This window comes from Monodelphis domestica, chromosome 6, assembly GCF_027887165.1.
Source record: "Monodelphis domestica isolate mMonDom1 chromosome 6, mMonDom1.pri, whole genome shotgun sequence".
Taxonomy (NCBI): Eukaryota; Metazoa; Chordata; class Mammalia; order Didelphimorphia; family Didelphidae; genus Monodelphis; species Monodelphis domestica.
The window spans coordinates 20,188,266-20,258,023 of NC_077232.1; the positions used below are offsets into that span (position 1 = coordinate 20,188,266).

Below are 69,758 nucleotides of genomic sequence, written 5' to 3' on the forward strand. Positions count from 1 at the left end.
GGCAAGTCACTTAACCCTGTTTGCCTCAGTTTCTTCATATGTAAAATGATCTGGAGAAGGAAATGACAAACCACTCCAGTATCTTTGCCAAAAAACAAACAAACCCAAAATGGGGTCACAAAGAGAAATGACTCTACAAAAATGGTAGATGACATTTTTAGAACTGGCATGTGAAAGGGATAACTTCCATATTGGATGACAGAGTCTAGTTCTAAAAGAGATGTTAACACTCTATTGGTCAGCATCTAATAAAATGAAGTTGAATTAGAATATTTTGAATTAGAATTGAATTAGAATAATAAACGTAAAGTTCTACATTTGGATTGAAAACCAATTTTGTATGTACAATGAAAGATGGGGAAAGACATCTTAAAAACATCTAGGGGGAATGATTGCAAACTGGGTGTGAGCCAATGATATGCTATAGCAGCCAAAGCAGCTAATGCAATCCCAGACTGCATTCTGAGTTCCAGAATAACAGAGTTAAGAGCCCTGCCTCGGTCCACTCCACCCAGATCAAACTACATCTTGGGTACCACAATTTAGAAAAAGTATTGATGAGCTGGAGAATATCCTGAGGAGGGTTGCTAGGATGTTGAGAGGGTTGGAGACCCACTGAATGAGGGAATTTAGAATGGTTAGCTTGGAGAGGAGAAGACTGAAGGAAGAGTCATAAAAACTTTCTTTGAGTGTCTGAAGAGATATCAGGTAGAAGAAGAATGAGACATGTATAGCTAGTTTCAAAGAACCAATGGGTGTAGTTTGCAGGAAGGCAGATTTAGGCTAGTCAAGGAAAAACTTCCCAATAATTTTGCTGTTGTTTACTTGTTTCATGTGTATCCAACTCTTCATGATTCCATTTGACAAAGATACTGGGGTGTTTGCCATTTCCTTCTCCAACTCATTTTCCAGATGAGAAAACCGAGGCAAACCCGGTAAAGTAACTTGCCCAGGGTCACAAAGCTAGTAAGTGGCTGAGGCCAGATTTGAACTCAAGGAAGATGAGTCTTCTTGACTTTATTGTCTGGCACTCCATCCACTGAGCAACCTAGCTGCCCTCCTACCCTTTAGGGAAATTTTAGAAAGGGAATAAAGTAGCTTGAGGACAAAGGGATGCCTACCTATCTATTATACTCATGGAAAGTTCCTCAATGAACTAGATATATAACCACTTGTTAGATAGGAGAATTGGAGCACAGATCTGGAGCTAGAGGGCATCTGAGAGGTTACCTCAACAATTCCCCTTATTTTATAAATGAGGTAACCAAAGCCCCAGAGAGATGAAAGGATTTGCGCAGTATCACACAGGTAAATGGCAGGGGTGGGATTTGAACTCAGGTCCTGTGACCCCTAGTTCATTACCCTTTCCTCCACATCAGGCTACTTGTTGTGGAGCCAAGGGGATACCTGTTCAGGTAGGAGTAGGATTAGATGGCCTTTAAAGTTTCTTCCAACTCTCAGGTTCTGTAGTTCTGTGGAAATTTGGCTCTTGCCCCAGTTCTATCCATTGAGTATCGGAGTGACTTTGGATAGGTCCCTTAACCTCAACCTCAGGTTCTCCATCTTTAAAATCATTGAACCAAATGACTTCTAAAATTTATTGTAGCTTTAAGTCCAATGAGCCTATGATTATTCCTTTCCTGAGTTAAGCAGATTGTGATATATTCATGTAACACAATACTATGATCCAATTACCACAGATATGTGTGAGGAATATAGAAAAATTATTATAAAATAACACAGTGAAAACAGATCAAAGGGAATAATGGCTGCACAAACTATAATGATATGAAGGAAAGGATGTGAGACTCAATGGGTAAATCATCAAAGAGACTTAGGAGGGAGGAACTGAAATATTATGATAATGCACTGAAATGAGTTCTTTAAATGTAAATAAGTAGGCAAGTTTAGATTTATGCATTGATAGTTAATGTTGTTTCTAATAAGACAGTTAATAGTTTTTTAAAAATATATTGTCCTGGGGGCAGCTGGGTAGCTCAGTGGATTGAGAGCCAAGCCTAGAGACAGGAGGTTCTAGGTTCAAATCTGGCCTCAGACACTTCCCAGCTGTGTGACCCTGGGCAAGTCACTTGACCCCCATTGCCTAGCCCTTACCTTCTGCCTTGGAGCCAATACACAGTATTGACTTCAAGACGGAAGATAAGGGTTTAAAAAATATATATTGTCCTTTCAAAAAATAAAAATAAAATAAAATAACATATATATTGCCTTTTTAACCAACATTTCAGCCTTCCAGAGCAGAGTGAATCCTTTTTTTCCACAAAGCAAAACAATTAAACAACAACAACAACAAAATCTGATCCGGTGACTTCATTTTATCCTTCTCTTTTCTGCCAGGAGTAGAGGCAGAAAACATTTAATTTAATTTTTTAAAAGAAAGACAGGCAGCTGATGCAGAAAAGAAAAGGATTACTTTTTTTTTTTTTTGGGGGGGGGGGACTAGTGGCGACTCTGGTAGTTAATTTGCTAATCCTAATTATTAGTTTGCTATTCATGGTACCCTGGAAAGCTGGTTGGATTTGAAGTCTGGAGGCCATGAATAGAATCCCAGGTCAGACACTTAGCTTGATGACCACTGCAAGTCAATAAAACAAATGAAGAAAAAAGCAACTATATATATATATATATATATATATATATATATATATATATATATATAATATAAATTCACAGAAGAAAAAAGTGCTAAAGAAGAACCTAACAAATAGAATCATTTTATTATTAGCCTGTTTATTTAGAAGTAAAATCAGTAATAGCTAGAATTTACCTTGCACTTAAGGCTTTACAAGTATTTCTTTTGAGCTTCACAGTGACCCTGAAGGGAGGTGATATTATTCTCATTTTTACAAATGAAGAAATTGAGGCAGATATTGGTGAAGTGACTTGCCCAGGGTCACACAACATAGCAAGTGTCTGAGGCTAGTTTGACTTTATGACTCCATTTGGATTTTTTTTTTTTTTGCAAAGGTGGAAGTGGTTTGCTATTTCTTTCTCCAGCTCATTTTATAGATGAGGAAACTAAGGCAAATGAGGTTAAGTGACTTGCCCAGGGCCATACAGCTAATAGGTGTCTGAGGCTGGATTTGAATTCTGGTCTTTCTGATTCTACTGCATCACCTATCTGTTATGAAATTCAATAGCTCACATAAAACATATAAAAATAAATATTATTTGTATGCTTAAATATATAAATACAAATATAAATAATAATAGCGACAGATAATGATATATACATATATATAACATACTATAAAAACATTTTTTAAAGAAAGAAGGTATAGAAGTTAAATAGCTTTGGGGGCAGCTAAGTAGCTCAGTAGATAGAGCCAGGCTTAGAGACACAGGAGGTCCTGGGTTCAAATCTAGCCTCAGACCTTTCCAAGCTGTGTGATCCTGGGCAAGTCATTTAACCTTGAGTGCTTCAGATTTCTTTATCTGTCCAGTGAGCTGGAGAAGGAAAGAACAAACCCTATCCAGTAGCTTTGCCAAGAGAATCTCCAGTGGAGGCACAAAGAGTCAGACACGACTTTTCTTGACTGAACGATAACAGCTTATAGAAGTTTTTAGAAACCTCAAAGCACCACACACCAGCCATTTGTGCCTGTTTATTATAGTAACTATGGCGCTGCTCCTCTAGCCCCTGCCTCCTTCAGTATAGTGGGAAGCACTTAGCTCTGGACCCTCTGACCATTTCCTAGGACCCCTCCCTGTCTCTCCCGGGGAATGAGTGGGTAGGGACTGTACCCAGGGATTGCTGTTGGCTTCTGCCATCCCAGAGAGCTGCCAAATCAGTTCCGGCTCCACTGAGAACCTGACACCGGAGACTGAAACTGACACTTAAATCGGCTTGCTGGTCTCTCTGGGAGGAGTGCAGGGATTTGACTATGGATGGAGGCTCCGAGGATAGACAGCGAGTCTGCGCTCGGAAAAGCTACAGCTCCACGGTGTGGGGGAGTGGAGACTGCGGCTGAACTCACTGGATGGCTAGAAGAACCCCTTGGCCACTCATCTGTCAAATGGGGGAAGAGAGGAGGCTGAACTAGGGAGCCCTGAAGCTTGTATCCCACCACCGCAGCACGATGGAGTCCAGAGGCTAACTTTCTTGGCTCTTTCGCCTTGTCACAGCTGAATCACAGAACTTTGAGGCAGGTAGGGCTGCGGGGGGCCATCTAGAGCAAACCATCAGGACAGGGGAAACTAACAGGGGGCCACACAGTCTTTTCTTGAGCTTCTAGTGATTGCGACATTCTGTGGGGGCCGGAGAGGGCTTCCTCACTACCAAATTGTCACTATCTAAGCCATAAGATTAGGAACTGGAAGGATCATTTAATATAGGACCTCCTCAGTTTACTCAAGAGGAAACTGAGGCAAGGAGTGGTAACAGGTCTTGTTCAAAGTCCACGAGTCCAAAGGCGGGTACATCTAACCTCAGTTCTTCCAGGTTGGGGTTCCTCCTACTACAACTCCGCAGCCCCCTCCCCAAGAACCCCAAGGCACAGAGATGTGCGTGCACACAGCGCCCAAGGGTGGCCCGTAGCACGTGCATGAGACTAGTACAAGGCTCACACCTGCCCCCGAGAGTGCACACTCGCACACATGTACACAAGCATAGGCACTCGCAGCACTCCAGACCTGCTGGGGCTCCATCAAGCGCCCCCAAGTCCAAGGCCGTGGTCTGGTTCCTGGAGCCTCCAGCCCCGCTACCGTCCCTCCCTCGGCCCCTCCCCCTCACAGTCCTCCCGCCTCTCTATGGTATTGTGGCGGGCCAGCCGGGCCGCACCAGGGTGCTTTCTAGCCTGCTCGTCCTGTCTATGGCAGCGTCGCTTCCGGTGGCGGGAGCCGGGGCTGCGCACGCGGGAAAAGATCCTGATCCCGGAGCCCCCTCCCCCGCCCCCTGTGCCCGCCCGAGTCCACCAGTGTCCGTGTCCATGCCCCCTGGAGGAACCCGGAGTTGAGGAGGTAAGAGTATAGGAATCCGGGAGGGCGACAGCCATCCTGCGGAGTGGGGGAGGGGGCTTCCAGAGGGAGGGGGGTGGTAGAGGGGAGGGAAAAGAAAATAAGGGGGGGGAAGAGAGCGGCGGGAGTGGAGGAGACGAGAAAGGGGAACAGGGAGGATGGGAGACGGGCGGGGGGAGGGGCTACAGAGGCTGGGGGACTGGGAGGAGTGAAGAGGGGATCCCTAAGGGGAGGAGGTGTGCCAGGGAGAAGAGATGGGGCCATGGAGGAAGCTGGGAATCTTGGAGGTGGATGGGGGCACCAGGGGAATGGGCCGGAAGGGGACCCCGGCTCCCCGATGGCCTTGTAATTATTTCGACTGGGGGGTGATGAGCCGGTGAGGCTGGCTGCTGGGTGCCTAGTACTGTGAGGATTGATTTTCTCCTTTGGTGGTCTGTTTGGTTTCTGCCAGGCTGCTCCCCTTTCCTTGTGGAATTCTGTCCCGAGGCCCCAAAGACTAGGAGATATCTATCCATCCATTCATTTATCTGTGTCTTCTGTCTATGTGTTTATGTATGTATCTGTGTATGTATATGTGTATATATATATATATGTATATATTATATATCCAAGGGGAACAACCAGATGATGTGTATACAGTCATTTGCCTACCCTGTGGGTGAGGTGGTATCAGGCAGGGAGACAAGCAATACAATTATGAAAAGTATTTCTCGTTCTCAAGCAGTTTATATTCTCCTGGGGGAGGAGGAGGAGGGGCTAAAAGAACCAAGAAAGACTTCCTGTAGGAAGTGGCACTTCAAGGGAGCTTGATAGGAAGTAAAGAATTCTCACTCTTCGGCTCTGCAGGACCCCTGGGCAGTGTGTGTGTATGGGGGGTGGGGGGGGCGAGGTTGGGGAGGTGGGTAAGAAAAAGGGTTAGATCCTCCTTGGAACCTCAAGAAATCCAGGGCTTTGCCCCATCTCATGTGAGCCCCTCATTTGTTTCATGAGCTAAAGAGCATCAACTGACAGGTTCAGTTTTCTGATTCCCTTACCCCCTCAAAACCCTTGTTTTCCACCTTGTTCCTAGGATTTCAGTGAAATCTGCCTTCCTGGCACTGAGACCTCAGGGGTTCTAATCTCTTGTTTCCCTAAGCATAGGCACTCGAAGTACTCCAGACCTGCTAAGAGAATGGAGGCACCCTGGGCGGTATTCACCAAATATTTATTAAGTAACTACTGTGCATGTAACACCAATTTTCACTTGCCTTATCCCTCTAGCTCTTTCTTTGTCTTCAGATCCCACTAGACTTCTGTTGCCTCACTCGCCTTTTTGGGACCAGCGTCTCCCTTGAACTTCCTACTTAGTTTTCCACTGTCTGGTGCTTGGGCCAGCAGGGGCCAGGTCAGCATGGCAGAGACTTTGGAATTCAATGATATCTACCAGGAGGTGAAAGGTTCTATGGTAAGAAAGAATTGGCTTTTTAGTCAAAGTAGAGGGAGGATTGAAATGGCATGATACCCTCAGCAAGGAGGAGGGAGGAATAATCTCTTTCTTCAGGGTGGCTGGCACTCTTGATAGTTTTGTCTCGTGTATTTGTGGGTATTTTTTACTTTTCGTTTGATTTTAAACTAGCACTGTGCTGGTATGCTTGTGGGGAAGACATAGTGCTCTTAGAGCTTTTCTAGTTTAACCCCCTCTGTTTGCTGATGAAAAAAACTGAATGCCAGAAAGTGGAAATGCTTGTTCTAGTTCATCGTGGCAAAGCCAGAGCTAAAGCTGACTCTTACTCTGGGCCAATTTCTTACTGCCTCGTATTGCCTCAAATGTATCTACTATATGCCTTTGTTTTCTGGGCAGTTTGCCATCACCCATCATGGGTCTCAGGGTGACAGAAAGCCAGAACATGATTTATATTACTAGTCTTTGAATCCTTTGGTCCTTCTCTTCTGCAGAATGATGGTCGTCTTCGGTTGAGCCGCCAAGGAATAATCTTCAAGAATAGTAAGACAGGCAAAGTGGACAACATTCAGGCTGGGGAACTGACTGAAGGCATCTGGCGACGAGTAGCTCTGGGCCATGGCCTCAAGCTTCTTACGAAGAATGGCCACTTCTATAAGTATGATGGCTTCCGAGAATCGGTGAGATTTACTCTTCCTTCTACCACCTCCTCCTGTACCACAGCTGAGCTCATTCTTACTTAGTTAGCATGCCTCTTGTCTTGTGTTTTCTTGAATTCCTTACAGAGATACCAGTCTCTTTTCCTCCTTGTCATCCTGTAATTGTATAATTCCAGGGGCTATAGGGTAGTACTCTATGACCTCTTAGTGATACTTGGCCATCACTTTCCCTGTCTTTGATTTTAAGTGCATGTGAGTTTGTTAGATTGGTGTCTCCCCCCCCCCCCCATTTTGTCCTTGGTAGGTAAATCAGTCCCTTTTTTAAAAAATTAGTTTTTTCCCCCTCCCACATTCAATTTTCTCTCTCTACCCCTGGAGGAGGAGAAAAGAAAACCTTTATTTTCATTTTTAAACCCTTACCTTCTGTCTTAGAATCGATACTAAGTATTGGTTTCAAGGCAGAAAAGCAGTAAGAGCTAAACACTTGGGGTCAAGTAACTTGCCCAGGGTTGTACAGCTAAGAATTGTCACAACTAAACTCATGTCCTCCTGACTTTAGGCCTGGTGCCCTATCCACTGAGACTCCTGGCTTCCTGGCTGCCGTTCCCCCCCCCCCCCCCCCCATCTTTATACCAAATATGCATGGTCAAATAAAACAAATCCACATATTGACTGTGTCCAAAATAGGTATCTCATCTGTACTTTAAAATGATCAGCTCTCTGAAGCATGCTTTATCATTAACGTGGAATTGCATGGATCTGAGTTCTTAAAGCTTTCAAATAATTGTTGTTATTATGTAAAATGTTCTCATGGTTCTGCTTACTATGTATCATAAATCTTTCCAGGTTCCTTTAAAACTGTCTCCATCCTTTCTTCTAACATATTAATTCCGTTATATTCATGTACTGTAATTTGTTTAACCCTTCTTTAATTTCTTTATTATTTCTCCCTTCCACCCCCCCCACCCCACCCCCCACCCCCCCAAATAGCTGTTTTAGATAGATCTGTCTTTTTTTTCTTTCTTAGATCTCTCTGGAGTATAGCCCTAGCAGTACTGGGGCAAAGGGTTTAGTTGCTTTGGGGGTTTGGTTTCTCAGTGCTTTCCAGATTAGCTAGGCCAAGCATATATCCCATCTGCTGTACATTAATATGCCTGTTTTCTCACAGTCTCTCCAACATTAGTCATTTTCTTTTTTGGTCTACTTTCTCAATTTGATAGGTCTAAAGTGGAGCCTTAGGAGTTCCTTTAATTTGAATTTTTCAGGAGGCAGCTAAATGGCTTAGTGGATTGAGAACCAGATCTAGAGACAGGAGGTCGTCTAGGTACAAATCTGGCCTCAGATACTTCCTAGCTGTGTGATCCTGGGCAAGTCACTTAACCCCCATTGCCTAGCCCTTACCACTCTTCTGCTTTGGAACCAATACATAGAATTGATTCTAAGGTAGAAGGGTTTAAAAAAATAATTTGCACTTCTGTAATAATTACAATACAATACAATTACAAATAATAATAATTACAAATTTGTAACAATTTTTGACTCCAGCATAGCTGTTAATAACTTGAATTTCTTTCCTTGAAAATTGCCTACTTATGTCCTTTGACCATTTATTGTTTGGGGAATGGTACTTTGATAACCTAGCACCCTTACCTGTTTAGTATTTTTACACCTTAATCCCTGATAAGTGCTTTTTAATCCTCTGTCACTGGCTTCCCTGCTGGTTGAGGAAATGGATACCATCTCTTGACTCTGGGCATTTTCTTTCACTGTCCCCCATGCCTGGGATGCTCTGCCTCCTCATCTCCCTCCATATCCTGGCTTTCCTGGCTTACTTTACATTCCAACCAAAGTCCCATTTTTTTATGGGAGTCTTTCAAAATGTCTCTTAATTTTAGCGCCTTCCCTCTATTAGTTAGTTCCTCTTTGTCCTGTATATAGCTTTTATTTTTCCCTTTCATAAACACTAATTTTATCATTTTTTATCACAAATAGCACCAATGGGTTTTTCTCTTATCTATAATCGAAAAGATGAGAGCATAGAGGCTTATTTATCCTGTAACTGTGCTATCAATATAAGGCACTACATGGCATACAAAAGCAAAAGCAAAATAAGGTCATGCCAAATAAATGACACCTATATTTATTAGGGGCCTTAATCACTAAACAGTATGGTTAGAAAAACTACTAATTTTGTATAAATAACTAATTCAAAAGTACATTCAGTTTTCCATAATTTTATGATTCTTTAATTTTCTTTTATACCAAAATACAGAACTAGTGAAAATACCAATGTCACATATTATCTATTAAATAAAAAAGCTCTAACTGGATTTTCCCAACCTTATATGAAAAAGATAGTCTAGAAAAATTCAAGTATAAGAAGGTGAAAAATTATGTGATAAATTTGCAATAGTCTATTCCTGCAGATATATTGTATTTATTGGGTTTCCTGGATATTAGATTTGTTTGTTGTCTCCTTTGGAAGCATTCAAACTTCTTGAGGGCAGGGATTCTTTCCCCTCTTTATAATTCTGGTGCTTAGCACTGTGCCTAGAATATAGGAGACCCTTAAGATTTTTCTTTTTGAGTGGTTGATTATGAATTTGAATCCTTTCTTTATGTGTCTGGAATTGAGAAAAACTTTTAGCAGTAAAACTTGTTACAAAGAATTTATTTTTAGCCATCTATTTCCCTTTAAGTATAGTTGTATTGGTTTTATTTTATGACACAGCTAGTAAATAAGGCCAGATTTGAACTCAGGCTTGAACTCACTCCAGGTCCACTGCTCTATTCAGTGTACTCCCTGGATGCCTCTTTTATTCCTTGTTTGTTCGTGACCTCTTTCCCTACTCTTAGAGCTGAACTCTTCCCTAATCATTATTAGATATAAAAGGTAATCTATTCCTTCTCTAATTTATTTGTCTTAACGTCTTAAGTTATATATCCCTTTATGTATATCAGTATGTGGTGTGAGTTTTTGCTATACCAGTTTTCAGTTTTCCCAGCATTTTTTGTCACATTGTGAGTTCTTACTCCAATGGCTTAAGTCTTTGGTTTTTTAAGGCCTAGGCTGCTAGAGTGTTTGCTTTTTGTATGCTGCATACCCAATTTGTTCCACTAATTTTCCTCTCTATTTCTTTACCAGTACCAAATTTGTTTTGATTATTGCTTTGAGATGTTGCTTTAGATTTGGTACTAATGGCCCCTCTTCCACTTTTCCCCATTGTTTTCCTTGTAGTTCTTCACCTTTTATTCTTTTTTTTTAACTCTTACTTTCCATCTTAGAATCATTATTGTGTATTGGATCCAAGGCAAAGGAGTGGTAAAGGCTAGGCAATGGAGGTTAAAGGACTTGCTCAAGATCACACATCTAGGAAGTGTCTGAGGCCAGATTTGAACCTAGGACCTCCTATCTCTATGCCTGGCTCTCAATCCATTGAGCCACTCAGCTGCTCCTTCACCTTTTATTCTTATAGATTAATTTCATTGGATTTTTTTTTCTAGCTCTATAAAGTAATCCTTTGGTAGTTTGGTATGGCACGGAACAAATTGGGTTAGGTAGCATTGTCACCAGAATCACTTTGTACAGTTCTCCAGGGGCAAGGTCTTATTTATTTTATGACTGGAATACCTTTTTCCCATTATAGGTTGCTTTGGAGGTATGAGGATAAACGAGCTTTCTGGGCAGAGCATGTCAGGGAGGGACTAAGCTGGGCTCATTAGGTTCTTTCTCTTCCCTGCAGGAGTTTGAAAAACTGTCAGATTTCTTCAAATCACACTATCGGTTGGAGTTGGTAGAGAAGGACCTGTGTGTGAAGGGCTGGAATTGGGGAACAGTAAAGTTTGGTGGTGAGTCAAGGAAGAATTTTGAAATGGTGGGGGAATGTTTAGAAATTCCTATAGTTATATGATCTGCTTCAAATAGGTTTCAGAGCTTCTCTCTGTGACTGACTTTAACTCCTGACGCTCTTCCGCTTTCAGTCAGTTGGCCAGCAAGTATTGGCCTTGAGGGATCTGGGCACTTGGGTGATAAGAAAACTCAGAGATCTTTGCAGAGCTTACAGGGTTGCTTTTTTGTCCACAGGCCAGCTCCTGTCTTTCGATATTGGCGAACAACCAGTCTTTGAGATCCCTCTCAGTAATGTTTCCCAGTGCACCACAGGCAAGAATGAGGTGACACTAGAGTTTCACCAGAATGATGATGCTGAGGTCTCCCTCATGGAGGTGCGCTTCTATGTGCCACCCACTCAAGAGGATGGTGTTGACCCCGTTGAGGTGAGAGTTGGGGCTAGTGGTTCTTGGGCAGCTGGAGGACCATCTCATGGTAGCAGTCCAAGTAAGTAGGGAAGGTAAAATGGACTGGCAGCTGATTGTCAGTTTGCCCTTTCCCAGGCGTTTGCCCAGAATGTGCTTTCTAAGGCAGATGTGATCCAGGCTACTGGAGATGCCATCTGCATCTTCCGCGAGTTGCAGTGCTTGACACCCCGAGGCCGTTATGACATCCGTATCTACCCCACTTTCCTGCATCTTCATGGCAAGACCTTCGATTACAAAATCCCATATACTACCGTGTTGCGACTTTTCCTGCTACCTCATAAGGACCAGCGCCAAATGTTCTTTGTGGTGAGCTCTGGGACTGGGAGGAGAGGATTTTTCTCCATCTGAGGCTGGAGTTGGAGTTGGGTGGTCTGTGCTTTCTTTCTATCTGTCCCAGCTTGATGGAACCAGTCACCTTTAATTTGGCTTTCTCTCTGTCTCCTTTATCCCCACCAGATCAGTTTAGACCCTCCCATCAAGCAGGGCCAGACTCGCTATCACTTCCTGATCCTTCTTTTCTCCAAGGATGAGGATATCTCCCTGACCCTCAACATGAATGAGTAAGCCTGGGAGCCATGTGAGGGTTGCTCAAAGAGGGAAGGGAAGGGAGCTGTCTGATTGCTTGTGTTCTGTGGTCCTAGGGATGAGGTGGAGAAGCGTTTTGAGGGTCGTCTTACCAAGAACATGTCTGGGTCCCTCTATGAGATGGTCAGCCGTGTCATGAAAGCCTTAGTGAACCGCAAGATCACAGTGCCTGGCAACTTCCAAGGGTGAGATGCAATGATGGAGGGAAGGAGGGAGGGAGGGAAGCAGGACTTGTCTGCCTCCCAGCACTGGGTAGTCAGGAGGCCAAGGCTTGGGATGTGGCATTGATACTCTGTGACCTTGGGCAGGTCACTGCCTTGCTGAGCATCAGTTTATTTTTCTGTAATATACGAATAATGATACTGTGGCCACCTCATCAGATGGTTGTAACAGAAGAATGCTGTAAACTATCAAGTGCTATAGAATGGGAATGCTTATTGGTCTTGGCTGTAATGTCGTTGACTCCTATTGTCACCTGATACTGTGTCTCCCTTTTTCTCTGTTCCTATGAATAGTTCCATTGAATTAGTTGTCACCACGTTGACTCCCAAACAGTTGGTCATCATGGTATGTGCCAAATATTTTGCTCAGCCTGAGGGATGTAAAGGAAGACAAGAATGATCAACATCCTTGTCTACAAGGAGTTTACATTTTAATGGAGGATTGCAATAAGAATAATTGGGAGAGTAGTTAAATTAACCACAGGTTCCGAATAGTGTCATCTTTCCTTGTGAGCACGAGTCCTTTTTAAGTCTTGCCCTTTCTTGAATCTGTGTGATATCTGTCATTGACTTGAACCTTTCTCCTCTGTGCCAGGCACTCAGGGGCCCAGTGCATCACGTGTTCCTACAAAGCCAGCTCAGGATTGCTGTACCCACTGGAGCGAGGCTTCATCTATGTTCATAAGCCACCTGTGCACATCCGATTTGATGAGATCTCCTTTGTCAATTTTGCCCGTGGCACTACTACTACTCGCTCCTTTGACTTTGAAATTGAGACAAAGCAGGGTACACAGTATACTTTCAGCAGTATTGAAAGGTGAACACCCCCTTCCTTTATACTCGGATCGATATCCTTACCTTGACCCTAGCCCTTGTCCTGGTGTTGCTTCCAAATGTTCATGAGTCTAATCTCATTTATATGGGTGTCTCCTTCCTGGTACAAATGCATCCCATCCACATCTTTTCACAGTTCTTGTCCACTTTTCTTCCATAGACAGCCTGATAGAGATCTTATGAATACTTATGATGCAACAATCAGACTTTCCATCCCTTCTTGTTCTTCATATGTGATTTGGGCCACCTCATTTGTACATTTTCTTAGTGGTATCACTTAATCTGATTTCCTACATACCTGGTGTTACTGTGGCATGCTGCAGCCTACTTAGACCCCTCATTTGTCTCCTCTGCCCTTTGGATAATCCATAGTTTTCATTCTTTTGAGATCTTACTGTTACCTGACTAGAGCCTAGAGAAGAAGATGGACTTCTGTGGAAGGGAGCAGCTTGGGCTGTGGACTGTACATGTCCATTATGCATTGAAATATATGTACCTTTACAAGGTCTGGCCTAGCCAGACTCTGGAAGGGAAATTTTGAGTTACATGTGATAGTGAGTCCCAAGTGCCATAGAATGTGCCATTACCCCCTACTACTACTAGCCTTAGAAGGGGGAAAATGGTTCAGTAAAGACAGTAATATATAGAAAGGGTACTGAGGGGAAAAAGGGAAGAAAGGGCACTGGACTTAGAGTCAGTAGGCTTGAGTTCTAATTCTGGCTCTATAACCTATGTCACCTCTGGGACCGTGGGCTGGCAATTTCCTCCTCTCAGAAAGGAGGGGGGTCGCATTGATGATTTCTTAAAATCTTTCTGAACTCATAATTTTTATGATTCTCTGGCCTTCTTCCCTTGGTTTTCTAGCCAACCGTAATATCATTGTAACTTCTCTCCTTGTAGAGAGGAATATGGGAAGCTGTTTGACTTTGTGAATGCCAAGAAACTCAACATCAAAAACCGAGGATTGAAAGAGGTATTTGGATGGTTGGGCAGGCTGGGGTCATCTGCTGTCTTGATGTCTTTCGTGCTGGGGTAGGGGTGATGGTCAGTCTGGCAACTTTTTCATTCTTTCTTTTCTCCTTACCGTTTTATAGAAAAAAGAGGTGCGTGTGATCCCTCTCCCCTTTCTTCCTGGTGCAGGTTTCCTCAGCATGGCTATGGTTTAGCCCATTTAACCAAGCATGAACCCTCCATAGGACTGGAAGAGTCTTAGTCTTTTCTAACTCAGAGGACAGGAAGTGCTTGGGCCCTAGGCCCTGCATGTTCATTATGTGTGGAAATTTTAATGCTAGGTTCTCCTGAGAGCTGTTCACTTGGTCTTACTCACAAGCATGCTGGGAAATCTCTTGAGTGTGCTAGTGAGTGTAGGGGTTTTGGGGAGGTGAGGAACTGGCCCTTATTCTTCCCTCTTTTTCCAGGGCATTAATCCGAGCTACGATGAATATGCTGATTCAGATGAAGATCAGCATGATGCCTACCTGGAGAGGATGAAGGAAGAGGGCAAGATCCGTGAGGAGAATGCCAATGACAGCAGTGATGACTCAGGAGATGAAACCGGTGAGCCCCTTGGCTTGAGCAAGGGGAGTGAGCAACTGCTCTGCTGCACTTTGCAGGGGAAGGCCTGGGTCTGAGAATGAGGCCTGGTTGACCAGCATGCACTGATATACCCTGTTCAATTTTGCAGATGAATCTTTCAACCCTGGGGATGAGGAGGATGATGTCGCAGAGGAGTGAGTTTGGGCACTGCCAGCTGTAATTGAGACTGTGACTGTTGCTGTGGTCTCTGGGTTCCATAGATGTCTTGGGTTCTTTATCCTAATCTATAGCAAGTCACCAGTAGCACAGAGGGGCCTCATGTAGTTGGAGTTTTGGGTGGTAAGAAGGGACCAGTTATGTGGTTTTATTTGGGGAATTGGTTTCTGTGATTTCTATACATTTAGCAAATTTTGGCCTCTCTGTGGGCCTTAGCTTCTTATTCTTGAAAATGGAGCTGAAATAGTAAGTGGTCAATCTGTGAGGTCTCTTCTTCACTAAAGCCTATGGCTTGATGAAACCATGTCTACTATTGGGCTGAGTGTTAAGATTAGAGGTTGGGTTAGGTTTTCCTCTCCTATATCAGTTAATCTGGAAGAAAATGGATAGATTTTAAAGCTAGAAGAAACTTCATCTAGTCCAGCTTTCTCATTTTATCATTCGCTAACTGAGGCCTAAGGAGCCAGCTAGGTGAGGTTTCCCAAGGTCACATGGAGAGTAGGAGCCCAAGAATTGAAGGCTGTCAGTCCTACTGGCTGCTCAGATGTCCTGGTAGAGTCAGAGGTGGGGAGGGGAGATACCTTTTGGCTTCTCTCCCTCCCCCCTTTCCTTTCTAATCTCTCTCTTCCCATCAGGTTTGACAGCAATGCCTCTGCCAGCTCCTCCAGCAATGAGGGCGACAGTGACAGGGATGAAAAGAAGAAGAAACTGGCTAAGAAAGCTAAGATTGTCAAGGAACGAAAATCCCGGAAGAAGCCTGTGGAGGTGAGGACTCTCCTTCCAAATCTGACTGGTTCCAGCTGGGGAAGGAACATGAGAGGATCACTCCAGGCTCACCCTAGAACAGTGGTTCTCAACCTTTCTAATGCCATGACCCCACAATACAGTTCCTCATGTTGCGGTGACCCCAAACCAAAAAATTATTTTGGTAGCTACTTCCAAACTGTAATTTTGCTACAGTTATGATTCGGAATGTAAATACCTGATATGCATTATGTGTTCTCATTGCTACAAATTGAGAGCTTGAGAACTGCTGCCCTAGAAGCTGCTATCTATAGTTAAGAATGGAGGCAGATGGAAACTTGTCTTCTTGCAACCTCACATCCTTATAGTCGGGATTTGCTCGTGGGAAAAGACGTTTGTGTCAAACTCTTTATGTCCCAAAGGGAACTGACCTATCAGAAGGAAAGGGACTTGTTCTCCACAGTCTTCTCTTTTAGGGGTGTCTCTGTGGGACACCTGAGGGAGATGGTAACACTTGGGGCTTCAGGGTTAATGAATACACTTGTGCTTTCCCCTACTCATCTAGGGTAAGAAGGGCAAAGATCCAAATGCCCCCAAGAGGCCCATGTCTGCCTATATGTTGTGGCTTAATGCCAGTCGGGAAAAGATCAAGTCTGACCACCCGGGCATCAGCATCACTGATCTCTCTAAGAAAGCAGGAGAGATCTGGAAGGGGATGAGCAAAGAGAAGAAAGAGGTGAGAAGGGTGGCAGTTGTTTCCTGGGATGAGTGAGCTCTCTAGGAGGTCTGTGATGAGGGTGTTGGGAAGCTATTGGGTGGTTGAGGAGAGGAAGGAGATTTCATCCTGTGGATAGGGACTGGTTGCCTGTTGCTTATGTGTGTTTTTTGGTGGGATGGTAGGAATGGGACCGAAAGGCTGAGGAGGCCAAGAGAGAATATGAGAAGGCCATGAAAGAGTACAGTGAAGGAGGCCGAGCTGAGTCTTCTTACAGGAAGTAAGTATTGACTCTGGGCACTGGAAATCGGGTCTCCTGCTGTGGACAAACACTATGGTGAGGTCACTATGGCCTGCCAGGAAAGGGGGGAGGGGAACAGGTAGCAATCACTTGATTCAAGTAATGTGAAAGAGAGCAAATTAGGTTTGGCCCGAGAGCAGCACTGGGAGCAATGAGTGGAGGTTTCAGAGGTTGTTTGCCTCCATGAAAGTGACAAAAAACAATTAGATCTGTTGAGTGGGATGACTTTCCTCCTCATTGAAAGGTTTCAAAGGTTGGATGATGTTCCTAACACAGCCTTGATGCAGAGGGGATTGCTGTTTCACATTTCAACAAAATCAAATGCAGCACATATGCCTTCAGTCCCTTTTATATGTAGCACCTCTTATGTTGCTTTAATTTAAATTTAAAAAGTGATACTGGCCTTACTATCCTCAAGAGGTTTATATTCTACAAGGGGAGGCAGAATGTGGGCACATGGAATTATATGAGATTATGGAATATTTGGACAGACGATGGATCCAGAGTCTGTGCTCAAGGAAAATTGTGGGGCTGGGTGTGGCCCCTTCTGTCATCCCATCCAGGGTTGGGAGCTGGGATGGGTTGGGGGGATTTGAAGGAGAGTCTGGCAGGCTACATTGCCATTTGCTTGAGAGAACCTATTGTGTGAAATACTTAGGTGTTAGCAACCGGGAGACAGGGATAGTCTTGTCTGCCATCCTTGAAAGGGGTGATGGTATGAATGCCTAGCCCTTGGCTCCAAGGGTGACGAGTGGTAGGAGCTTCAAGTCTTAAGCCGTGTGCCCACAGGGATAAGTCCAAGAAGAAGAAGAAAGGAAAGGTGAAGATGGAGAAAAAGTCTACCCCTTCTAAAGGCTCATCTAAGTCTTCATCTAAACAACTGAGTGAGAGCTTCAAGAGCAGAGAATTTGTGTCCAGTGACGAGAGTTCTTCAGGCGAGAACAAGAGCAAAAAGAAGAGGAGGAGGAGTGAGGTTGGCACACTCGGGGCTTTTGTGCTGTCTGGGTGGTTGGTGGAGATTTAATGTGGGGACCTCTGGGAAAGACCTGGGCTGGAGCTTTCCCCACTGATGAAACTTCTTCAGAAGTAAGCCTTGAATCTCTGTACCAGGCCTTGTGCTTGGGATACAAAGAGACACAAAACTGCCCTTATCCTGAAAGCTGACACAGGAGAGAAAGCAGAGAAATAAGTATCTGGGCATATATAAGGGATCTGGTGATCTGAGGAGGGAAGGCCAGAGCAGTGGCAGGAGGGGAGAGGTCCCCTGCACAGGGTGGGATTTGAGCTGAAGAAAGTAAGGGAAATGAAGTGGTACAGGGGACAGTTATTCCAGGCCTACTGCCAGTCTGGGCCCAGAAGCAGCAAGGATATTGTCCTGTTGGTGGGGCTGTAGGGAGTTCAGCTGTGCTGGAACACAGTGGATGCAGAGAGAGAAAAGTCAGAGAAGATTGGAAATGGGGGAAGGGGCTAGGCTATGAAGGGCTTTAAATGTCAGAACAGCAGAGTTGGAATCTGATCTTGGAGCTCATTGAGTTGGGAACACATGGTCACCTTGGCAGCTGTATGGAGGATGGACTGATGATGAGAATGGTGGGAAATTCAGATACTTTGAGGAGCCTTGTGGGGGAGGGAGGGAAGGGAAGATGAAGAGTTCTTTTTTATATTGTTGAGTTTGAGCTGCTTGCATCCTGTTGGAGATGTCCAGAAGGCACCTGGTGATGAGATTAGCCCAGGAAAGAGATTAGGGCTCATATATAGAGGGCAATTAGGAGGTACAGTAGATAGAGTGCTAGATTAGTAGTCAGCCAGACTCCTGAGTTCAAATGTGACTGCAAACATTTACTTGATATGTGACCCCAGGCAAGCCATTTAACCCTGTCTGCCTCAATTTCCTCATCTGTCTAATGAGCTGGAGAAGGAAAAGGAAAAAAGGTAAACCCTTCCAGTGTCTGTGCCAAGAAAACCCAAAAGGAAGGGCCATGAAAAGTTGGATGTGACAGAAGAATGACTAAACAACAAAATAGAGATTTGGAAAATTTTTCCTTAGAGCAGTGATGGCGAACCTATGATATGGATAACAAAGATGGCACATAGCCCTCTGTGAGCACATGGTCACCCCGCTCCCCCCCCAGTTTCTTACTACAATGGCAGAGGGACTCAGGTGGAGCTGCTCCCCTCCCCACCTCCATTGTCTGATGACTTTTTTTTCACATCACCTGCCCCTCTGGCATGGCACTCAGTCTGGGTGGTGGAGTGGGGTGGGGTGGGCTAGAGGTGGGGCCTAAAAGGTTCACCATCACTGCCCTAGAGGAACAATCAGTCATTTAAAATTTATTATACGCCTACCATGTGCCAGGCACTGTGCTTAAGAACTGGGGATACAAATATGGGGAAAAGACATTTCCCTGCCTTCAATACATATACAATATATAGAAGGCTGAAGTGGAAGGGTGAGAAGGTGGAGGGAAAGGGAATGATGGGAAAGTCAGAGAAGTCCCAGAGTTGTGCAGCCAAGTAGAGAAAATGCCATGTTCTGACCTGAACTCCCTCCTTACATGGAAGTTTCTGAGTTCCTGGCCCCACCCTCTAGTAGGATGAGGAAGTGAACAAGGAAGGGCAACATGTCGGGATTTAAGGATTTGACTTTCATGTGTAGTTAAGGTGGAGTAGAGGATGTCACGGGAATTCAGTGACTTGAGAACTTCAACAAGATATTTGCTCTAGTCTCCTATTGTGTGGTGAGAGTCTGTGTCCAGAGGTTAGGACTGGAAGTGGTAAGGGTTCTCCATTGGGAAGGCTGAATTGGGCTGTGGCATTTGGAAGAAGTAATGATTTGGGCAACTGGGTTTGTAAACCTTGTTCCCCCAGGATTCTGAAGAGGAGGAGGAACTGGCCAGCACCCCACCCAGCTCAGAAGAATCAGGATCCGGGTCAGATGAGGAGTAGAGAAGCAGCATCTTCTCTGCTGTCCCTTGTCACCTTTCCACCTCCCCATTTCCAGTTTCCATCCATCTCCTTTTACCAGCAGCCCCTGAATTGGGGAATCATCCCTGGACTTAGCTCGCAGTGCAGCCCTCCTTGGTTTATGGACTTCAGTGACTGGGCAGGGAGGGTTTTTTCTGCTTCACAGGGATGACTCAGTTGAGTTTGGGAAGAAGGTACAAGTTGGAGTGCAGGTTACGTGGGACCTAAAATCTTCACCCATGTTTTCTTCTCCACAGTACTGCCAGCTGATCCCTTCTCTGTCCCTTGGCAACTCATGGGAAGCTGCAGCAGGGGCCACACACAGGGTCAGCCTTGTAGCCCCTTGCTGGGGCCTATTTCTATTTTGTATTTCTGGTCAGTGGAAGTCACAAAAAAAGATTTAATAAAAGCAGAGTGACTTTAGACTCCATGTTCAAATGGACCTCTTCGACCCCACTTGTCCTCTCACTCAGGATATTGCTACACCAGCTGAAGTGACAGGCTCCTCCATCCCTATTGGGTGGGTACTTCATGGCTGGGAATCTTGTCTTCAGGTATATTCCTTTCATTTCCTTGCCAGTGATTATTTTCACTTTCTGCTCTCGGATGAGCCACCTGAGAATTGGGAAGTGGGCATTGATTTGATTAGGAAGGATTGTCCTACCATCCTGCTCCATTATCTAGGCTGTATTTGAGCCTCTTGACTCCATATGCAATCACCTGTGAGCCACACTAGTCTCCAGGCATGGGATGATTAAATCAGGATTGAGTGGCCTCCTGTAACCTGGGCTGAAGAAACCTAAGCCTGAAGAGGTGTACCCAAAGGTACAATCATTGTTAGAGGAGGAAGAGGATGCAAAATACTGTTTTTGGGAAAGCTGATGGGGGGTGTATTATGTCATCAGATATTGAATCCGAGAGGCAACATAGAATGGTGGATAAGAGAGCTGCGCCTGCTGCCAGCAAGATCTGGGTTCTATTTCTACCTCTAGCATTGATGGCAAACCTATAGGACACATGCCAAAGATGGCACACACAAGCCTCTGTGGTCACCCAAGCCCAGCCCTACCCCCAAATGCAAGGGGTAAAGCACTGGTTGTCTGAGCCACATCCCCTCCTAGGCTCCTCCCATTTTCCCCTACTAGCTTGGGCAGCTGCCCCCTTATTCTGCCTGCCCCCCAGTGCAAGAGGGTGGGGTATGGGGTCCCCAAAAGGTTTGCTATCATTGCTCTAGCACATATTAGTTGTGTGACCCTGGGTAAGTCATTGAGCTCCAGTGCTCAAGGCAGTTCTTTGAGACCAAGGTATTAACCTCAATCAGTAGGGAAAGTTTTCTCATTGGAAGGCCTGTTAACAAAATCTGCATCAATCTCTTATGTTGAACTTGATAAGGGACTTTATCACCTTTTTTTGTTTCATGGACCCTGTTGGCAGTCTTGAAAACTGGATGAACCTCTTGGAATGCTTTTAATGCCTAAAATCCTTAGAATTGGAAAGGAAGCAAATCCCTTTTTTAAAAAAAAAGTTTATATATAGCCATAGTCTCTATATTCACATATAGTGCATCTACACACAAATTCCTAGAAGTCAGGCTCATCTGGTCCAACTCAAATTTGCTGGAAGGGGAAATGAAAGTGCAGAGGGAAGCCCTGTGTCAGAGAACCCAGTTTCTTTACCATTCCCATTGCTCTGGTGCTCTGGGGTATATTTCTTGGTCTGTGGAATGACTACACATTCTAGAGGCCTCTGGGATCTCTGAAAGGCCTAGTGCGGCCAGGGTTTTCTGACTCCAAACTGCCCAATATATTTGTTAATAACACCTTTTTTTTTAAAAAAAAAAACCCTTAACATCCTCCTTAGAATCAATACTGTATATTGGTTCCTATTTAGAAAAGTGGTAAGGGGTTAATGACTTGCCCAGGGTCTCACAGCTAGGAAGAGTGTGAGGTCACATTTGAACCTAGGGCCTCCCATCTTTAGACCTGGCTCGAAATCCATTGAGATACCTAGCACTCCTCAACAGCTACTATTTTAAGGCTTTAAAGGTTGCCAAATGGCAGGACATCCTTGGGGCCAAGAGGCTGGTCTCCTTGTTTCAGACAGGGATTTGCCCAGAATCACCAGCTCCTGAGGAGCTTGGGTCTGTACTGAATGTTTGGGCCTACTGCTTAGCAGAGCCGAGGAAAATCTTAAGTAGGCTTTGGCCTGGCACGGGGTAAAGTGGTTGGTTTGGGGTCTTGCTTCTCTCCAGTTGGGCCCTCTCTGCGCCTCCCTGAGCCCCAAGGGCCTTGTTTCCTCATCTGTAAAATGGGAGTCCTGGTGCTCAACACCTCCAAATCACAAGGTTGCTTCTGGCTTTGTCCTCAGGCCTCGCAGTATAGGGTGGGCCTGGGAGCTGGCAGCCTGTCCGAGGTCCCCTGGGGGCGCTCTGCCCGGTGCAGACTTCTCTGAGTCCCTCCAGTGGTCTCGTCCCAGGAAGCCGCTCTGGCTGGGCCAAGTGCTCCTCTCTATGGTGCCGCGCGTAGTCGGACCTCTCGGCTTGGGCGGGGTGGAGACGCTCTAGCCCGTACCCTCGGTAGTCCCCGCCCCATCTTAAGCCTTTCCTATGGCCTAGGCCCCAGACGCGCCCCTCGTTTGCATATTCATATAGAATGGCAGCGGGGGCGGAGCCCGCGCGCTCTCCCGGCAAAGTTGCGCTGCCGCGTTCCGCCTGGGGGCGTTTCGGGGAGGGGGGGGGTTGTCCGTCTCATGAATATGCATGATGACGGTCTGGGGGAGGGGCCGGTGGGGGCGGGGCCTCTCCCGGACTCTGTGGGTCTGTCCCGCGGTGACGGCAGCGGCGGCGGCGGCGGCTGAGGCTGGGGCCGGGCCGGGGCCAAGAGCAGGGACGCGGGCAGCGCAGTTGAGGCGAGCCGGAGCCCCAAGGAGCGTGGGGGTGAGCTCGAGCGGGGGCGGCCCGGCGGAGGAGGGGGCGGGGCCCGCGCGTGGGGGAGGGAGGGGCGTGGGGGGTGCATGGGGCCGGGGGGTGGGGTGGGGTGGCACTGGTGCAAAGTTTCCCATGGGGTGGAGGGGTCTCGTGGTCGGGGCAGCCTCGAGGGCAGCGGGAGCTCGGGTGTGTGTGAAGGCACTCGGGTCTCCCTAAAGCAGGAGGGCGCGCGCTCACTGTGCCGCCGAGGCCGAGGCGCCTCTGATCCAGAGAAACCCGGGAAGAAAGAGTGGGAGGGCTGAGGAAAGGGGCTCGGGGGCGGGGCGGAGGCAGGGGAGGGGGCTGGGGGCGGTGGCAGCCGCGGATGGAGACGCCGGGGCGGGCGGGGGACCGCGGAATGGACGTTGCCTGCGCGCCCTAGCCCATCCCCCGGGCTCCCCTCCCCCCAATGCTGTCCCCCACCCCCCAGGAAGCAGTCCCGCACCCTATCCTGTTAGTCCTCAGGCTCCCGCCGTGCCCCTTGGCTCGCTCGCTCCGAGCATCCCTGCAGACTCCAGAGCGGCTGCATCTTCTCGGCCAACCCGTCTACTCTCCTCCTCCTAGCAGCCCCGCTCCCCGCCCGGGCCGCTCCGCGGCGCTCCCCTAGCCGGAGCTCTTAGGCCTTTTTGTCTATCTGTCCCTCCTGGACCCTTTGCGCCCCCGGGGAGGATCAGCTCCCTCACCCCACCCCGGACCGGTCCGGACCTCTCCCGGCTTCTGCCCAACTCAGTTGCGTTTATTGGTCCTGACTGAGGTGTGAGGTGCCTTGGGTGATGGGCACCCGGGATACAAAGACCGAGGCGACCCCATCCTCTCTTCCCTCCTCCTCCTCCCCACCTCCCGGAAAAGACCCACAGGAAGGAAGTCCTTGTCCCCCTGGGGCAGTGGCCTTGTTCTGGCTCTGAAGGCTAGAGCCGGCCCCCCTTAGTCTCCCAGGCCAGCCGTGGCCTAGCCCGTCCAGGTGGGTCCCCCTTTTTCTGGCCGCCTTTGGGCTTCTGGACCCTCGGACTCCTAGATGGGCCTTATCCTTAACCCCGGGATGGCCCCTTCTCCCAGTAGCACTCCTTTCCTTCCCACCTTGTTCCCCAGGATCCTTGAGCCTTCTGCTTCCTCCGTAGTTAGTGACCATCCTTTTAGGGGAAGCAGACCCCTAGAGGCCCCTCATCCTGGTAACTGGCCCCCTTTGGGGTTAAGGTGCTCCAAGACAGTGCCATACCTCCCCCCTCTACCCTCAGCAGCCTTGGGCTTTCCCCCTAGTTTAGCTGCCTGACTTCATTGAGTTCCTTCCCTTCCTGCTTCTTGCAGGAAAAAGAGGGGGAGGTGGCAGCTTTGCAGAAACTGGGCCCTCAGCATTCAGTGTGATATTTTTTCTTTTTCTTTTTCTTTTTTTTGGCCAGAGCCTGCTTGGAGGTGGGGGTGCCATGGAGGGTGGTTAGATCTCTGCCACCCAGACTGAATGAGAGGGTGGGAAGGAGACACTGACCTGAGAGGAAGAGGGGCTCTAGCTGGGGAGGAAGGTTAGAGGGTGGGAAATAGGAGACCAGCATGGGAGAGGCTGAGCCCGTCTTAGAAGGTGAAGTGTGGGAGGTAATAGAGAGGGCCAGGAATGCTGGCACCTGAGGCTGAGGGCAGGTCGGTCTGGGGCCTGTCTGAGTTAAGTAAGAGCTGTCCTCAGCAGGAGCTGAATGCCCAGAACAGTTATCCCTGGGGTGGGGAGGGAAGGTTGTCCAGTGCTGCTGGTGAGAGCTCTTGAGGCCTTGGCTTCTTTCAGTGGTGGAGCAGCTTGGCCATGTGGACTTTCCTCTTCCCCCATCCTTCCCTAACCACCTGGAGGCCTGGCCCTGTCTTTGTGATGGGGCAGCATCTGGGCACTGGGGATCTTGGGAAAACCCAGCTTCTCAAGCCCTTACCCTGTTCTCTATGGGCGCAGGGACTTCTTCTTGGCGAAGAGCTGGAAATCCAGTGGGAGGCCATTGCTATAGCAACAGGCACAGGCCCTGGCTTTACCTCATCAAATTCCAGCCCGACGCCAAAGCGATTGAGAAATTTAAAAAAAAAGAAAAGAAAAAATGTATTCCAGATGTTTACTTTTTATTCCCTGTTTTTCCGTGTTTGGATGGAGGCAGCTCTGACAGAGGCTCTAGAGGGAGGGCTGGGGAGGCAAAAGAGGAGGGAGCCAGGGGATGGGAACCACTCCCAGCCGAAGGAGGGAGACTAGGAAGGAGCTGGGGCACCCGGGGCGGAGCAACTGCAGGTTGGCGTGGAGCGGGTTTTTCCCGTCCCCCATGAGGTGAAGTGATTCACGGGAGCGCTTAACCTCTGAGGCCTAAGTGTCCTGCCCAGCCTGGTGCCCTCCGTTGGGAAGTGGGCACCCCCATTGTGGGGTGGGGGAGGGATAGCCGGACCGTGGGAAAGGTAAGTGGGGTCCTGGTTCAGGAGACTGGGCTGTTCCCTAGATTCTTGGGTGACAAGAGGACTGGGGAGTTGTTCCCGGGGCTGGGCTGGCTGCTGGGTGCCCCTCTCTTTTTCCTTCAACTTTTCCCCCCTTTTACTAGAGTTCCCCTTGCTTAGCTCTCCACCCTCTTCCCTTCTCCCTCCCACTTTTCTAGTATGTACTTCCCTTGGCCAGGCTCAGCCTCTCCTGGCCCCTAATCCTGGCTGTCTGCTCTCTCTCCCTTTCTCCTAGACTCTTTCCTTCTTCTGTAGGGTCTGCTGCATGTGATGAATTTATCCACTCTCAGGGAAAGCGCACCCATGGCTTCCCAGCCCCCCCAAGAGATGGAGGAGGAGCTGCTGCCTGCTGGCCTGGAGCCAGGTACAGATGGGAGCAGGGTGGAGCTGGGTGCCTGGGGAGGGAGACACTGTTCTCCCAGGAATGAGCCTGGGAGCCCATGATGGGAAAACTGGGGGGAAGAGGGAAGCGGGAAGCGGGGAGGGGAACGCCACAGGAAATGTGGTAGAACTTTAGGCCTGGGAGGAATCTGAGAGTGCATCTAGTCACTATTCCTCAGTAAGAAGCTCCTGGAGTGCCGGATTTGCTATCAGAGAGGGCACCACCTTAGGAATGTACAGGTGACTCAGGGTGAATCATGCCATTGGGAAGCAGGAGTGGAGAAAAACCCTGGGAAGGATTTGGGGTGGCCTTACCTGCTTGGCTTAGGCCCCTGGTCTTAGGAGGTCCCTCAGGTCACTGGATGGCCAGGGATGGGGAGCCAGTCTAGAATGAACCTTGAGGGGATAACTGAAGGCAGAGCATCACCTTTTCTCAGGGAGAGCACCTTGGAAGAGGATTTGGGGCTACTAGATTGGGATTGGATAAAGAGGCTATGTTAGAATAGAAAGAATCCTGGCCTGGAAGTTCAGAAGACCTCCATTTGCTGGAACTTAATAGCTGTGTGGCCATGGACAATTTATTTAGGCAGCCTCTTTGAGCCCCAGTTTCCTCATCTGTAAAAATAGAATAACAGGTAACATTTATTTAGTACCTACAATGTGCTACTTTGCTAAGTGCTGTAGAGTAATTATCTCATTTGGTCTTCATAACAACACTGCAAGGTAGTGGCTATTATGATCCCCATTTTATAGAAGACGAGACAGCAGTTAAGTGCCTTACCTAGGAAGTAACTGAGGCCAGATTTGTATTCAGATCGTTGCAACTCTAGGCCCAGCACTTTCTCTTTTGCTCCACTTAGCTCCAGTATATATTTGACAGAATATCTCGAGACTCAGGGGCAGTCACCAAACATTTTGTATATGGCAGGCCCTCTGGGAATAACAAGAAAAGGCAAAAATAAGATCCCTTGCTTTTTGGACCCTACATTTAATGGTAGAGACTCATAAATGCCTGACTGTCTATGAGATCTCTCTGGAAATGGAAGGCAGACTGAGAACCGTAGTGACCTGGGGGCCAGGAGAATCTTTCTGCCCAAATCAGGTTCAGTTGAGCCTAGAAGAAATAAGAGAAGCTAAGAAGGGAAGCAGAGAACATATTGAGAGCCTGTCTGTAGAGCACTGGGCAAAGGGGAGATGGCCTCTGAGGGAGGTCCCTTCCAGGCCTGTGGGCCTAAGAATGTTTCACTATTATATTGTCATCTCATTTGTGTTATTTTAATTGACTTGGGAATCCGCAGTGTACTTTTCTTCATCTCTCTTCACATCTTCCCCCTCCCCGCTTCTTTGTAGGGGACTTACGGGCCAAACCCCCAGTCAAGCCCAAACCTGAGCCCCGGACACTGCCTGCCAAGCCAGCTCTGCCAGCCAAACCCAGTCTGCTGGTGCCTCTGGGGCCCAGACCCCCCAGGGGTCCCTTAGCTGAACTGCCTTCTGCCAGGAAAATGAACATGCTGGCAGGGCCCCAGCCCTATGGTGGCAGCAAGCGCCCCTTGGCCTTCTCTCCTCGGCCAGCCCCAGAGGCACCATCTGCACCACCAGAGGCAGCTAGCCCTCGGGAGACCAGCAAGGAAGAAGGGTCCCTGGCTACCCCTCCAGCCCGGTGCCCGGCCCCAGCTGGGGTCCGAAAGGCTCCTGCTCCTTTCCGACCATTGTCTGATCGATTCTCTACCAGCACTGTGGAGGAGATTTTGGCCAAGATGGAGCAGCCCCGAAAAGAGGACCCCTCCAGCCCTGACCGCCTCTGGGGCTCCCGCCTCACCTTCAGCCATGATGGCACCTCCCACTACGGTCCAAGGGTTTATGGCCTGGTGCAGGGTCCTGGGGATGAGGAGGTGTCATCACGGAGCACTTCCAAAGCCCTGTCTCAGGAAGAACAGGCACAACCCAAGGAGGGGCAGGATGAAGGAGGCCGGAATTCAGTGGGGCAGTGCTCAGCCCAGCCCCAAGATGCCCAGCCTGAAGCATCTAGCAGGATTCCCGAAGAGAGGTGAGAATGGATGGAAGGAGATGGTGAGGGGGTGGGCTTCTCCTCTCTGGCCTTTGACTTGTCCTCAGGCGGGGCCTAGGGGCTCCTGGGGCTCACCACCCTTCAGGGGATGGGCTCCAGGGCCGAAGGGAACCTCGAAGGCCCTTTCGGGCCAACCCCTCACTCTGCAGAGGAAATAAGCAGGTGGTCCTTGTCCCGTCCTTTCAGCTCCCCAGTGAAGGGAGGACAGGGCAGAACCTCTGATCCCACTAGGCCAGCATTCAGCCTCAGCAGGAAGGCCCTTCTCTGAGATCAGAGGGAAAGGTTCCAGAGTCAGAGGCCCTGGCTTGGGATTCTGGCTGCCTGAGGCTGTGTGGCCTGGACAGAGCGTTCCACCCTGGGCTCCATCAGTCAGACAAAGGGGTGGACATGGAGACCTTTAAGCCCTGCCAGCTTTTCCTCCTGTGACGAGGCCATTTGTGTCCTGGGAGACTTCAGGCTGTCAGGGGACTTGGTCAAGGACTCACAGGGCTGAGGTGGCAGCAGTAGGATGTCTCCCCATGAGGCAAGAATGAGAGAAGAACCCACATTTACATAACAAATTGGGGATCGATGATTTATTTTACAGATGGATTCACCATATGGTTTCTTTAAATAGCAGATTCCTGCCCCCCACCCCAGTGTGTCTAAATCGTGATTCTGTTTATAAAAAATGTACTTACTGTCTTCTTTTTAGGAACGCAGCCGTTGTGTGCAGGGCGACAGGCCCCGGGCCCCCTTACCTGCCTGTTGGGGTTGGGGGCCCCCAGCCCTGCCTGTCCATTGAGGCTGGGGCTTGTGGTGCATGGTGGGCCCTCTCTGAGGGAGAGGGAGGGGTGGGCACAAGCCTGGGGATCCTGGCTGAGCTGAGGAGAGGGTGTAGCTCTGACTCAGAGGCCCCTCTTCGGGCATGGGGAGCCAGCCGGTGGCAAAACCCGCCCTTTCGGGCCCCAGGCTAGCCTCCGTCAGGCCCTGCCCCAGATGCAAGGTGGGGCTGAGAGTGTGTAGCTAAGCCAGGCCCGGAAGGAGGAGGCACCTGCCTGGCCAACCTGGCATTTCCCTCACCTGGCTGGGTGTGTGGGGGTGGCAGTGAAGTTAACCCTTCCCAATCCTGTGCCAGGGCCAGGCCCTGAGGTCACATTCATGGACATTTGCTCCTTAATGTGTTTGCATGGCACCTGAAGCACCTACCAATCACTCTGTGAGGCCAGGTGTTTGAGTATTCATGATTAATCCCCATTTTATAAAAGAGAGAAGGAACACACAAGGTGGCACAGTAGATAGAGCAGAAGGCCTAGAGTTAGGAAACTCAGATTTGGCCTCAGACACTGGCTATGCAACCCTGGACAAGTCACTTAATCTTGCATGCCTCAGTTTCCTTATTTGTAAAATGAGCTGAAGAAGGAAATGGCAAACCATTATCTTTGCCAAGAATTTCCTCAAACAGGTCACAGAGAATCAGATGTGACTGCCATGCCTGAGCAGATGCTAGAATGGGCCTTGACTTCCCTCTCAGGCTGTAGTCCTTACTAAAAAGAAGGTTTAGAGCAGGAATCAGCTGTGTCCATCTCCTTTAGGGGGGGGGAGTTTCAATCCATGTGGGATAGAAGGCAGGAAGAGCCCTGGACTCTTCTCAGTGGATTTTACCTTGAATATTGGGGATAGAGAGAGCACAGGAAGAAGCCTCTGTCCTCTGCAGCACATGTGGCATTGGTTGCTGGGGAACTGGACCAACCCATCCAGTGGGTTTGTGGGCTCAGCTCTCTCCCTAGAGAGGCTTCTCTTTTCCCCATTCTGGGGCAGAATGCCAACGATCTCCCCTCTCTCCACCTCCCACAGACTCTTCTCCTCTGACCCGACATCCAATGGAGACCTGGCAAGCACCACGTTACTCTATGCAGTAAGTCATTTCCTTGCCCTAGAATAAAGGCCTAGCAGGTCAGCCTTTGGGAGGGAGCCCAAAACAGACGGTGTCAGACTTTAGGGTGAAGGCAGAAAGGACTTCAGTACGGGGAACCTTTGAGCTTTCAGGGGGCCTTTGAGCCCATCCAGGCCAGCCACTTGCTTTCTAGAGGAGAAAACTCTGGAGGCCCAGAGGTAGGAAGGGCTTCTCTGCACATTTGGACAGCCTGAAGGTAGTGAGTCAAAGAGCAGGGATGAGAAATCTCATCCGAGTAGCCCAAGGCCTGTTCCCAGATGCCTAGGCAGGTTCTGTAGTTCAGAGGGAGGGTAGCTCTTCCCCTTTCTAAGCAGCAGCAGACCTGGGGCCCTGAGGCAGGAGGGGAAGGACTGTGGAGAGGAGAGGAGAGGATCCCTTCCCTCCATCCCCTCTGAGTACCTCCCTCTGTCCCCTCCAATCCCTCCCTCCCCTTCCCTGACACTTTGACTCATGGCCCTGAGCTGGGTGGAGCTGCTGGGATGTCGGGATTTGCTGAGTCTGACAGGAGGTGGCTAGGAGGGAGAAGGGCCCATGGAGGCATGAGTCTTTCTGCCCTTTTCTGGTTCATCTACTTTACTCCTTGCCTAAGAAATCCCTGCTTCTGGGGGCCTTTTAGAAATGATTCCTTGGCTTTCTCTCAGGTGGAATAGATGGAGTTACTGTTTTATATTAGGCTCAGCTGCAGAACTGGAAAAGATCTTCAAATGTCTCCAGTTGAGAAACATGAGAAAAATGAGGCCCTGGGAGGTTACAGGTTGTTAGACTTAGAGGCCATCTAGGCCAACCCCTCATTTGACAGATAAGGGTCATAGAGTAGTGGGGAGTATAGGCCATGGTCCAGAGCTAGCCTTTTCCATAGCCCCTGCTCCTCATGCCCTTTGGGAGTAGGATCACGCCCAACTGGAATTCATCCCAGAGTCTGGAGTGGACCTCCCCTTCTCTCTGGAAGGCCTCCTTGGCTCTTCATTTCAGGCTGAGGGCTCACAGCCTCATTTTCAGCATCTTCTCCCAGGATATTTCTCCTTCTACCAGCATCTTCTGCTGAGATTGTGGGCAGATTCCTTCATCACTGTGTAGGGGCTGTGTTTTAGGCATCTCTGCACGGTGGGCAATGGCTTTGAGTAGAGAGAAACTCCTGGAGGTCTTTGGGCCTTCTCCTCCTGCCCCATTCCCTGTGAGTAGATAGGTAATGACAACCTTTTCTCTTGCAGGTTTCCAAGCCTTCACCCCATCCTCACCACACTGTTTCTCCAATCTCAGCCAGTTCTGAGCCCCATGATCCCCCTAGTCCTCCAAGGGCTCCAGTGTCCCCAAGCTCAGCCCCCTCTGCTGAGGGACTCTCGACCTCCCAGAGCCCAGTCCCCTCCACAGAGAAGTTACCTGAATCCCTGAAACCATTCAGTCCATCCTTCCCATCAGGGGAATCCTCTGGGTCCCCTAGCTCAGTCACCTCCCCTGAGAAGACCACCACCACCACCCCAGAGGCTCCAGGGTCTCCCAGGCCAGAGCATCTCCAGGTCATCTCTCCCCAGATTCCACCTTCAGGGGGCCAGTTTTTGAAGCACTTGGGAGAGGAGGGTAGAGAGTTAGGCCTCCGTGCCCCCCACCTGGAGCAGCGCCGCTTCTCAGAAGGTGTGCTTCGGCCCCCCAGTCAAGATCAGAGGAAACTAGGGGGGTCCCTGGCTGCCTTGCCTCAGGATCAGGGAGGAGCAGGCGGCTTGGAGCAGCCCTTTGGGAGTGGAACAGAATCCAACTGGAGCTTGTCACAGTCCTTTGAGTGGACCTTCCCCACTCGGCCTTCAGGTCTAGGAGTGTGGCGGCTGGACTCTCCGCCACCCTCACCCATCACTGAAGCAGATGACTCGGGTCTCTCTGAGGGAGAAGGGGAAGAGGCTGATGGAGTTCAGAGCTCCAGGCCTATTAGGGCTGCCTCAAGGGTTCAGAGTCAGAACACTCAACAGGGGCTCCTCCAGAACCAACAGGGAAATGACAGAAATCCAGCTTCCTCCAACCCTTCATCAGATCTCCAGCCCAAAGACCAGGATTTACCAAGACTGTCACTGCTACGAGCCGAAGAGGTGGCAGGACCTGAGGAACCCCTGACTGGCCTGGAGGCTCCCCTCCCTCCCACTCCAGAGGAGGAGGCTGCCTTGCCCATCCTGGAGCCTGTTCGGGAGCAGGAGCCCCCCCTTCCTCCCGCTCAGCCCTGTATCTTGTTTGCCGAAGCCCTTGTCCCAGAGCAGGCTGTACCCTCCCAGGAAGATGCCCCAGATTTGGCAAAGGCAGAGACCAACCTCACCAGGCCTGAGGGAGGGGATCTCCCGAGGATGTCACCCGAGATGAGGGCCCCCGAAAGTGATTCTGGCTGGCTAGACAAGCTCTTGGCCTCGCCACCTCCTAGTGCCAATGGTGTCCGGAAAGCAGCCATGCCTGAGCAACGTGAGACTCAGATGCCCAGTGCCAACCCTGAGGTGAGGGCTAATGGGGCCCCAGGTGGACCGGGCATGAAGGGGATTGGTCTTGGGGCTTAGGTGTTGGGGTTAGATACCGGGGCTTGCTGAGATTCTACTTGTGTGACAGTGTGGGGCTACAGAAGGAGAACCAGAATGTTAGATTGAGAAGAGAACTCAGATCACCGAATGCTGGGAAGACCTTGAAAACATGCAAGGTTGGAATTGGGAGAGCCCTGAAAACTTAGGGTGTCAGAGCTGAGAGAGCCCTTAGGACATAGGATGTCAGAGAGTATCAGCTGAAGGAATGGCTCTTAGTGCCGGGAGGGCCCTTAGGACTTCAGATGTCAGAGCTGGGCGGTGGGTCCTTAGCACGTAGAGGGTCAGAGCTGGGGGCAGAAGGCCCTTATTAGGACCTGGAATATGAGAACTGGAAGGGCCTTGGCATGTAGAATGTCAGGGCTGGAAGAGTTCTAAGAACCCAGAATTTCAGAGCTGGGAGGCCTTTTAGAATATAGAATGTCAGAGCCAGTAGAAAGCTTAGAACATGGAACATGAGTGTTTGAGCAGACTCGGGGATTATTAAACCCAAAGGCCTTGTTTTCTGAAGCAGAACAGGCCGGGGGAGGGGATGGGATTGGCCCTAGGTCACAGAGCCAGAGAGTGGCTAGGTCTCCCGAGTGCCTTCCAGTTCTCAGCCTCTGCCCGGCTTAGTTCTTCAGTTAAGTTTGTGCCAGCTTGCCGAGCCCAGAGTGGGTCCTGGGGGAGGCAGTGTGTAGGTCCTGGGCACCCAGTCCCTGGGTCCCTAAGCAGTAGCCCCAGGCAGCAGCAGCAGGAGGAGAAGGGGTTAAGGGCTGGCTGGCTCCTAAAGTGAGTAGGTGTGTCTGTCCCGGGATCTGGGTGACTCAACTTGTTTCTGGGAGGGGCTGGCTGCAGCTGCGCAGCCCGAGCCAGTCAGAAGTGGTCAGACGAGTCCAGGAGAAGGAGCTGGACTTCCCCTCCTCTGTGGGGCTGCCAGGGTGGGTGGGGAGCATGGCCCATGGCGGGGAACAGAGCAGCCTGTCGATCCTGGAGCGCCTGCTGGCCAATGCGGCCCTGTGGGAGGAGGCTGGCCGGGCTCGCTCTCCAGATCCAAGGCTGGTGGCCCGGGTCAGCAGACCTGGGAGGGTAAGTGTGACCCAACAGAACAAAGACTCTTCTAAGTCGAGGGCTTGGTTCTGCCAAGAGCTGATGGGGAAAGGGTCTGGGGAGGTGGGGGGTCTTGCTGGGATGTTTCCATAGCAATCAGGGTGCTACAGGCCATGGACTCCTTGGCCTGGTGATATGATTACTCCTCTCCCATAAACTAGTCCCTTCCCTTCCCCAACCTGGATGGTGCTATCCAGCTTTGTTTCTTTCTCATTGATGTTCAGTCAAATCTCCAAGGAGTGACCCAAGAGAGGGTGAAATGGCTTCACTCTGTACCCTGGGAATGTCTTGAATCTTACCTCTAAGCATCATTTTAATTGTATTTTTTCTGCTTTTGCAGGGGCTCCTGGGATGGTCCCAGAAAGACCTGAAAAGTGAATTTGGAATTGGTGTAGACTCTCACCCTAGCACCTTCAGCTCCTCTTCAACCTGGGCCAGAGAGAGCACCAGGGGCTATGGCATTGGGGGCTCAGGCCCCAGTGAGAGAGATTGGGGCATTGATGATGGCCATGCGAGAGTAGCGCAAAGCCATCGGGAATGGAGCAACACTTATGGCATTAGCCAGCCAGGGATGGAGAAAGAGTTTGAATCCAGGAATGGAGACCAGACCAAGGAGCATATCTTAGGAAGAGATATTATGGCCCAGGAGTTTGGGAAGGCAGATCAACTTGGACCTTACAGTTGCCACGCTGCTGACTTACAGGACCGAGAATTTGAGAAGAGAGACTCACTTGGGACTTACAGTAGCCAGGCTGTTGAATTACAAGACTGGGAATTTGGGAAGAAAGATCCACTTGGGACTTACAGTAACCAGGATGCCGATTTACATGCCCGGCAATTTGAGAAGAGGACCTGGATGAGTGAATATGGCGGCGGCAGCCAGAGAGATGCAGATTGCCTAGAAAGAGCCTTTGGAGAGAGAGATCTGAGTGGTGTGTTCAGTATGGAGCACTCAGAGCAGCAGGACAAAGAATTTGGGAAGAAAGATCAAAGTGACAGCTCTTGCCTTAGAGAGGTTAACAGGGAAGAGATATTGGAGAAAGAGCAAGAGACCTTATATGGCCCTAATACTCCCAATTCACAGGATCAGGAGCTTGGTGAAGGAGATTTGAGCAGTTGGCCTAAGAGCAATGACTCTAATTGTCAGGGAGAATTTGGGAAGAAAGACCAAGCTGAGACTTACAGGAGCAATGATGTCAACCGCCAATCCAGGGAATTTGGGAAAAAAGACTGGCCTAGTGAATTTGGCCAAGGAGACACGAGTGAGACAGAGAGGGAATTCAGTCTAGGGAGACGAGATTGGACCAGCGACTTCCGCATTGAAGGCACAGACAAGAGTGACCAATTTGGTATCATTGGGACTGATAGAGGCAACTGTTCAGGCCTGGGCATTCTTAGTGGCTCAAATATGGGAAGCACCAACTTTGTGTCACCTGGGAATATTATGATGGGACAGACACAATGGACTGATGATCTGGGTCTCAGGAACTTGGATGTATCTGGTTGTGTGGGATCAGAAGGACCAAGTGAGGGCCGAGAGCATGGGGTTGGACAGACTGACTGGTCCTCTAACTTGGGTTTGAGAAACATGAATATGCCCAGTGACTTAGGGAATGGAGAGCCTGGGGAATCTAGGGAACTTGGAGTAGGACAGAAAGACTGGACCCCAGATCTTGGTCTGAGAAATATAGATGTCTCAAGGGTCCTAGAGTCAACAGGGCCCAGTGAGCCCAGAGAATGTGGTGTAGGACAGACAAACTGGATTCACAATCTTGGGATAAGGAATACAGATGCACCCAATGATATGAAGCCTGGAGATCCTCTGTCATCAAGGGAGCATGGAGTAGGGCAAGCTGACTGGACATCTGACCTCATGCTGAGAAACCTAGACCTGGGGACAGGGGGCAGCCTCAGAGAGGCCAGAGAGCATGGTGTAGGACAAATGGACTGGACCCATGATCTGGGATTGAGGAACATGAATCTGTCTAGTCCCCTAGAGTCTGGGGGTTCCAGCGAGGCCCGAGAATGTGGAGTTGGACAGATGGACTGGCAAGACAATCTGGGCCTCCACGCCACTGACTTTTCAGGTAGCTTGGATCTTGGAGGTCCAAGTGAAGCCCGAGAGCATGGAGTCGGCCAGGTGGATTGGCCTCAGGATGGAGATCTCACAAGCCCCAGTTTATCTGGTGACCTGGAGGCCAGAGAGCCCACAGAAGCCCGGGAACTAGGAGTCGGAGAGGTGAGCCAGCCTGGCATTCCTGAGAGCCAATATGGTGGTGACTCCCAGCCCTCAGATGGGAGCGAGGCTGATATTGGGATGGACTTGACAGAATCCACCAACTCAGGGACCAGGTAAGGCTCTGTCACACTCACACCAGAGCTCAATGGGGCCATGAAAGCCTTCACACCAAAGAATGCTTCACCAATGCCACCTCATTTTATCCCCACTGCATCCCCCCATTTTGCAGATGAGAAAATTGAGGCATATATAGGTTAATTGATTTGTTTGGAATGGAATTTGATTTGATTGGAATGCAGGCTTAAGGCCCAACACTTGATCCACCACCCAGCCACCTTTAAGATAAGGAAGATGTTTTTATATTGCTTCTAAATATTTAGTCCTTCAGAATGGCTTCATCAAACTTTTCAGAAGAATTTTCTGTAAAAAACTCCAGTATCAGATTGTAGAACAGTTGGGTGGGCAGCTGCCTGGTCACAGCCATGAATTTCTTCTGGTGGGGCATAGCCACTTGACTGAAGGACATCAGTGTGTGTCCTAAGTTGTCCCCAGTCCCTGGGAACAGAGAGCATTAGCCACGGTGGCCATTCATCTCTGTGAGACGAGACTTGATGCCTCCCATCCTCATCCTGGGGGAGCAAGGCCAGAGTGGGGGCTGGGAGGAAGCTGGTGGGGGGGGGGCTGGATACCCAGGGGCCCACATCTTGATAGCACACGCCTGGCCTATCTGAGCAGACTGTCCCCACTCACTAGGATGATTCTGGGGCACCTGAGGGGAGGCACATTCTATGCCCACTTTGGCTCTGTCACAGTGGCTGTGTGATCTTCCCACAGTCACTTTTGTTCTCTGTGTCTCAGTTTCCATCACTGTAGAATAGGGACTTTCTGGTCTGGTTGCCTTCTGTTGAAATTGGAGAGGAGGCTGGAGTTGGGCTGCTACTCTGAGGTCTTTCTCTACTGATTTCTTGACTTCCTCCATTCCTAATGGACTCCGCACACTTACTAGCACGAAGTCTCCCAGAGTGCTGGAAGGAACCTTAGAGAGCACTTCCATTTAACAGATGAGGACACTGAGGCCCAGAAAGTGACTACTGGAGCCAGGATTGGACCCAGTTCTTCTCTGTCTCCCTCCAGTGCTCCTGCGCCAGTCTTGCTTATTTCTGTCTCCTATTCGCTCATTCTGGGCAGTGTTTCCCAGCCCTCAGGGATGTCTTTGCTGCCTGCAAGGAGCCAGGCTCCTGGGGGGTGTTTGCCAGGGCTGGAGTCCTGTGCGAGACTGCTGGGGCTGAGGTCTTCTCCTGGACAAGATACACCCCCCCACCCCCTCTGGAGGCCCTGCTGAGGCTCTGCACTGGCCCGCAGGGAGCTGTGGGCAACTGCAGATGTCCGAGGGTGGGCAGACGGATGGCAGGAAGGAGGGCTAGACAAGGTGGATAGATAGGGGAGGGTCTCTTTCCCAGAGTCTCTCAGGTATCTCTGTGGGACACACCCCCACAGGGCCTGGGAGAGCTAAAGTGCTCCTGGGGCAGGGACAGTCCTGTGGGGAAGATGCTGGCCTGAGGGGGCCGGAGCAGGGGAGGCAGCTCTCTGCGGTCCTGGTCAGGCCTCCAGGGTGTGAGGGGGCCTCTTCCAAGTGTTCCTCCTCTTTGTTGGCCTGCCTTGAGCCACAGCAGGTCTCAGAGTCACCCTAAGGTGCTCTCGGCCTCTTGCCCCAAAGTGATCACCCTGACCTCAGGTCTAGGGCTCCAGGGGCTCCATTTCTAGTTAAAGCTCACACTTGGCTCTCAGCCCCTCTTAGACTTTGCTTCCCTCCACGCACCAGCATCCAGGGGCTCCAGCCCACTGAGCAGTGCTCGCACCCAGTGCTGATTCTCCTGAAGCCAGGCTCTGTCCTCGTTTCCCCCATCAGAGCATTCTCCCCTTCCCCTGCCCTCCTGCTTTTCCTCCTTCCTCTCAGCCCGCCCTCCGTTTGCTTCCTAGACATCTGTATGTTGTTGGTCATTTCCGTGCTGCTCCTCATTAGAGTGTTTACACGGGAAGCTTTGATTCATTGGCTGTTGGGGGCTCTACCAGGAGGGAGCCTAGAATAGAATGTCAGAGGTAAAACACTCAGGACTGGCTCGGGACGGCTCCCCTCATAACGCACTTGGCAGAGAAGAGGATTAACTTGTCCTGGCTCACCCAGCGAGTTGGGGCTTTTTAATTATAAATATTTATTTTAAAAATTTGAGCCTGAAATTCTCTCCCTGCAGTGCCCCCTTCCCCCATTGAGAAGGTGAGCATTCTGTCATTTAAATGTATAAAGTCGTGCAAAACATTTCCACATTAGCCATGCTGCAAGAAAAATAGAGGGAGAAAAGTGACACTGCAGTGAGTGTTTGTCCATCCTCTCTGGATGGGGGGAGATGGACCTGTTGGATCAGAGTCTCCGTCTGAGGAGCTGGGCTTTCTCAGTGGATCACCCATAGTGCTCTGGTTCCGCCACTTCACTCGGCCCCAGTTCAGATGGATCTCTCCGGGTTTTTTGGGACACCCCCCCCATCTCTGATTTTCCCAATCATATGCCACAGATGGGTCTCCATTCCCTAATTCCTGGGCGTCCCCTGGACTTCCAGCTCTTTGCCACCACAAAAAGTGCCGTCAGAGATACTTTTGCACAGTCCTTTTCCTTTGATCTCTTCGGGATACAGAACTGGTCATAGTGTTACTGGGTCTAACGGCTTGGGGGCCGTTCTCCCCACAGTGGCCAGACCACTTCACTATCCTCCAGCACATCAGGGTCCCAGCTCCAGAACAGGCCATTTGGGTTGGTGCCGGTGGCCTGTCTTGGTGTGTTGGGCCTCAGTCTCTGGTCCAGCAGTCCCATTCCTTTGAGCCTCTCAGAAGATGGCCCAGTGTGGGACCAGGTCTCAGCTCCATCCTCATATTGAGCTGAAGCGGGCCCCAGCAGGTCAGGCAGTCCAGCTCCTTTCCACAGCCAAGGCGGTGGAGATGAGTGCTGGAGAGGACCTCAGGGCCTGGGGCTCAGCATCCCATGCTATTTCCTGGGGTCTATCTGTGGCTCTGCGTCTGCCCTGGGCCCTGCTCTCAGCTTCTCTGTGGCGTCTCATGCCTCTGCTCTCCCCGGCTCAGGCTTGATGCCACCCTGCTCCCACTGTGCTACGTGCCCCTTCCCACAACCCTGAGCCAGGGCTTTCCCAGCAGCCACAGAGGGAGAAGGGCAGGATCCATCTGATGTCCCCAAGACACCCATCCCTGATCTGGGGCTGGAACTCCGGGCTGCCCCCCACTTGACCATCCAGGCCCCCCACCGAGGCTATAGGGCACAGGAAGCAGGGCCCTAGGCAGTCGGTGGCCTCTGCCTCATCCCCTAGTGGGCCCCTGGACCCTCCTTCAGGCCCTCCAATACTCCCTGCCACCCCTTTTGTTCTGCCTTTTTGAAGGCAGGGACTTCCCCTTTCCTGGCTTCCCTGCTCACTGTCGATAGCTTCTCCCAGAGGAACTGAGCCCTGGAGAGGCCGAGTGGAGGCCCAGTGCCCTTCAGGTTGTAAGTGGCATGTGGCATTTGAACCCAGGCCTCTAGCTGCTGAACTGGTTCTGTTCCAGACCGAAATAGGGGCCAGGGCCCAGGCCCTTAAGGAGGTGACCCTCCAGAGCTCCCCTTCTCTTGCACTTTATGGTATCTCCATCCAGGGCAGGGCAGAGAGCAGGCCCTTCCTGGGATAGAAGAGGATGCCACCTCCAAAATGACTTTCTTAAGACTAATCAGTGGTCATTGTTGGAGGCAGGATTTGAATCCAGCCCCAACCCACTGTTCTTTGTCTTTATGGCTGCTCCTGTGTCTCATTGTGCCTTGGGAGGACTTGGGAGAAAGAGGAGGTACTGGCTTAGGGTGTTGGATCTGGCCTCCTGGGGCTGGGCCTTATGCGTCTCCTAACCCCTTTCCCCACAGCTCTGGCGGGTACCTTGCCCGATCTCCACCCTCTGGCTCTCAGGGCCCACCACAGGATGTGTCGGGTGGCAGCGGGCTCAGAGTGGCCTCTGGCAGAGAGAGGATGGCCTTGGGCCCCAGGGCCCAGTCAGAAGAGGAAGAAGAAGAGACGATGGCGGATGGTGCTGGGGAGCGGGGGCCAGAGCTCGGAGGGGCCTCTCTTCCTTCTTGCCGGCCCCAGCCTGATGGCGAGGCCAGCCGCGCAGAGGAGATAGACGGTAGCTGGGCTCCCCGAAGGGATGGCCCTGCAGCCCCCAGACTGCTCCCTGGCCCACCATCTGAGGACTTCTCCTTCATGGAGGTCAGTGGGGGCAGAGCTGTAGGTTGGGGGGGGACATTAGGGTGGGCTCCGTGGCCAGGGTCCCCTGAATAATTCTCCCAAGTTATCCCACTGAGAAATTCAAGTCCACAGACCACTGTCCGGTGCCTGCTGCCACAGTGCCCCTTGAAGGCCTCCCCAAGCCTTTCTCGGGACTACTCTGGGTCCTAGCCATCTGAGGACTAAGAAGTGGTTGTGGGTGGAGTGGAGTGCAGGGCTGGCTCTCAGGGTAGTGAAGGAAGTCTGGAAGGACCTTGAAGGGCATCTCTGATTCTCCTTCATGGCAGAAGGGCCCGGGCACACAGTGGGTCCAGAGCCTAAGTGCCCCCCAGGCCTACCCCAGATGCTAGAGGTTCAGGGGGTTGGACCCTTCCACTTGTGGTCAGTGTCTCCCTCAGGGCTCCACCGTGGGGTCTGGGCAGGTCACTGGTCGTGACTGTCTAGCATCAGGCCTGGGAATGGCCAATCTGGAGGGCATGAGACTGGACCCAGTAAGGGTCATATGGGGGACTGTGGTGGGTTCAGGTGCTCCCATCTGCTTCCAGGACACAGAAGTTCTAGACAGTGCCATGTACCGGAGCCGTGCCAATTTGGGCCGCAAGCGTGGCCACCGGGCTCCAGCCATCCGCCCCGGGGGCACCCTGGGCCTCTCTGAGGCTGACAGTGATGCCTGGCTCTTCCAGGATTCCACAGGTGGGATATGGGATTGGGGCTGCTGATTAGACTCACACTAAGGTTCACTCAGTGCATTCCTCCAAACAAGGCAGCGAGGGTAGGGATCAGGGCCCCTGTTTTACAGATAGCGAAGCTGGAGGCATGAGAGGTCACCAGAAAACCTTAGGCCCATTTGCTGGGTCTGGGAGCAGAGCCAGAGAGGCCGAGCTCTCCCCTGCGACCTCCAGTCAGTGAGGGCCAAGGCTTTGGGCCTCACTTGCAGCCTCCTCCGATTGAACTGCACCACCTGGGAAACCAGTTAACCTGGGGCCTGGGGTGGGAAGCGGACAGACGGGGGACCCCCACTCAGAATGGGTCTTAGTGCCTCAGGGTTGAGCCAGGGCAGAGCAGGGGGCGTCCATCCCTCCGTCCAACACTCGGCCTCAGCCTATTCCTCTTCCTGCAGAGCCTCGGGCTTCTCGGGTGCCATCTTCAGATGAGGAGGTGGCCGAGGAGCCTCAGAGTCGCCGCACGCGCATGTCCCTGGGCACCAAGGGCCTGAAGGTCAACCTGTTCCCCGGCCTGAGCCCCTCTGCTCTCAAGGTAACTCCGGCTGCCCAGGCCTCCCGGCTTGAGAGGGGTGGGTGTGGGGCAGCTCTGGGGCTGCAGGAGTCTGACATTGACTCCGGCTGCCCATTGGGGTAGGAGCTGCCATGGGCCCTGGTGGAGGGAATGGAAGGGTCACTGTGTCCAGGCTGGCCTTGGCTTCCGTGCCAGGCTGCCTCCTGCTCCTCTCGCTCTCCCAGCCCCCTTTCTGTCCATGACTTGTTCTTTTGGAACCCAGGCTAAGCTGCGTCCCCGAAACCGCTCTGCCGAGGAGGGGGAGCCCGTGGAGAGCAAGTCCACCCCGAAGGAGTCTGCCGTCCAGCGCTCCAAATCCTGCAAGGTTCCCGGCCTCGGGAAGCCCCTCGCATTACCTCCCAAGCCAGAGAAGTCCTCAGGGTAGGTGGGAGGACACCCGCCTATCGGGCTGTGGGGGTGGAATGGCAAACTGAAGCCAATCGGGGCCCAGACTGTCCGTGAGGGTCCCTGGAAGCCACTGAGAGACCTTGGCAATATCTTACTGTTTGTTTATTCTGTGAATGATTCCCAGGCCAGGCTTCTCCTGGATGTGGCCCCTGAGCCCATGTCTGCCAGCAATCCTTCCTTGGGCACCCCTCTTCCTTTCTGCCCTTGGGGCTATCTCCACCTGCATCCCCCCCCCCATTTTACCCCATTTCTCTGAGCTGATGCCCCCACGAATTTTCGGCAGAAACCTAGTCCCTCTGTCTATCGCTGGTCACCAGGGGTTCCCTCTCTGTGCCTCCCCAGGTCTGAAGGCTCCTCCCCAACCTGGCTGCAAGCATTGAAGCTGAAAAAGAAGAGGGTCTGAGGCACCGCTTTGGAGGTGAGTGGGGGTCCCTGGGGCATGTCCTCATCAGTGCAGTCACCCCTCCACATGGGCCCTTTGGGATATGGGGGGGGGCACAGGCTGGTGGCCCCGCCCAATGAAGGGCAAAGGCCACTCCTCACCAGGCCCCCTGTGGCCTCCATGGCTCCTCGGATGACCATTAGTAGTAGTGTCCCCACAGCAGCAGGCCCTGGGCCCTGGGGTGACCGGGGGCTCAGAGACATGAGACTTGGAGGGCCAGTGTGGGGGAGCTCCTGCCCCCAGCACTCAGTAAAACCTCTTCCTCCTTCCCTCCCAGGTGGTTCCTGCCAATCCTCCGAAGCAGCCCCAACCCTGGGAGGCCCTGGATCAGGGAAGAGGGCTGGAGTCCTGCCGGCCGCCCACTCTGGCCTCCTCCCCTGCCCTCGGCACATTTATGCACTTTGGACCCCCCTGGGATGCAGTCATTAGAGCGGTCGGTGTTGGCCCGTCCCCCCTCCCCCCGGGTTTTTTTTTTGATACCACTTTATAACGTTTTTGATAAAAGCCTCCATTTTTTGTACCGGGCGGTGGCCGCCCCCTCCCTGCCCCGGAGCCTGTGGACACCAAGGACATTCTGTCACTTAACAATAAAGCTTTCTGGGGATTGGTGATTAGGCGAGGCTTGGTCATCCCTTGTTCGGCCGGCCTTGGGGAGCTGGTGAGCGAGCTGAGGGCTGCAGAGCTCTGAGCCCAGAGAGGGAAGGGACCGTCCAGCCTGCTCTAGCACCCAACTGCGATCCCCAACAGGGTCTGGGCAGTTCTGACCTCTGGGGTGGGCCAGGGGCTGGTGCGAACGGCATTGGCTCTGACTCAGAAGCCTCAGTCTGCTAATCTGCAGCCTGGATGAGGTGGCTCTCAGTCCCTCGGAAGGGCCCTTCCTGCTCCTGATGAGGATGCAGCTTTCCTTCCCTACCTCAGACACTGGCCCCCTTGGAGCTTCCTCTCAGCTCAGCCTCCTGACCCAGCAAGGACCTCATTGGCCGGCTCCTCTGGGCTCTCATCATCCCCTTGGGGCAGCGGCCTTTGAGGTCTCTGGTCCTCAGCCCAGCCCCTCACAGAAATGACTCACCTGAGGTCACACAGGAAGTAAGGGATGCAGCGGATGTCCCAGGTCACAGAGAGGAGCCTTTATTCTCTTGGGACCTCAGAGGGGAGGGCCGTGGGGCCGAACGGGACCTTGGAGGCTGTCGAGCCAGCCCCTACCTGACACCCCCCCCCCATTTACAGGCAGCGAACAAGCCCAGCTTATGGGCTCTTCCTTTGTGTCCTTGGCACTCACGCAGGGCCTGCCACCGAAGAGAAGGCTAATGTTTACGGGGCCCCTTGGTGGCAGGGAGAACAGCGTCTGGCCTACCCCAGGCAGGGCTGCTGAAGTGAGTGCTTGGCACAAGCTGGCTCCCCCTGCTCCTCTCCTGCCCACCAGCACTGGCACAAGCCCAAGGGAAACAGGCCTCATTAGTGGGACAGACGGAGCCGGGGCAGCTCCCTTAGCTGGGGACTGCTGGCACCGAAGTGCTGCGTAGCATTGTCCAGCTCGGGAAGTGTGGCCAGGAGGAAAGGGCAGCCTGGGGAGGGAGAGGGAACCCCTCTGCCTTCTCGAGCTCCCCGGGGCTTTGGGCTGGGCTGTGAACATGAAGGAGAATCTGAGCCTGGGGATCCCTTCATTCTATCCCTTTCTCACAGCTGAGCCCCAGGCTTAGGACTTGCTTGTGGTCTTGATCACTAAGATGAGGCTGGGGCCTTTGATTCTTTTTCTTTTTGCAAATGGACTAGAGCTTACAAAGATCTCAATGCTGATTCCGGAGAGGTCCCTCTTGGAGGCTGTCCTCTGTTTTTTAAGCCCTCGCTTTCCAGCTTAGAATCAAGACTACTGGTTCCAAGGCAGAAGAGTGGCAAAGGCTGGCCAGAGGGGGCTAAGAGACTTGCCCAGGGTCACCCAGCTAGGAAGTGACAAGACGCATGGGAAGCCAGGATCTCCCGTCTCCATCTCCTGAGCTAGCTGTCCTCAGGCCATTTCCTTATTCCATGGAGGTCACTGCTGCTCAAAACACAGCCAGGCTTGGGGAACCCACCCCCAGAGCCAGGCCGTGACAAGTAATTCCCTTTTTAGAGCGCCTCCTGGCTTCCCAAGCACTTTAAGCAAATCCAATAAACATTTCTTAAGAACCTGCTGCGTGTGTACTGAGTCCAAAGTGATGGAACGACTTCATTCTGAATTGGAATATTGTGTGCCCTTGGACAAGTCCCTTCCCATCTTGGGGCCTAAATTTTCTCATCTCTAAAAACTGTCACAGAACCTCTGTGGGAGCCTCTCTGCGGCCCAGGCCATCTCGTCACTATTCTCCCCGCCCCTCCCCCAGTTCTTGGGACACCCCCACCCCTCTGTGGAAATACCGCGGCTGCTTATTGAGAGCTCCTCCTGGTATCCCACTTCTTGCCCTGCTGTTGCCTCTGGCACTGGCCTCATCCCTTCCTTTGCCATCTTCTCTAGCCCACTGCCCACCCTGAGTCTTAGGTACCCATCCACCATCTTTAATCCCAGTAGCCAGCACCAGTGGTGCTTATATGCAAAGTGCATCCCAGAGAGCTCATTTTATCCTCCCCAAATGGAGATGAATTTATCATCCCTATTTTAGACTGCAAACCCAGGCAGACAGCCCCAGTGACTTGGCCAGGGTCACAACACCAAGGAAGTGTCTGCTGCAGGATTGGAACTCAGATTGAAGCCCTCTCATCTGTTCTGGCCATTGCCACTGGCGAAGCTCCTTTATGTCTCTTCCCCCTTCATTCATCCCTTAACCCTGGCATCAGCACCCTTCTCTTCTAAGTGGTTGACAGGCTCCAATTTGCCAAATCTAGGGATCTTTTCCAGTTCTCATCCTTGATTTCTCTTTGGCCTTTGACACTTCATTACCCTTTTCTACCTTTGCTGTTACTGTTTCGGTCATGTCAGACCCTCTGGGTTCCCATTTGGGGTTTTCTTGGCAATGATACTGGATCAGTTTGCCATTTCCTTCTCCAATTCATTTTACAAATTGAGGAAACTGAGGCAAGCAGTGACATGACTTGCCCAGGGTCATACTGCTAGAAGTGGGTATGGTCAGTCCTCCTGACTCCCCACATGGTGCTTCCATCCGCTGGGCTACCCACCTGCCTTTCCTCAATATCCTTAAATAGATGCTTAACTGGCACCTAGAGTGGAGCCCTGGGAAACTGGGCAAGTTACTGCCTCTTTTTCTGCTCTTCAGCCTCTGGGATCCCAAAGTCTCATGATTTTACCCTGCTTCTTGATGAGTAGTTTGTACAGTACAAACAAGCGATGCCCTGCTGGCTCCACGGTCCCCAATCTCCTCCCCCCCGCCCCGTGTCCCCCAACGCTGGAAGGTTTTATAGCTGCACAATCTCCCTCCAGGGAAAATGTTCTACCCGGGAACTAGCCTGAGAGAAGAGGGTTCAGGATGACAAAGGCGCTCGGGCACAAGCTCTAACTATCCCCATATTTATACGCCCTGCTGCCTCCAAAGGGCCCGAGTCCTCCCAGCCTTCCTGGAAGCCAGCCTGGAGGCGTTTGGACTCTTATTGGCCATGCCAAGCAAAGGTTGTAGGAGCGGGAGGAACCTCCGGCCTTGGGGTTCCTCCATCTGTCTCACAGATCCCAGCCCCTCAAGAGGACCCCAAGAGGCCCCGAGGCCCCACGGTTGGCCTTGAAAGGAAGACGCGTACAGTGAAGGATTCTTAGGGTCACAGACAGAGCCAGGAGGATTTTCAAGGCCATCTAATCCAGTTCTCTGGAGTCTTAGGAGCTGGATTCAAATCCCAAAGCCAGTGTTTATTCTTACTAGTCCCCATCACTCCCAGGTCTAGGGTGCTTTGTGCTTTTACAAAATCTCTTTGTATTATCTTATTTGAACTAAGGGATTCCTCAAATCCCATTTGGTGTCTATTCCTGCCCTGACATTCTGTGTTGTAAATCCAATTAAGAACTGGCTATGTGAGATGGACAGAGACCCAGGCCTGGAGATGGGAGGTCCTGGGTTCAAATCTTGCCTTAAACGCCCTAGCTGTGTGACCCTGGATAAATCACTTAACCTTGGTTCCCTAGTTCTTAATGCTCTTCTGCCTTGATACCAATACTTAGTAATGATTCCAAGACAGAAGGTAAGGGTTAAGAAAAAAATCTGCAATGTTCCAGGCATTGTGCTAAGCACTGGGGATATAATTAATAAAAAGAAAGACAGTCCCTGCCCTCAGAGAGTTTATAGTCTAAAGGAAAAGACAACAAAGAAGCCAGGGGACAGGAAGCACCTTCCAACTCGATATTTGTCATATATCTGGATTTGTGGCTTTATAGCCGGGCTGCTCTCCCCCTGCGGTTCTAGAGGTGTCCATGAGGAGTTGTGGGGTTCTTCTAACGCCTTATATCCTACGTGTTCCCCCCACCTCCACATCGTCTAACCCGGTAACCCCTCAATATCATTTAGTCATTTAACAACTTGGTGAATCAGCAGGAAGTCTACCCCAGGCGTGTGCAGATTTCCCTCTGGGGAATGGGCAGATGAGAAGAGTGTTCTAAAGGCCACACCACAAAGGGGACCAAAGCGGACACTATGGAGGACGCCCGTACAGCTTGGTCAGACATGGAGGAAGCCAAGGTCGTCCACTGCATCCCGGGCCACGGCCAGTCGGCCTGACTTTTGTCCTGCCACTGGACTTGGATGACTTTGTGCACCTCTGCCTCGCTTCAATCCCATTTTCTCTCGGTCTGGACATCACCGCCCGATGTCTTAGCCCTCTTTGAAAATGAAGGACAAACACAGCCCAGGGAGTACAGAAATCGCTATTAAACAAAAGCACAGAATAACCGATGAGTGATCTTTTACCTCCTTGCCAGGGAGGAAGGAAGGGAGAGAACCCGAGTCACAAAATGTCAGAAAACAATTGTAAAAAGTTATTACAAGGAATTAAAGCAAAAAGACCAAACCATAACAGATATGTGCTAAGTGCTTTATAAATAAATATTGGATTCTCTTGCTTGCTATTATTATCCCCATTTTATAGTTGGAGAAGCCTAGAGGGACAGAGGTTAAGTAATGAGATTAAATGTTGCCCAGGGTTACCCAGCTCTAAGTGCCTGAAGACTGGATTTGAATTCAGATCTTCCTGAGTCCTGCCTTCAGTGGAGTAAAGAATAGATAGAACCAAATAGAACCAGACAGAAGAAACAGAAACTCCATGTAGTCAAGGCCATATGGTGACCAGGTGTGAGAGGAGCATCCCCACCCAGGCGCTTACACCATTTCTTCCTCTTTGATTACAAGTCACTAGGGAGAGAGAGAGACAGAGAGAGAGAGAGAGACAGACAGACAGACAGAGACAGACAGAGAGAGAGAGAACTTTCCTCCATGCCTTTTATAAGCACACATGATCCTGATTCAAGATCCAATTCAAAGGCTTTCTATTGCCATGCCGTAAGCCTCCGGGAAAGAGCTGGAACACCTGCATATATTCTGAACTGGGGCAGTGCCCACCCATTTATGCCCCATCACACATTTCTGGAGACAGATTCCACCAGCAGAGAGCACACACCGCCTCGGTGGGCTTCCCCGGGTTCTTCCCCTCCACTGGTGTCTTTCATTCCATGACCCTCCCGCCTGCCATGATTCTCGGGGCCCTCCCAGCTCTGCCATTTATGTTGGAAGATTCCCCCATTTCAGACCTTTTCTATTCTAAACGCTCTTCCAGCTCTGATAATTTTCTGCATTCTGTGGTCTATTTTCGACCTTCTCCAAAGCTCTGATATTCCATGTTCTAATGCTCCTTTCACTTTCCATATTCTATTTTCTACATGCTAAGGTTCCTTCCAGCCCTCACGGGTTTTGTTTTACATTCTCTTCCAGCTGGAGTATTTTATATTCTATATTCTAAGGCTCCTCTCTGTGCTTTGACATTTTATGAATTTAAATTTAGTCTGTGCAACTCTTAGGGTCATGGGCCTTCTGTTCATGGGGAACCTTGCGACATAGCCCTGAGGCCAGTGACCCCAGTGAGGACCTATCTGAAAGTCTCTTTCTTCCTTTGGCCTTGGCCTCTTGCCCAGCACTTGGCTTGAGCTAAACTTTCCCAGCTTGCTGTGGGGCCGCTGAAATGTTTCCCAAGTACTTCAGAGAAACCATCTGCCTAAGGCAGAGCAAAGGCCCCCTTCCTCACTGACCAATGGCTGACCATTGTGAAATAGTCCCAACCTCTCTTCATTAACTCTCATCAGGGCAGTTTCTTCTTTCTAGGGGAAGGCTCCATATTGCCTAGACATTAGGAGATAGCCATCTGGGATTCTTGGAGCAGCAGGATCCTGGTTGTTGACAGGCTAATATGGCAGAAGAGTAGGAAGGGATGAATGTCTCCAGCTGATCAGAAAAAAATTCTCATTTCTGCCAACATCTCACAGGGAGACTTTTGGGGAAGGTGACCCCCTGTCCCAGTAGACTGAGTCCTGGAGTTTGATTCAAAATACCTGAATTAAAAATCCATCTCCCAGGACCAGAACTTATCCCTTACTCATGGCCCCCTGGTCTTTGGTCCAGTGACGTTGGCCTTCTTGCCATTCCACAAAAAAGATTCTCAATTCTCTCTCTCTCTCTCTCTCTCTCTCTCTCTCTCTCTCTCTCTCTCTCTCTCTCTCTCTCTCTCTTGTTCTCCCTCTCTCTCTCTATCTCTCTCGTTCTCCCTCTCTCTCTCTCGTCTCTCCTCTCTCTCTCTCTTTCATTCTCTCTCTCTCTGTCTCTCTCTGTCTCTGTCTCTCTGTCTCTCTGTCTCTGTCTCTCTCTCTCTCTGTCTCTCTCTCCCTCCTCTGGGCATTTTCACTGACTATCTCCTATCCTTAGAACACCCTTAGCTCCTCATCTCTACCTTCCTGACTTCTCTTTAAGTCCCAGATAAAACTCCACCTCCTCCAAGGATTTCCTAATCCTTCTCACTTCTAGCTGGCAATTTCCCATTTATCCAGGATAATAGCTCATATGGACAGTTATCCCTTCCACATCAGGACTTTCTCCATCATGGTTTTGATAAATCATGGGTTGACAACAGAAATTAGATGAGAATTTGGGGGGAAGCCACATAGGACACGTGAAGGCCAGCACAGGACACAGAAAAAGTTTAGAGACTCAGAAATGGATACTTAACCCAAACTTTACTGTAAAAACTCCATAAAAGAAAAAGAAAATATTCAGACTTCTTTCGTAGGAAGAGAGGACCCACAATTTTTGCATGCATTTTCCAGATCTCGGAAGTGTCACTCCACTGGCCAAAACTCTCTGCTCAATGTGGAAGGGATAATTGTATTTATTTCTGAGCTGTCTCCCTAATTTGATTCTGAACATCTTGAGAGCAGGGACTATTTTTTTTTCTTTGTATCTCCAGCACTTAGCACAGTGCCTGGCACAGGATAAGTAAATACTTAATGACTGATTTCAATTTAACAATCATTTATTAGGTGTCTGTGATGAGGTGAGCACTATGCTGAAAGTCGGAGTTACAAAGGCAAAAATGAAATGTCTTGGAGGTATACTCTGATAAGTAAATCCAAAATATACACATCAGAATACCATATCTCTCTGTGTGCTACAAGTCATGTGGTACTGGTTTAAAAATTGATTGAAGGCAGAAGCTAGGTAGTAGAGTGAATAGAGAGCCAGGCCTGGAAATGGGAGGTTCTGGGTTCAAATCTGACCCCCAGACTCTTCCTGGCTGTGTGACCTTGGGCAAGTCACTTAACTCCCGTTGCCTAGCTCTCACCACTCTTCTTCCTTGGAACCAATACACAGTATTGAGTCTAAGATGGAAAGTAAAGGTTAAAAAAAAATAGATTGATCCGTGAAATGTTAAGTCTATAATGGTACAAAAGCATTGTACCTATTTGTTTTGTGTTTGATAATACTGAAGACCCTAATTATTGGGTTATGGGATCAGTGGAAAGCAGCCTGGCAGAAATTGGTTTCAAACCAGCACTTCACACCATATATGGAGATAGCTGTAAATGACCTTTGCCTTTCCCTCATGCTTGGCATGTTCTTCTCTTGGCTTCCTGTTTTTGGGGGCTTCCTTCAAGTTCTAACTAAAGTCCTGTCTTCTCTAGGAAGCCTTTCCCAACCCCTATTAATTCTAGGATCTTCTTTTTCTTTTTTTTTTGTCTTCTGTCTTAGAATCAATATTGGTACATTGGAACATTAAGGGCTAGGCAGTGGAACTAAATGACTTGCCCAGGGTCACACAGCTAAGAAGTGCCTGAGGTCAAATTTGAACCCAGGATCTATCCTATCTTTGGGCCTGGTGCTCAATCCATTGAGCTGCCCCAGGTCTTCCAATTCTCCATTATTTCCTGTTTATCCTGCTTGTATATATTTGCTTGCTTATTCTCTCCAGCAATAGATTATGAGCTCCTTGAGGGCAGGAACTGCCCTTTGACTTTTTGTGACTCTCCAGTGCCTGGATAATAGATTATTTCAGTTGTCTCCCTAATTAAATTTGGAGCTTCTGGAGAGTAGAAACTATCGTTTCACTTTCTTTGTATCTCCAGCATTTAGAACAATGTCTGTAGGTAGGTGTTAACTAATGTTTACTGATTAAATCTGAATAAAGTCCTTTCTCTTTTCTGGATCTCAGTTTCCTTCTGTGTAAAATGAAAAGGTTGCTTTAAGTCTTCTCTATAGTCCTTTCTAGCTCTGAGTATAATATATAGTAGAAAAAGCAATGGATTTGGAGTAATTCCAGTAGCAAAGTGAATTGTAGAAAAGAATTCTGGGAGATGGAGAGTGGATTGAAGTAAAGAATTATTGGAGCCTGTGAGGACCCCCACCCCCCACCCCCCACCCCACACAGAATGGCTCTAGGCCAGGAGTTCCAGGGATGAAAGGATTTAATCCTCTAGGGTCTGAATGATAGGCCAGATGGCCAAGCAGGGGACAAGATGGCGCACAAATGATGGTACAGCCAAACTGGCCTTCTTAGGGCTCTTCATCCACCAGCTGCCCCTGGCCCTGAGAGACTGAATGATCTACTCTGGGTGATTCAGCCAATGTCTATTCAAGGCTAAATTTGAAGCTAACTTTTCCTGGCTTGAGGCGGGTTCTTTAGCCATCACGCCATGTTGCTTCTACAGACAGTTCTCAGTTGGCATGAATGGATCGTTCTGCAGACCCTGACATAGAGCCAATAATGTGAATTTGGCCAAGGAAGTGGAGGGGGGAGAGACAAGGGGCAGAAAGGGAGTGATGACCAGAACTGAGAGGGTGGAGGGAACAGTCACAGGCAGGAGAGGACAAGCCATAGGCAGGATGGGGATAGACACAAGATATTCCAGAATACGGAAAACAGACATGCCGGTGCTGAGGTCACCCTGATCTAGGCAGTCCCTCAAGGCCCTTCCAACTTATAAATGTGGGTCCAGTACCAGTTTGGTCTTTTCCCCTACTACACCAGAGAGATTGTTCGGGACATAGGAGTCAGCGAAGCAGATGGTATGTCCTTAGCCAAATCTCTTCTTTCTGGGCCTCAGTTTCCCATTCTGTCATATAACATTTCATGAGATGATCTCTAAGGTCCCTTCCAGATTGAAATCTGTTTCTGGTAAGAATGAGCTCTCTGGTCTCCAATAGCCTTGGCCTCTCATACCCTTCATCTCCAATAGCTTTATTGAGAAGTCCCAGTCTGGGCTGAGATTTTTCAGCTGGGAACTGACATAGCTCGAGCCTTGTAATCCCAGCCTCTTTAGTGAGGGAGGGGCTGGAAATTCTGACCCTGCTGTCCCAGTATGCAGGACAATACAATAGGCTCTCTTGCCCTGGGTGGGGCATCCCACACTAATCAAGAAATATTTCCTGCTCTTAAGTAGCCTACAATCTCACTGAACACAATACCCAAGAAAGCAACTAGAAAAACAACCGGCTGTTCTGGACACTTGAGAAACTGACACTGCTTTGGATCACTGTCTGTGGCCCCATTCGGTGGTTTCAGTGTGAGATGGGAGCAAGATCCAAGGTGCTCACCACCGGGAGGGATCGAAAGACTCTCTGATCCACCCAGTACCGACAAAGAAGAGTTTCTACATCACTGCACCAGTTTGTTTTCCCCTGTAATATCGTTGTGTTTCTATAGATTGTTCTCCTGGGTTTCAATGCAGAGGTCTTGCCCGTCTCCTCTGACACACTGTCCATTTCATCATCATAATATTCCACGACATCCATGGGATTTGGCCTTTCCGCAATAGAAGGACATCTCCTTGGTTTCCTTGGGCTGCTGCGAAAAGAGCTGCTATGAATATTTTTGTACACGGAGGACACGGTTTGTTCTGGATGAAGCCATGCTGGCTCTGTGTTTGCTGTTTCCTCTTCTATATTTTCATCAACCACCTTCTAGACGTTTTCAGGAATCAACGTTAAGCTACAGTTTGCAGACACTCTTTTCTTTTCAAAAATGAAGACCCACAAGTGCCCTTCTACAATTCTGTGGTACGGCTCCATTGTTCAGAGGGGCCAGGGAGGAAAGAGGGATGTGGCAGAAAATTTAGTAGAAAACAGGGAAGAGGGGGCAGCTGCGTGGCTCAGTAGAAGCCTAGAGATGGGAGGTCCTAGGTTCAAATCTGGCCTCAGACACTTCCCAGCTGTGTGACCCTGGGCAAGTCACTTGACCCCCATTGCCTAGCCTTTACCACTCTTCTGCCTTGGAGCCAATACACAGTATTGAGTCCAAGATGGAAGGTAAGGGTTTAAAAAAAAAAATAGGGAAGATTAGGACATCTAGGGTGAGAGCTTGCTGAGTCCTTTTTGAGGCTGTTCATCTACTCTTGGGGTCCACCTTTCACTCAACTCTTCACCCGGGTTTCCAAGAAACTGGCATGGCTAGAGGCTAGTAAAACCATCTCAGCAGATGAGCTAAACAAAGTTGGGGGTAATCGAAAGACTTCAGACTTGTTAGTGAATTAGGGGGATGACTACCCCAAGAATGTGAAGACTTCCCTTGGCAGAATGGATGGAGAACAATGTATACCAAAAGGCCATGAAGGCAGGGGAAGAAGATGTGGAGTGTTTGGAACTTGGTCAGACATGGAAGATGCCACAGTCATCCACTGCCTGCCACTGGCCTTGGATCAACCTGGAAGAGTGAGGCAGATGACTTTGTGCCCCTCTTCCACGCTTAAATCCAAGTCAAGATGCGACTTGATGTCATGGGTCCTCTTCAAAAAATGAAAGAAGGAGCACCAATTCAAAGGGGGAAGAAACTACAGCCAGATCTGGTTTTAGAGGGAGGGAAATCGGGGACATCTAGAATCATAGGACTTAGGTCTGAAAGAGACTTTAGAGTAAGAGGGATGATCTGGGGACTTGCTCTCAGCCTGAGGAATTCATCACTCAATTTAATGATTACCTCCAAATTTTGGTCCAATCCCTATAATCTCATCAGGTTGAGTGTGTGTGTGTGTGTGTGTGTGTGTGTGTGTGTGTGTGTGTGAGTGTGAAATTCTCTAGACTCACAGTGATCCCCTAGATGACTTCTCCTTTGAGAGACAGGAAAGGAACACCTAAAGAGGTGGGGTGCCTTGCCCAAGGTTACTCAGGGAGTAAACAGAATCACTGACATTTGGAGCCAGGCTCTCTCATTTCAAATCAGTTGTGTTTAGGCTAACCTGTTGGGAATTTGGAGCTAAAAGGGAAGTCAGACATCATTTCTAGAGCTGGAGAGGCCCCCAGAGATGATCTAGTGCTGGGGTCCTTACCCTTTCTCGAGTTGTGGATGGACCTCCCACTCCTTGGTCTGGAGTGGTAAGTGGGAAAACAACACAAAACATGGAACTATTATTAAGGAAAGGGGTTCAGTGCTAAATTAGGCCTCCACACAGAACTGAGTGCCACAGGCCCATGAAGAATTCTTGGATGGAAATTCCAGTTGCTCTGCACTGACCCCAGATTGGACGATTCCAAGGAGCCATTAAAGTTGGGAAGCTTAAATACCTTTCTTGGGGAACATGGGGACTGAGGATAAGAGATACAGTTGATTGACTTTATAATGGCCACAAAGAAATGAGGAATCCCATACAGGATTATCAGGGAGAGGCTGATGCTTTACAATGGACACAAAAAGGGAAGGACCCAGTCAAGGGCTGGGCCACCTGGGTAAAGGACTTTGGCCTAAGGGGAGAAACCACTGGGACAGAAGAGATACTCAACTGGGGATGGGATTAGCTATCCCCACTTAAACTACTTTAAGGTCTGTTGTTAGTCTGAGACCAGGAGGGGAGGAACTTTCAGGTGACAAGATCAAACCAAAGGCTTTTACCTTTAAGTAAACTGGGAGTCATTAAATCTTTCTAGGCTACAAATTTGGGGGCTTCTAGATTCCACATTGACAGGGGAAGCCTACAAACAGAATCATGCTTTAAACTCCCAAGATACATAACATTACAAAGGAAACTAGTATGTGTTGAAGTACAGTTATCAAAAATTTTAAAAACACATTCTTGGACTCCATGTTAAGACCCTTTGATTTCATTCAAACTCTTTCATTTTACAGATGAGGAAACTGAGGCCTGGAGAGGAGAAATGACTTGCTCAAGGTCACTCAGCAAGTTGTAGTAGACCTAGAAAGTGATCATGTTGTCACTATTACTACAATTATTGTTATTAATATTTCTAATAATAATGCTTTGTGACTGACCAGCTCAAGAGATGTTCAGTTTCCTCATCTGAAAATGAGGATGACTAGTGCAAATATCAATAATATGGAAACAGGTCTTGATCAATGACACATGTAAAACCATGTGGAATTGCAAGTCGGCTATGGGAGGGGGTGGAAGGAGGGGAGGGAAAGAACATGAATCATGGAACCATGGAAAAATATTCTAAATTAATTCATTAAATAATTTCAAAAACAAACAAACAAATCATAATCCTAAAAATGAGGGTGAGAGACTAGAAGACCTCCAAGGTTCTTTCCAATTCTAAATCTATGATTTGGATCTATCATCCAATTCTCAATCTATGATTACCAAGTTCTTCCTAGTACGTCTTGTTATTAATGTTTAGTTGTTTTCAGTCTTGTCCCACTCTTTGTGACCTCATTTGGGGTTTTCATGGCAAAGACATTGGAGGAGTTTGCCATTTTCTTTCCTAGCTCATTTTACAGATGAGAGAAACTGAGGCAAACAGGATTAAGTCATTTGCTTAGGGTCTACTTACTACTTGTGGCTAGTAACTTTCTGAGGCTGAATTTGAACTCAGTTCTTCCTTACTCTAGGCCTAATACTCTATCCACTTTGCCACCTAGCTGCTCCAATGGCATCCTAGTGGGCTGTATTGAACTGGTTCGCAGAAGGAGGAGGAAGGAGCTGGATGGAGAGCCCCTTGACTGTGTGTCCTCCCAGAGAAGTGGGTTGGGCGGTGTTTGTGTGTTCCCAGACCAAAGTAGGCACATTTATCTCCGGCCTCCTTTCCCTCCCAGGTAGTATAATGGAAGGAGCTCTGGATTTCTCTTTCTGCCCTGCAGATCTGCTTGGAGAGAGGATGGGAGCTGGATTCATACCAGTTTCTGCTTCGGTTCTTTCTTGCCTTTATAACTGAGCAGGTAAGATAACTCGAGGGCAGCGAGGTGGCACAGTGGATAGAGTACCAGACCTGGAGTCAGGAAGAACTGAGTTCAAATCCAACCCCAGACTCTTACTGGCTACGTGACTCGGGGCAAGTCTCTGTTTTCACACCTGTAAAATGAGCTGGAGAAGGAAATAGCCAAACACCCCAGTATCTTTGCCGAGAAAACTCCAAACGGGGCCATGGAGAGTCAGACCCCATTGAGAAATGACTAAGCAACAGCAAGATAGCGTTTCTCTCTCTTCCTTGGCCTGGAGGCTTTCCCAGCCAGAGGAGAGATGGGCTTTCTCATTCCACCATTTAAAATTGTTCCATCAGAGGCAGTCGATGACCTTGTCTGAAATAACAGCTCAGGCTTGGCCTGGAAACCCAAACTCCATGCATTGGGGGATGTCCCGGTGGAAGTCTCCTAAGGGGGGCCTCCAGTTTTGTAGCATCTGAGACCTTGGCAGATCCAGAGAGGCCCCTTTCATGTCTTGGCCTGGTTGCTGTTTGACCATCTTGGAAACCTCTTGTGAACACTGTCACCTTCTATTAGGATGTGAATTCCTTGAAGTTGGTTCCCATCCATCATTCAATTCCATTTAGCAAACATTAATAATATTAACTAGAATTTTAATGGTACTTCAGAATTTACAAAGTGATTCACAGATATTCCATTTGCTTCTCACAACACCTTTGGGGGGGTAGGTGCTAATATGATTTCCATTTTATTTTGTTATTGTTTTAAAATTATTATTATTTTAAAAATATTTATTTTATTATTATTATTAAGAAGTTAAGTGACTTGTGCAGGGTCATATAGTTAGCAAATGTCTGAGGCAGATTTTGAACTTGGGTCTTTCTGACTTGAGGTCTCATATCCTATCTATCGTGTCACCCAAGTTCCTATTGTGTGCATTATATTCTGGCTGGGGTGAAGATGAATAAGGCCAGTCATAGATTTAGATCTGGAAAGAACCTTAGAGGTCTTCTAGTCCCTCATCCTCATTTTACAGGTGAGAAAATTGAGCATTTATTAAGCTGGTCTATTAAAAAGAGATTTAAGGAATAACAATAACTACTGGCTTTTATATAATGCTATAAGGTTTCCAAGGCACTTTACAAACATTATCTCATTTGATTCTCACAATAATTCTGTGAGATAGGCACTATTATTATCTCTATTTTGTTGATGAGGAAACTGAGGCAGAGAGAAGTTAAGTGATTCCCAGGATCACAAATCTAATAACTGAATCAAGATTTGAACTCAGATCTTCCTGACCCCAACTGCAATACTTCTCTCCCTTGTGTCTGACTTGCCCATATCACCCAAGGTAATTATACTAGAGCTGGGATTTGAACCCAGGACCTTTGCCTTTAAACCCAGTACTTTTCTCACCATACCCTATTGCCTCATCCCTCAAGGATCTCACAAGTTTCATTGTTGTTACAATGGTTGTCCTTTGGTTGTTTTCCTCATGTCCAACTCTTCTTGATGCTATCTGGGGTTTTCTTGGCAATGAATCTGGGTTGTTTGCCATTTCCTTCTCCATTCATTTTCCAGATGAGGAAACTGAGGCCAACAGGGTTAAGTCAGTTGCCCAGCCAGGGCCACACAGCTTTGAAGTGCCTGAGGCCAGATTCGAACTCAGGAAGACTCCAGACCAGGTGCTCTATCCACCGTGCCACCTATCTGCCCACCAATCTCTTTAGGGTAACATTACTTATAGATTGTAGGACTCAAGATGACTGCTAATTATTCTTTCTTCTGACCTTCTAGAAGCTTTTACCTTTCAGAGTCCTTTGTATTATCCAGTGGTTCAATATCAGAAATGTATATATGTTGTTGTTTTTAATCAGTGCAAATAGCATTAAAGAAGGGGTATTATACCCTGCCTTGCCTGTGAGTCTTAAGGATCAAAGCAACTCTTCCATCAGACTTGTAGTTGAGAGTTCTTGTGAAGGTTGTCCCCTTCCTTCAGGATGTGAGTTCTTGAAAGAGACATCCATCTTGATTTTGCATCTGTATCTTCAGAACTTAGCACAGTTCTGGGCATAGAAGTGCTTACTCTCTGATTTTTTATTCCTTCCTTCCTTCCTTCCTTCCTTCCTTCCTTCCTTCCTTCCTTCCTTCCTTCCTTCCTTCCTTCCTTCCTTCCTTCCTTCCTTCCTTCCTTCCCTCCCTCCTTCCCTCCCTCCTTCCCTCCCTCCTTCCCTCCCTCCTTCCCTCCCTCCTTCCCTCCCTCCTTCCCTCCCTCCTTCCCTCCTTCCTTCCCTCCTTCCTTCCCTCCTTCCTTCCCTCCTTCCCTCCTTCCCTCCTTCCCTCCTTCCCTCCTTCCCTCCTTCCCTCCTTCCCTCCTTCCCTCCTTCCCTCCTTCCCTCCTTCCCTCCTTCCTTCCTTCCTTCCTTCCTTCCTTCCTTCCTTCCTTCCCCAATGCTACACATGTATCATTTTATTTACCTTTTCCATGCAGAAGTATAGATTCTACATCCTGAAGGACTTTTGAGATTTCCTTATACAACCTCTTCATTTTACAGAGGGAAAAAAAAAACTGAGAGTGAGAAATAAGGAGAGATTTTTCCAAGGTCACATAGGTAGTAAATGGCAGAAACAAAATTTGAACTCAGAATCTTTGACACCAAATCTCAGCACTTTCTATGATATCAACTATGTTTTACTTTCCACAATGAGCAAGTCCTTCATTTAGACCAGGCAATCTAGTGAACCTTAATGATTACAAGACAAAGATTACATTGCAATACAGATACCAAAATATGTTAAAAAACCAAAAAAATGTAAAAATTCCACACACCCGAGGGGAAAAAACCTCTGATGGAGGCCAGTGGTGCCATATTTATTCTTGTTTTAGATTGATTTAGTAAATGCTTGCAATAAATATAATGATAATCCCCCCCCCAAAAAAACTCCAAAATGAAATTTAAATTATATAATTATAAAATATAAAAAATAAACTATAAAATTATATAATAAAAAATAAAATCTAAAGGTATGTAATATAAATACATAAAACAGGAAATTATATAACATAAAATATAAAAGTATATAATATAAAATCAAGAAAATAAAATTATGAAAACTCCAAATATAAAATAATTCTGATTATTTTATGCGAGGCATTTGGGAGAGAAGTGATCCACAAAGACTTTGTATATTTGCTATTATCTCCATGACTTTGTACTAATTTTTTTTGGATATAAATATTTTAGTGAAATAAATGACAACTTGGAAGATGTCTAAAACAATGATCATGTATAAACTGAATTTTGATGCTAGTCTTTATTTGAACAAAGGTTTGCAATATTTAGTGAAATATCAAAGGAAGTCTTAAATACAGTTTATTTCTGTATTTTGATTTAAAACAAGAACATGATGAAAAACGCTTGCTCCTATGGTGGAAAATTATAGGAGAACTTCACAAGTTTTCTTGCTGAGAGGTGGAAATTCTTTTTTTTTTTTATTTTTAGCCACCTACTAAACAATGAAAATAAATAGCTAGTTATAGCATAAAAGTCTTCACTTTTCTACTGACAGGCTGTATTAAATGATAGATGTAGCCAGGCGTCATAGTCAATAGAACCCCAGACTTAGAGTCAGATCTAAGTTCAAATCCAGCCTCAGACATTTACTAGCTGTTTGACCCTGGGCAAGTCAATTCACTTTGTTTGCCTCAGTTCCCTCATCTATAAAATGAGCTGGAGAAGGAAATGGCAAACTGCTCCAGCATCTTTGCCAACAAAACCAAAAGTGGGATCATGAAGATTTAGACACAAGTGAACAACAACAACATTAAATGATCAGCATACTGGAAATTTAATGGAATAAATTGCTTCATTTTAACCATGTTTATTCATAGACTTACCTTTGTGAGGAAGGAATATCTTTAGACATGGCTCTCTTCTCTTCCACCACTGGCATTCATGCTAAACTTTTATTGATGCTCTGCTGAATGACTAATCAGTGTTAAGTTCATTTGAAAAACTCTCCAAATGAAGTATAGTAACATAAGTGGAGGAGAAATTTAGATTTGGAATAGACTTAATTTCTGCAGAACAATTATGGTGGTCTGTGTTAGTTTCAAGATGGCTGGTCATGTCCTTGGCCAGTGATCGTGGTCTTCAAATAGCCTGACGTTTGTCACGCACATCTTGAGCATGTGGTTATACAACTGAGGAGGCACAAGTACCTGGTAACAGAGGAGAACACAGGAGCTATGGTGTAGTGTAGAGAACCCGAATGAGGGTAAGAACATGTGTCTGACTATCCATCGGGAATTGATTTGCACTCAAATGCCAGACCCTTGTAGGGGTTTGAAAACAACTTGATGACAGGTTGAAAAATTAAAAGAACATGTTTCATTTAGTCTGAAACAGAGCTTGATGAAATCATTGCACAAACACCAAAATGGTTGTACACATAGTCATAAAAGCTTCGAATCACGGTAGAAACAAACCGGCAATGATTCAAACATGCATATGCTTGTTTTCACAGAGGAAAAACGCATTTGTAACATAATTGGGCAATTCTTTGTTGCTTAAGACATCATTACAAAGAATTTTTAGCATGAACTCCTTGGACTATGAGCGTGAACCCCAGAGGGGTTTTTTAAACCACTAAATGGGAACTATTGGTATAGAAGAAAGAGAACTGGATTTGAACCCAGCCAGAAACTTTCCTTGAAACCATCTTCACTTTTTTTCTCAAATTAATTTCTCAACAAGAAAACAACTTTGGTCTCACGCCAGGTGCAGAATCTCATTGGGAAACCCTCCAGATGCCCTTTGACCCATTCCCCTAGTTCTGTTGTACCTTGGATTGGGATAGACTTCAGCACAAAGGAATACAAACAGATGACTATCCATGAAATTCATAACTCTGATAATTCATTAGAATTTATAGGTTCGAAATGTGGGGAGGATCTTCGAGAATACCTTGTCCAGCCCTCTCCATTTACAGATGAGGAAAACGAGGCCCCTTAAGGGGTAGAACTGTGGCACAGTAGATAGAATGCTGGACTTTGATGGATAGCAACAAGCATCTATTAGGCACCTACTCTATGGAGGCCTGTGCTAGGGGCTGGAAAAACAAGGGCCAGAATGAAATATTCCACTGCCCTAAAGAGATTTACATTCAACTAGAGGTACACTGTGGGAAACACAACATGTACACAAAGAGGTAAATATAAAATATATGTAATTTTCAGAGGGAAAGAGTGTCAGAATGTGGCAGAGTCAAAAGAAGCCTGGTGCAGGTGGCATGCTTTGAATTCACTGAGGGGCTCCTTGAAGCAGAGGAAGAATGTTCTAAATGTGGGAGAAATTCTGTGCAAAAGCATGAATGGGGGGCAGCTGGGTGGCTCAGTGGATTGAGAGCCAGGCCTAGAGAAGGGAGGTCCTGGGTTCCAATCTGGCCTCAGATACTTCCTAGCTGGGTGACCCTGGGCAAGTCACTTGACCCCCATTGCCTAGCCCTTACCACTCTTCTGCCTTGGAGCCAATATACAGTATTGATTCCAAGATGGAAGGTGAGGGTTTAAAAAATAATAATAAAGGACTGGATGGGAACTAAAGATCTTTTAGACAAGAAGACCAATTCAGAGGCTAGAAGGACTACAACTGAGGTGGTAGCCACATGAGAAGAGAGGAGAGGAAAGAGGTGCTGTTGAGTGAGAATCAATCAAAGTTGACAATAGATGGGAGCTAATGGAGAGATGGAAGAGTTCAAGCGGTGAACCTAGATGACTGGAAGGATGATCGTGCCTTCAACAGAAACAGGCCACAAGTCTAGGAGAAGAAGAGATCATTAGATTCATTTGGGATATGTTGCCTTGAGATGTCTACAGGAAATGGAGATGTTTGCCTACAGCTGGGGATGTGGAATTCAGGAAGAGATGACCATTCAATTCTGGGCCTTTCTGGCCCTCTTACCCTTCCCGGTGTAACCACACTAGCTGAATTGCCCTTCTTTCCACATCCTGTCCTATACCCTGGCTACTCTCATGCCTAGAAAGCTCTCTCACTTCTGACTCAACTTCCCTTTTCCTTTGAGTCTTTGCTAGAATTCCGCTTTCTATGGGAAATCTTTGCTGATCTTTCCTCCTGCTAGTACTTGCCTTTCTGAGATTACGTATCTATGGAATATATGCATGTAGAGCATGTTTTAAGTATATACTCTGGAGTTTCTCCCTCTTCCTTCTCCAGTCCTGGACCAATTTGGATCTTACGCTGCCTCTGGGATTCCCTCCCTCCCTCTTTTCCTCTGCCTATTGCACAGCAATGATGGGTATTCTAAATGCTTAGGAAAACAAAACAAAACAAAACAAAACAAAACTTTTTCAGATGTTCAAGACTGACTTACAAAGCAACCAACTGTCCTGCCGGAACCCTTGCTAGCAAGCTTTCTTATAGAAGAGACTTTTGAGAGCTGTACTTGGCACATAGCAAGCATTTAACACATATTTTTTGATTGAATGACTAAATAACTGAAAGAGGCTTCAAGCCCCCAGAGCACACGGGATGGGTAGTTGCTGAGAAACTGCTAGAGAGAGGCAGGCAGGGACGTATTAAAGAACTGGCAGCTAGCAGTGAGGATACAGTTGAGATGTGATCACATTCATTTGTAGCAAGCCCAATCAGCATGGTTGGTGGGACTCTTCAGGATTCAGTAGCATCCGAATAGGAGCGGAGAAGGCAGATGGTGGGAATCACCCAGGCTTGGCGTTTGCCAAGGTACGACCCATAATGTGATAGGGAACCCTGGGTAAGGATAGAAATAGGCTATATCTGAATTGGTCAGCCATGGGCTCAAGGCAGTGAAGGAAGCTAATTAATTAAAGTCATAACAGAAGAAGAGAATAAGGAAAATTATAGATCTGGGTTTGAATCCTGATTCTGACACTTATTAGTGATGTGACAATAGGCAAGTCAATCTCTATGAGCCTCTGCTTTCTCATCTGCAAAATAAGGTTAAAAAAGACCTTTGGCAGGTAGCCAATGGCCCATCCACCATTCTATAGGCATCAGTACAGATTCTTCTCTTTTGCAAACCAGGAGCCACTCTTAACTTGGATCAATGGCTCTCAGTAGCACTGGACATGAATTTCACTTTTTTTTTAAGCCCTCACCTTCTGTCTTGGAGTCAATACTGTGTATTGGTTCCAAGGCAGAAGAGTGGTAAGGGCTAGGCAATGGGAGTTAAGTGACTTTCCCAGGGTCACATAGCTGGGAAGTGTCTGAGGCCAGATGTGAACTTAGGACCTCCCATCTCTAGGCCTGACTCTCAAGCCACTGAGCTACCCAGTTATCCCCTGTACTTTTTTTTTTTTAAACCCTTACCTTCCATCTTAGAATCAATACTGTGTATTGGTTCCAAGGCAGAAGAGTGATAAGGGCTAGGCAATGGGTATTAAGTGACTTGCTCAGGGTCACTCAGCTAGGAATTATCTCAGGTCAAATTTGAACCCAGGACTTCCCAACTCTAGGCCTGATTCTCAATCCACTGAGCCACCCAGCTGCCCCCATGAATTTCACTTTTTGCCATGATTTGAGCATGGATACCATGTCGTTCAATGGTAGGTGGTGATATCATCCAGGAAAAGGGATGGTATATGTGTTGTTCTGGAAATTCTGGAGTGAGGACAGGCACTGCTGCATCTTGGAATCTTCACATGGTACCTCTCTTATAGGTGACCAAAAGTGGGGAGAAGGAATACCTGTTCAAGTGCTGGTAGTGCTCCTAAAATCTTTGATGTAGTTCAAGTCAAAACATTCAAGAAAAATGTCAGGGCCCACTTTTGGGCAACACATTGTTCTAGGTATTAGGGATACACCAATGATTTCTCTCTCTCTGCCCCTCTAGAACTTATAGTTGACTAGGGGAAAGAAGGCATTTACACAAGAGAAAATGCAATAGGGGTAAAGGACAGATAAAAGTTTTCTAAAAAAACTGGGGGTATGTGATGAGCTTATGTTTCATTTAAGATAAATCATATTGTTTTGGGGGGAAAATACCTTTGGTGCATACCTCACAGAATCTGAAGCCTAAAAGAAATAAAGTCTATAAGATAAGATGTTCTGTAAGCCTTAAGTCATTATATAAAAGTCAGGAGTCATAATTACGTGAAATAGAGTACTCCCTTCAACAATGTCATGATTTGGCCTCCCCAAGAAGTCTCTCAGGTTCCATTTCTAGTGTTCCCATGTCTGAGCAGGGCTTGTTTGATGGCCATCTGAGGACAGAGGCCACTAATCCAACTCGTGTGTGTTAGTGTGGTTAGCATGGCGGAACAGGAGCCCAAGTCATCCCCCATCCCTTTCAGTGACAATCTTCACAATGGTCTTGGCAGACAGGTGAGCAGGTCAGCCACCGTGCTGGCAAAGTCACCCTGATTTTTGGCAAATGAGTGGCTATAACCTAATTCCATCTGTTGCCCAGTGGGAGTTTAATAGGGCTGGACAGCTCCTTTCTCAAAATATACTGGTGCCATCTCTCATACTTTCAGCTAGCAGGGGTCTGGGGCCATGGTACTGCCTCATTCTTTTAACAGAGACATATCTACCTCTGCAAACAGCTGTCTAGATGATTTTTAAAAGACTTTGGTGTTAGGGGCAGCTAGGTGGCTCAGTGAATTGAGAGGTAGGTCTAGAAGTGGGAGGTCTTGGGTTCAAATCTAGCCTCATATACTTCTTCGCTATGTGACTGGACAAATCACTCATTCCCAATTGCCTAGTCCTTATCACTCTTCTGCCTTAGAACCAATGCCCAGTATTAATTCTAAGACAGAAGGTAAGGTTTTTTAAAAAAACCAAAGTCCTCAAGGAAAGGAAATTTCCCACTTCTCTTGTGGTTAAACCAGATTTCCATGGGTAACCACTTCTAGTTTTTATGAACTCTTTTGCTTCCCCTTCTTGGACTGCGTGCTCTATTTAATTTAGCCCAACAAGCACTTAAATGCCCATTCCATGCCTGATATTTGCTGCTTTAGGTTCTGGGAATGTAAAAGTGCAAAAGAAATTACCCTTGACCTCAGGGAGCTTACAGTCTACTGGAGTAAGATGCCTGCAAGGAGGACGAGCATCTCTGGTGGGAAGACTTTCTTCCTTTTCAGGGCCACTCATCCACCTTTGGTATCCATCTGGCACTCCATACCCCCGCCTATGGCTCTAAGAAGTTAGAGTGTATGTAGCTGCCACATCCCAGTATACAATTTCAACAGAAGGGTTAAACCATATTGAAGGGGAGTGATGAGCCACAAAACTGGTTGGTGAGTTGGGGATATGGTGTACCCCAAGCACATGAAAACTTTCCCCAGTGGAAAGGACAGATGAGCTCATGAAGGCAGCTGAAGAGAGTGCCATAGAGTGCTGAGAGTTTGGTTAGCCATTGAAGAGGCCAAAGTCATCCACTACATCCCAGGTCATCATCAGTCCTCCTAACTTTTGTCTTGCCACCAGACTTGGATGACTGTGGAAGAGAAAGTGAAGACTTTGTGAAACCACTTCACTTAAATCGAATTCATGCCCAAGTTGAGATGTCATTGATCCTCTTCGAAAACAAAGAACAAACTACAAAATTCTTAAAGAGATGATATATAATTCAAAAGAAATATAAGATATATTCAAAGCAATTCAAAGCAAAGAAGTAATTTTAAGAGAAAAAGCTCTAATAAATAGTGAATCAAGGAAACCTTTTTGTAAGAGGCAACCCCTGAGTGGTGGCATTTTTTTTTATACTTTGCATACAGTAGGTGCTTAATAAATGTTTTTTTTTTTTTTGTTGGTATATCCAAACAAAATCTGATGGACAGGATCAAAGGACTCCCTCTTGGGAGAGGCCATGGGGTGGATTGGAAAGAGCCCTGACAGGTGTCAAGAGTTCCAGCTCTGCCCCTTAGCATGTCATTGTGGGCAAACCACTTTCCCTCTGTGACTCTTTGCCTGTAAAATGAGCATATTAATTAAAAATAATTATTGTATGCCTCATTGTACCAATTGTGGTGAGGAAAGTGCTTCTGAAGCTTTAAATTGATTTAGAAATAGAAGTTATTAGTAAGGAAAGAGGGCCACTACTCATTGCAATCTCATAGAATTCATTGATGAGCATTTATTAAATGCCATTCATTAAAGTGGACCAGAATACAAAGATAAAAATGACATTCTTGTATCTCAAGGAGAGGAAAGGGAAGGAAAAAGAGTATGTATTAAGCACCTACTCTGTGCCAGACACTGGGCTAAATGCTTTACAAATATGTTCTCCTTTGATCCTCACAAGAATCCTATGAGGTAGGGCTATTATAATTCCCATTTTACAATTGAGGAAACTGAGGCACAGTGAGGTTAAATGACTTGCCCAGGATCACACAGTTAGGTAGTATCTGAAGCCAGATTTTAGTTTATATTTGATTAAGGGCGAGTGAGGAACAAATAGCATATTCAGAGATAATAAATGCAATTTTTGTTTTTTGGGGTTTCTTTCTGGGACCAGATCTGCAACTCTATTGATCACTACAGTCAAAGTTATGCATCAGAAGTAAGACTAGAACCCAGCTCTCGTTGGCTCCTAGGTCTGCCCTCGATTCACACATCATGCTACATCTTGAGTACAATTTGATCTTGTTGTAATGGGGAATGATTCAGTCTAATGGGAGCTTAAGTAATTTTGGGAGGAAGGAATTCACTAACAGCTGGGAGGTAAAGGCAGCTAGATAGTACAGTGAATAGAGCACTATGCCTAGAGTCAGTAGGATCTGGGTTCAAATCTGCCCCTAGATACTTACTACCTAGCTGTGTGATCCTTGACAAGTCACTTTATCCCAACTGCCTAGCCCTTGATTGCTCTGCTATCTTAGAATTATACTAAAACAGAAGGCAAGGGATTAAAAACTACAACAAGATGGCGGTGGGGTGCAAAGATTAGGAAAGGTCCTGCCAAGAAGTAGCAGTTGACCTGGGTTTTGAAGGAAGTAGGGATTCTGCTATGCAGAGGTGAATAGGGGGTGCATTTTATGTATAAGCATAACTTATACAAAAGCATGAAGATGGGAGAGAGAATATTATGGGTGAGCAAAAAAGACAGTGTGAGTGGATTGTAGGGTGCCTGAAGAAGTCATGTATGTAAGCCTAGAAACATAGACTAAGCCAGATTGGAGAGAGCTTTAAATGCCAAAGAGAGTATTTCTATTTTCTCTTAGAGACAATAGGGAGCCACTCAAGATTCTTGGGAAAGGGAGTGATGTGATCAGGGATATAATCACTTTGGTAACTGTATAAAAGTGGATTTAAGAGAAGAGAAGGTGGAAACACATTGGTGATGAGGATCTGAAGTAGTGTGGTGGCTGTGTGACTAGAGAAAGGGGGATGAGTGCAAGAGATATTCCTAAGACGAAAGCTATGACTTGGAACCTGATTGAATATTGAATGGTGAAAGAGAGTGAAGAATCAGGGGAGGTTTCTAGGTTGTGAACTTGGGTGATAAGAAAGACAGTAGTGTCTTAAAAAGAACTAGGCAAATGAGGAAGGGCTCTGGGGAAATGAGTTCCATTCTGTATACTTGTTGCCCTGTGAGTTTAAGATTTCTATGGAAGAGGGCAGATGGGTGGTTCAGTGGATAGAGAACCAGGCCTTAGAGAAGGGAGATCCTGAGTTCAAATTTAACCTCAGACACGTTTTAGCTCTGTGACCTGGGCAAATCACTTAACGCCTATTGCCTAGCCCTTACCACTCTTCTGCCTTGAAACACAATATTGATTTTAAGATGGAAAGTAAAGTTATTATTATTATTTTTTAAGATGCTATGGAATACCCAATTGGAAGTGTAGTTTGTGATCTGGGTTCTGAGATCAGGAGAGGGGGGATAGCTGTGTATCTCACTCTCTCTCCTCGCTGTCTGTCTTTCTACCTATCTCTCTCTTCCTCTCTTCCTCCCTCTCTCTGTCTCTCTCTTCTTCCCTCTCTCTGTCTGTTTTTCTCTCTCTCTGACTCCATCTCTCTTCCTCCCTCTTTTTGTTTCTCTCCCTTCCTCTCTTTGTTTCTCTCTCTTTCTCCCCCTCTCTGTCTCTGTCTCTGTCTCTTCCTCCCTTTCTCTGTCTCTCTGTGTCTTTCTTCCTCCCTCTCTGTCTCTCTCTCTCTTCTTCCCTCTCTCTGTCTCTCTGTGTCCTTCTTCCTCCCTCTCTCTGTCTGTTTCTCTCTCTCTTCTCCCCTCTCTCTGTCTCTGTTTTTCTGTCTTCCTCTGACTCCTTCTCTCTTCCTCCCTCTCTTTGTTTCTCTCTCTTCCTCCCTCTCTTTGTTTCTCTCTCTTCCTCCCTCTCTTTGTTTCTCTCTCTTCCTCCCTCTCTTTGTTTCTCTCTCTTCCTCCCCCTCTGTTTCTCTTTCTCCCCTCTCTGTCTCTGTCTGTCTGTCTGTCTGTCTGTCTCTCTTCCTCCCTTTCTCTGTCTCCCTGTGTCTTTCTTCCTCCCTCTCTCTGTCTCTCTCTTCCTCCCTCTCTCTGTCTCTCTTTTTCTGTCTTTCTCTGACTCTGTCTCTCTTCCTCTCTCTCTTTGTCTCTTTTTCTTTCTCCCTCTCTCTGTCTTTATTTCTGTCTCTTCTTCCCTCTCTCTGTCTCTCTTCCTCCCTCTCTCTATCTCTGTCTCTCTATATGTTTATGAGCATTATCTACACTGAAATAGTAGTTGATCACATGGTAGCTGAAGAAGGCCCTGTGAGAGGGTAGAAAGATGCCCAGACAGAGCCCTGGGGTGCATTCATAGACAGGGGTGGGGCAATGAATGAACCAGGCAAAGGAGCCTGGGAGGGAGCAGTTAGACGGGGAGGGAGAGAACTGGGAGAGCCCAGCATCCCTGAACACGCAGAGGGGAGACAGTGTCTGGGAGGCCAGGGTATCACAGGCTCCAGAGATGTGAACCAGGAGAAAGCCAGAGAAGAAGGCATCTGAAGTGGCAGGCCAGTGATCCCCGGTCCCTTCAAGGCAGTGATGTGGTCAGCAGTCCGATTTCAAGACTCGGGCCCAGGAGAGGAAGGGAAGGCGATGAGTGTTGACACCTTTCCTAGAGGCACGAGCTGCTATTATTGGGAAGCAAAGGGCTATTGAGTCTTCAGGACTACCATAACATGCCCTTCCTCAAGGACATTCTTTTTTCCTTCCCAATTTTCTGGTTGGCTTTTCTTCTCATTAGATTAAAGAGAAAAACATGTTCCGAATTGTCCTGGCGTGTCAGGAAATGGCCCCAGGATGGCAGCAGAAGCCAGAGCCTGGCAGGGATCTGGAATCCAGTTTGATTTAGCAGCTGTGAACAATGCTTCCCATTATTCCTGGCTGCCTGGAGCTGGAGCAGGGAGAGTGGACAGCAGGATTAAGAGAGAAATTAAAGCCCTTTTGGGGTGACTCGGGTCCTGAAGAAGACACAATGGCTTCTCTCTTCCCCGGAAGGGTGGCAGAGAAGAGGGATGGATGGAGTTTCTTATCTCTAAGTGGCTCTCTGTGTTGTTCTTACTTAGTCTGCTCATCCTGAGCCCAAACTCTTGACACCCAAATCAAGACACCCGATTTCAGCACAGAGCCTGGGACTTGGGAAGGGCTTAATTCATGTTTTTGACTGGCCCTTTTTCTAGTTCATTTCCATGTCATGGGATGGCAGTAGGGCAAGCCTGAAATCAGAAGACCTGGTTTCGGTTGCTGCCTCTGTTATGGACTGATCCCTTTCCTTCTCTAGGCCTCAGTTTCCTCATCTGTAACAGAGAGCTAGTTTCCCCTTGCATTGCTTATCTGCCTCATGTGGTTATAATAAAGAAAGCGTCTGGAAAATGCTGTCGCTCAGTGGATAGAGAGTCAGACGTAGAGATAGGAGGTCCTGGGTTCAAATTTGTGACCCTAGGAAAGTCACTTAATCCTCATTGCCCAGCCCTTAGTGATCTTCTGCTTTAGAACCAATAGTTAGTATTGATCCTAAGACAGGAGGTAAGGCTTTAAAGAATAATGTTAGAGCTAGGAGGAGGGCCTTGGTGGGGGGGGGGCAGAGAAAGATATCATGATGTTATTGATTTAGAGCTTGGACAACTTTAGCCACCATGTAATCCCACCCCAGACAGGTAGGTGTCACAGTAGATAGCATTTAAGGCCTGGAGTCAGGAAGATTCCTCTTCATGAGTTCAAATCTGGCCTCAGACACTTACTGGCTTTGTGACCCTGGGCAAGTCACTTAACCTTGTTTGCCTCCATTTCCTCATCTGTAAAATGAGCTGGAGAAGGAAATGATGAACCACTCTAGGATCTTTGCCAAGAAAACCCTAACCAGGGTTGTAAAGAGTTGGACACAATTGAAAACAACTGATTAACAACAGTCCAACTATCTCATTTCACAGATGAGGAAACAGAGGCTCCAAATTGCAGTCAGAGTCAGGATTTGAACCCAGGTGCTCTGATTCTAAAGCCATACATACTTTTTTTTTTTTAAACCCTTACCTTCTGTCTTAGAATCAAGACTATGTATTGGTTCCAAGGTAGA

General features: G+C 48.1%; 2 protein-coding genes across 9 annotated transcripts; both read left to right on the forward strand.

Moving 5' to 3' along the window:
- The first annotated feature begins 3,760 nt into the window (after nt 1-3,760).
- Nucleotides 3,761-19,933, forward strand: SSRP1 (structure specific recognition protein 1). 2 transcript variants are annotated; one of them, XM_001376201.4, is made up of 17 exons: nt 3,761-4,980; nt 6,256-6,421; nt 6,913-7,098; nt 10,821-10,926; nt 11,162-11,352; nt 11,470-11,700; nt 11,851-11,954; nt 12,036-12,164; nt 12,796-13,017; nt 13,935-14,007; nt 14,453-14,591; nt 14,719-14,764; nt 15,422-15,551; nt 16,096-16,266; nt 16,431-16,525; nt 17,336-17,519; nt 19,415-19,933. In XM_001376201.4, exons 2-17 carry the CDS (start codon nt 6,368-6,370, stop codon nt 19,490-19,492), a joined length of 2,139 nt encoding a protein of 712 aa, XP_001376238.1. In that variant the 5' UTR covers nt 3,761-4,980; nt 6,256-6,367; the 3' UTR covers nt 19,493-19,933. The 2 variants fall into 2 exon arrangements, with proteins under 2 accessions (XP_001376238.1, XP_056657716.1); XM_056801738.1 differs by having other exon boundaries at nt 4,837-4,980; nt 6,238-6,421.
- A 2,370-nt stretch (nt 19,934-22,303) lies between these two features.
- TNKS1BP1 (tankyrase 1 binding protein 1) lies at nt 22,304-42,237 on the forward strand. Of its 7 annotated transcripts, none has more exons than XM_016423535.2 (12): nt 22,304-22,445; nt 25,162-25,290; nt 26,658-27,354; nt 29,212-29,272; nt 30,523-31,782; nt 33,290-35,301; nt 39,141-39,480; nt 40,044-40,191; nt 40,619-40,755; nt 40,997-41,154; nt 41,524-41,599; nt 41,901-42,237. In XM_016423535.2, exons 2-11 carry the CDS (start codon nt 25,197-25,199, stop codon nt 41,582-41,584), a joined length of 4,968 nt encoding a protein of 1,655 aa, XP_016279021.2. In that variant the 5' UTR covers nt 22,304-22,445; nt 25,162-25,196; the 3' UTR covers nt 41,585-41,599; nt 41,901-42,237. The 7 variants fall into 7 exon arrangements, with proteins under 7 accessions (XP_016279021.2, XP_016279020.2, XP_016279026.2 ...); XM_016423534.2 differs by having other exon boundaries at nt 22,305-22,445; nt 25,182-25,290; XM_016423540.2 differs by having other exon boundaries at nt 22,314-22,445; nt 25,217-25,290.
- Nucleotides 42,238-69,758: the final 27,521 nt, after the last annotated feature.

Bases quoted from the DNA above. Each gene is read 5' to 3' on its own strand.
- SSRP1 (XM_001376201.4), top strand. From the start codon at position 6,368: ATGGCAGAGACTTTGGAATTCAATGATATCTACCAGGAGGTGAAAGGT. The intron at 14,008-14,452 runs GTATTTGGATGG...CTCTTTTTCCAG, and splicing joins AAAACCGAGGATTGAAAGAG to GGCATTAATCCGAGCTACGA. The intron at 15,552-16,095 runs GTGAGGACTCTC...CTACTCATCTAG, and splicing joins CCCGGAAGAAGCCTGTGGAG to GGTAAGAAGGGCAAAGATCC.
- TNKS1BP1 (XM_016423535.2), top strand. From the start codon at position 25,197: ATGAATTTATCCACTCTCAGGGAAAGCGCACCCATGGCTTCCCAGCCC. The intron at 31,783-33,289 runs GTGAGGGCTAAT...CTGCTTTTGCAG, and splicing joins TGCCCAGTGCCAACCCTGAG to GGGCTCCTGGGATGGTCCCA. The intron at 35,302-39,140 runs GTAAGGCTCTGT...CTTTCCCCACAG, and splicing joins TCCACCAACTCAGGGACCAG to CTCTGGCGGGTACCTTGCCC.